Source organism: Oryctolagus cuniculus, chromosome 1, assembly GCF_051225735.1.
Source record: "Oryctolagus cuniculus isolate XC-2025 breed Fujian yellow rabbit chromosome 1, ASM5122573v1, whole genome shotgun sequence".
Lineage (NCBI taxonomy): Eukaryota > Metazoa > Chordata > Mammalia > Lagomorpha > Leporidae > Oryctolagus > Oryctolagus cuniculus.
In genome coordinates, this window is record NC_142867.1 from 129,004,296 (window position 1) to 129,074,543 (window position 70,248).

Consider the following 70,248-nt stretch of genomic DNA (forward strand, 5'->3'; position numbering starts at 1 on the left):
CGTTCTTGCCCTCAGTAAGTGACCTTCTCGGAAGCTGTGTGTAAAGTGGATTCTGTTTAAGAAAGTTGTGGGTAACTGAACTTTAAGGACAGCTGACAGTGACCCTTTCTAAGTGAAGAATTGTGTCAAGTGTTGCTTTCATGCAACCTGAGCAGGAATGCATTGTGTTTTTTTTTTTTTTTTTTTTTTCCCAAGGCAAGGTCTTCCTGTTCCAGCGTCCCATTGTTGGCTTTCTTACCTGAGTTAGCCCTGCAGCTTCTGTAGCAAAGCAGCTCTGGACAGCGCTTGTTCTCCAGGCCACCATGGGTGCTGGGGGTCTCGGCCCACTCGCTGGGCCTCTCCTTTCCTCTATGCACACTCAGTGCACGAGGCTTATCTGTGAGACCCATCTTGACCCATGCAAGCTGCAGGTGCACAACAGGTGTCTAACTCTGGTTCCCTCACGGTACCTGTCCTACACTCTGTCCCGTATCAGAAATGGCTGCTTCATTCTGCCGACCTCTGACTAGTCTCTGTATCCTACACCCAGTGCATCAGCAAATCCTCCTGGCTCCACCTCCTTAGCACATTCAGAATTCTGCCACCTCTCTCTGCCCCAGAGCTTGTGCCCTTGCCCTGCCCACCATCATCCCATACTCGGACTGGTGTGCAAGCCACTTCCTGGCTTGCCCGTTTCAGGGTGGTTCTCCCGCAGTGCCAGGTAGGTCACATGCACCCTCAGCAGTGAGCCCCCCAAGGCTCTCCCGTTGCACCCAGAGCAGAAGCCGTAAGCTTTAACCTAGTTTCTGGGACCAGCACATTTTGGGCTTTCCCATCCGCCACCTGCCTCACCTGCACTGCTGCCTCCCTTCCCTTGTCCCGTCAGCCACCTGTTTTGCTGGTCTCTGAACACGCTGAATGCTCCCAACCTTGGAGAGTGTTCTGTCCTCAGAGTGGCTCAAAGAGCTCGTGCTGGGGCCCGTCGTGCTCAGATGCTCCCTTGCCAGGGAAGCGTCTGAACACCTGTGGGACACCAGCCCCTCTGCAGAGCCACAGTGTCTCCCCGCACCGCTCCCTTCTCCAGATACCACATCCATGGCACCATGCGCTGGTGTGCTGTTCCTCTCCTCTGGGTGCCGGCGAGCTCCAAGGGGGCCAGGGGTTCACTCTCTCCGTGCTGAGCTCTAGCCCTTAGGACGATGCCTGCTCTGATAGACGTTTGCACGATGCGTTAATTAATAAAGGAGAATCAAATAAGGTGGCTATAAAGGGGATTAGGACTGTTAAAAACCATATTTGACTTTTAATTTTGAAAACAAATGCAGTTAAATTAAAACAGACCAGATGGCTCGGCTGCCTGGCCTGCAGCCTCACCCCGGCCCCCGTTCTCAGGACTTAATCCCACCCTGGCCTGGCTGCTCCGGGGGGCTGGCCAGCAAACAAGACTCTTAACAAAACGTATTCCCAAAAAAGATGAAGGCTGCAGTCCACCAGGGTTATAATTATAAATAAATATACATGCAGCTAAGAGAGGGTGTTAGGTGAAAACAAACAAAAAAACTGAACTAGCATCTGCCCCCAAAATAAAAAAAAGTCCCCATTTTTTTGTTCATCATCAACTTCGTGAAAATGAGCCCTGGGATTTTGGCTAATAGCAGTCCCCAGACCAGCCACACCGACCCCGACATTTAGGGCTGGTGTCCAGCAGGGAGGCAGTGGAATGCCCTCACCTGACCTGTGTCCCCTGCCACCCTGCTTGACTTCAAGGGGTCGCCCAAAGGGTAAGAGGTTGGGAGCACTTCCTGGAGGTGGCTCAGGGATTGCTTCCCCAGGGGCTTTCACGAGCACTGTGGGAAGCGACGTCCATTTCCAGATAGGCAGCCAGTGCTACATTTCAGTGTTAAGGTCTCGACTGAGTCTTACCCAGGGCCGGTTCTGCGTGGACCTCAGAGCTGACTGTGAGCTTTAATGCGGTGGGGGCTGTTAGCAGTTAAAAAATAAACACCTCTTTCACAGGCTCGGGCCCTTTCCTTCTCCTCTGTTTAGAGGAAAATTGTGCTTCCGGCTCAGGGCACGAGCATGATCACCACCAGAAGGCCCGGCTGGGTCGGGAGCCAGAGACCCCCTGTCAGCCTGGGAGCCCTGGGGAGCTGCTTTCCCTAGGGCAGGCAGCAGGACAGGAGACGGGGAGCAGTGAGAAGTCCTTCCCCAGTTTGTGTGTAAATAGAATGATTCCCAAAGCAACGTGTGCTCAGCCTCCTTCTCCTTCATCTCCTGCCACCACCCCCCGCCCCGTTCCCTAAATCCTTCTACTATCCTCGAACCCCCTCCCTCCATTTCAGGGGGCAGGAAGGGGTCGGAGAATTGCCTGCCTCACCCCCACAGGCTAGAGCTCACCACCTTGCCCACCACCCACTCCAGCCCTGAGGTCTGCAGTTCTCAAGATTTACAGGAAGAGGGTGACCTCTCCCAGGCCCAGTCCTGGGCAGCTCTGCGCCCCAGGGGCAGTGGGGAGGCAGTGTGTGGACAGAGGGGTCCTGTGGCTCTTAGTCCAGGTCAGTGGACCTGCGCTGGCTCTGTGCCCACCTCCTTGCCAGTGCTGGAGGAGAAGGCTGGAGGGAAGGTGGCAAAGGAGGGGACTACACTCCTGCCACAGCTTGAGGTACAGGGGGAGCCTGCCGGCAGGCCAGGGTGCCCCCATGCAGGGCTGGGTGTCTGTTGGGATCAAAGACAACCATATGCTCTGTAAACATGAACCAGAGGAGAGCCAGAGAGGTGTGTCTGACTTGGGAGCAGCTCTTGGGTAGAGCAGGTGTGGAGGAGGGGGTGGGGCGTGTGGGACGCCCAGTGGTTGCTCTCTGGTCTTCAGAATTCCCTGGCTGGGAGTCCTGGGTGGTCGTGCTAAGGCCCCAGACCATGGGGTCTTTTCACCTCCCTCCCAAACCTGCATCACTCTAGGACATCCGTTCAGGAAGCTTCTGACAAGCCTTGTGCCGGCTTTGCTGCTGCCGGACCCTCGGCCCTTGTCTCTGGGGCCGCTGGTTGGGGCGGGTGGAGAGGACAGCAGGTCTGGGATTTCTGTGCTTGAATTCTCTGTCCTGGCATCAGGCTGCACTCTGGAACCCCCAGAATACAAAGGAGGGTGACGGTGATTCCTTAGGAGTCTGCCTTGGGGGGACCATCAGCCATGGAGAAAGGGCGGAAGGCCGAGAATGGGGTCTGAGAAGGAGGCTCCTGTGGGGGAGAGGAGGGACAAGTGAGGGAATGGCTGGTGTGGCCAAGGAACTCAGTCCTGACCCTACCATGGCCCCAGCCCCCAGGGTCTGCAGAGACTCGGTTGAGAGGAAGGCAGGGGCGAGGCTCTGCTCCGGGGCCTCCGAAGTGGGCACTGGCCAAGGTGACTTTCTAAGTTCAGAGGACAGATTAGGTCGTGTGACACCCTGCTGTCTCCTGTGGTCAGATCCCACTGTCCAAGCGCCCACCTCTACCTGGAATGACCTAGCACAGAGAATCTGATCTACGGAGTGCTGTCAAGGGGCAGGGCACGGTCACAGAAGGCCTCCGGGACACGCCTGGCATGGCCCGTCACCCGCACAATTTACTTGTGCCAATGCATCAACCATGGAAAAGCCAGCCAGCTTTGTCTTTACCTGTGAAATGTGGTAGCTCCTGAGACCTACTTCCACGGAGGCCTTTTCTGATGCAAATGAAAGTAGCAACACGTTTATAGGACTTAGGTTGTGCCACAGACTGTTCCCAGTGCCCTCGATGACCCATTTTACAGATGAAGGAAATGAGGCACACAGAAGTAAGGTCCGACATGGAGGAGTCGCAGGCCTGGCTCCCGTGCTTTCCCCTCCTGCTGCCCTCTGACCGCTGAGAGTCACGTTTGTGCTGATGTGCAGCAGTGACTGGTTCTTGTCACAGTGGTGACTGGAGGCAAGTCCAGAGGGCACGCGGCAAACTTAGGAGGACAAGGAGCCTGGAGAGTGAGCAGGAGTCTGAGCAGCAGTGCCCCCTGCAGTGGCCTGGGTGCCAGGGCCAGCACAGCTATGACCATGGGAGGCGGTGTGGGGGGTGTTCAGAAGTGTGGGGTGGCAGAGACCCAGCCATGCGGGTGAAAATGGGCACCTGTTAACTTTAGAATGGCCATGCCTCTTCCACTCTTGCCCACGTTTTGTGTGCCTGACCACCCACAACTCAATTAGAGAGGAAAATCCCCCGGGGCATTGAGGCTGTGTCCTAGCCTGGTGTCACCCTGCCCTGCTCCTCACCCACCCAGGTCTGCCCTCCTACCTGTGTCCAAGGCTCAGATCTCCACCGAGGGGTCAGTGAAGCCCTTCTTCCCCTCATTCACCAGCACGGGCTTCTCTGTCCGCGTGTGCCAGACCAGGATCTGTGTGTCCAGAGGCACAGAGCAAAGTGGGCATCTTGTCGACCACTAGGCTACCTCCTGCTCCCTCCCACACCCTGCAAGTATGTCTTTTGCCGCCTTCTATTCCACCTTCTTCCCATGAAGATTTTTTTCAGTTCTGTATCTCTACATACCCCTCAATCTTGCTGTTTGTACATGTGGTGTATTCAAAATATTTGTTGATGGGTGAGCATACATACAGTGGCATCCAAATCCCATATTAGAGTGCCTGGGTTTGAACCCAGGCTCCTCCCTTCATTCTAGCTTCCTGCTGAGTGCACTGAGACAGGTGATGGCTGAAGCCCTTGCTGTTACAGGCATTTGAGGAATGAACCAGTGGATGGGATACCTCTCTGTCTGTCTCTGTCTCTCTCCCTCTTCTTTTCAAATAAATAAAGTAAATAAAAACTAAAAAACCTTTTGGAAACAGGTAATCTAGAGCTACAGAAAATAGACAAGTCCCAAGATTTCCTCTGTGTGTGTGTGTGGACGTGTAGATAGGTGTTGATGCACCTGTGAGCACAGGTGCACATGTGTATGTGTACATGTCCCTGAGTGCTCAGCAGGGAGGTGGTGGGGCACAGCTATTCTGGGGGCGGGGCAGCAGTCCTCGGTTGTGACTCCCTGATGACTACACCTCCCCATTTCCCTGCCTGCCTCCATTGTGAACACCTTACAGGTGGTAAACTCCCTTCCCCGGCAGGAGTCTCAGAAGGTGTCTGATCTGTGAGGAGGGTGGAGACAGGCTTGCGAGTGCGTGCGTTACAGCAGTCAGTGCTGCAGAGGCTCATACCTTGGTGCAGTTGGCTGCCTTGGGCTCCAGGTCATTGAGGGTGACAAGCTCTCGGAGGAGGCTGCTTTCCTGGTAGCCTCCCTTCACTCCACGGAGCTTGAAGTAAGCCTGGCTTCGCTGCAGAATGAGCCGCAGGTTGACTGCAAATCCAGCCATGTCTATTGCAAATGGTCGGTGGGGGTCGAACACAGTCTTCCAGCCAACCACCTTCCCTGCCCCGTTCACCCGTGGGGCCTCGTACCGAAGGCCGCCAACGAAGGCCACGGGCCACACGGACACCCTCCTGGTACTGCGCATCTACAAAGGGGGTCCAGAGTCAGCACATCTGGGTCTGCTGGGCAGGAATGACACCCATCCACTTAATGAGCTTTGCCTCTGGGCCATCGGAAGCCACAGGGGGTCTGGCCCTGCCTGACGACTCATCGTACATATGGGCACCTGCAGCCAGACCTGTCCTAGGCTCGGGCAAAACCAGACCTCTCAGACCTCAGCAGGACCCAGTTGCCCCGTTCTCTCTCCTGGACAAAACCTCTCATCTTCCCACTTGTGAGTCTGAAACAGCTCCTCCCCCACCCACCCACACAGATGGCCCATAAACTCAAGCTATGCCACCAAAGAGATCTATGGGGGAGCTACACCCAAGGGCCGCATTCAGACAACACCTGGAGGCTGGCCACTGGTTTGGACGCTCCAGACACCGCCTATCTACCCTTTCACCCACCAGCCAGGATGCTTCAACCTGCATGAGGATTCCTATCCATCTCCCTGCTTCTCTGCTCTCTGCGCGGCTGCAGCCTGGCCGCACTGCCTGGGCTTACGTTGTCCATATGTAGCTGCACCCACGACAGCCTAGGGGAGCCCACCCCGCATCCACCGATGCGCTTCAGCCCCTGTCACCCCCACCCCGCACCTCCTCAAAGAGCTCCAGGCTGTAGGTGTTGTCATCATCTGCGAAGTACACCACGCCGGGCTGACTGGAGTTGCGCGGGAAGGTCTCCCGCAGCCAGCGTAGGGCCAGGTTGCGCTGCATGGTGCCCCGAGGGATGCGGGGATCGCGGGCGTCGCCCCGGAGCTTGTAGTTGCGGGGCGTCTCCACGTGCAGGTGCGTGTAGTTGAGGCCCGTGTCGCGCAGCAGGCGTGCGGTGAGCGGCGTGCGGCGCGGCGCGTCCTCCACCACCAGCCAGTGCAGATTGGGCACGTGCAGCAGGGTGTTCGCCATGCGCGTCAGCTCGGCCTTCTGCACCGGGCGGCTGTAGGTGGGCGTCACCACGTGGATGGTGGGCAGCGTGTCAGACCACGGCGGGGGCCGCGTGTACACGTATTCAGTGCGCACCACCTCCACGATGTCGCGGTCAGACATGCAGTACTCTCTGGGGTCTGTGCCCGGGGGCGCGTCGTGCCGGGGCTCAGTGCCCTCATCTGCAGAATTGGAAGACAGGCCATGTGGGAGGAGACACCGGGTGCAACCTCCCCAGCCCCTGCCAGGCCGCCCCTCCCCAGCGCCTCCTCAGGCCTGAAGCCAGTCACTCCTGGAGTTAGCACTAAGTTGAAATCTCCATCCTTGGAATTCTCAAGGAATTTCCCTCTTTCTGACTCCAGGGATCCTCCTCCTCACTCCCTCCTGCAGCTGGCCATACTTCAGATAGCATCCTCAGGTCCTAATACACTGGCTGTCACACCCCCCTCATCTGCATATGAACATCGCCCTGCTCTGTGTCACTGAGACCACAAAACCCAGGACCCCATTAGGGTTGCAGTGGCTGGACTGCACTGTGGCCCTGGGAGGAGCCTGAGGCTGGCTCCACCCTCTGATCAAGGGGGGCCCTCCTCTCCCAGCCATATATCATCAATTCTTGGAATCTGGGTGTGGAACCTAGTCTTTAACCACTGCATTTTGTTGCAGTGGGTTCCTGCCCATCATTGTCAAGGTCGTTCTGAATCCTGAATCTCCCATTCCTGACTTTGCATAACCCTCTAGTTTGCCATGCACAAAAGGACAGGATGGAAATCTGTCGAAGCTCTCCTGTGGGTTTCGTGTCCACCTCTTCCTCGGTGCTTCCTGGACACTCATGGGCCTTCTGTGGCACAACGCCACTGACCCTGCCTGCCCTGGCACCCAGCTGTATTCACCCAGAGGCCCTAGGACGCCACAGGGGGCAGTGAGTGACACATGGAGAAGCCTGGTCTCCAGCCAAGCACTCAGGTGTGGGAAGTCTGACTTCCTGGAGGCAACCTGCTCCAGCTGACCAAAGACGTCTTCACATGTTGGGCATTGTGCTCCCTGGGAACCCCGCAGTCCTATCACAGGATGAAGTCAGGGCCTTTGTATTCATGTTTTCATGGGCCCCTTCCTATTCGTCAGGCCCTCTCACTACCCACGATGGTGTGGCCCTTGCTGTTGTCACGCTCTCTCAGTCGGGGTGGGCAGCTGCTAGTGGCTAGACAGCAGCCCGGGAATCAGTGTCTGGGCTCAAACCGCGCCCTTCTGTCATTACTAACTGTACGCCTGTGAGCCAGTCACTCGGCCTCTGGCATCTTGATTCCAGCAGCTGTAGAATGGAGCTCACAACAGCATCTAACGTTATCGAGTTACTATGTGGACTGGGCAAGGACTCAGAGCACCGCCAGGCAGAGTTACCATCCCTTGCTCATGTGTGGAAGGGCAGTAGCCAGCCCTACTAGATCTCGGCTCCATGGGGCTATGGTAAGGATGAAATGAACATCTGGGCGGGTTGGAGGGAGATCCCGGACTTGGGTTGTGTCGGGTGCTTCTGTGAAGTCTGATACGGCTGAGCACAGCACAACACCAGCTCTCACTTGTGGCGAGTGCCCATGGAGCAACGTCACAACCAAACACACAGTAACAGCAGGAGCATTGCCCAGGCTGACAGGTGATGCTGGGGGCATGGGGACGAGGCTTGCAAAGACATAGCTGCTCAAAGGTGACTTTTTGGGGGAGTTTCTGAGTCAGACAGTGAAAAGAGAACAACATTGAGAAAAGAGGGATCGGTGCTAGGATTATGACCCAGACGAAAGGTTGCATTTTTCTTGTGATCAGGGAGGCTTTGGAAACTGAGACCCGAGGAGACTGAGAGCCATTTTGCCCAACTCTCTGCTACCTAAGTCAGCCCACACAGGCAGAGAACCTGTGTTCAGGGAAAACTCTCCCTGTGTTAGGACAAGTCCACAGCCCAAGCTCTGTCCTTCCTATGGGTGTCAGGCTTCTGCAGCCTTGAATGGTAAAGGCTTCATGGTGCCCGGGGCTAGTTGTGTGACACAGTGGATAAAGCCACTGCCTGTGATACCGGCATCCCATACGGGCACCAGTTCAAGTCCTGGCTGCTCCACTTCCGATCCAGCTCCTTGCTTGTTAATCCTCCACTTGCAGTGCTGGCATCCTATATGGGAGCCAGTGCAATTCCTGGCTGCTCCACTTCTGATCCAGCTCTCTGCTATGGCCTGGGAAAGCAGTAGAAGATGGCCCAAGTCCTTGGGCCCCTGCACCCACGTCGGAGACCCAGATGAGGCTTCTGGCTCCTGGCTTTGGCCTGGCCCAGCCCCCCAGACATTGCAGCCATCTGGGGAATGAACCACTGGATGGAAAATCTCTCTCTGTGTCTCTCCCTCTCTTCCTAATGCTGACTATGCTTTCAAATAAAGAAATAAATCATTTTAATAAAGATTTTTATTTACTTATTTGAGAAGTAGAGTTACAGACAGTGAGAGGGAGAGACACAGAGAAAGGTCTTCCATCCACCGGTTCACTCCCCAAATGGCCACAATGGCCAGAAACGGGCCAATCCAAAGTCAGGAGCCAGGAACTTCTTCTGGGTCTCCCATGTGGGTGCAGGGACCCAACCACTTGGGCCACCTTTCACTGCTCTCCCAGGCTATAGCAGAGAGCTGGATTGGAAGTGGAGCAGCCGGGACTAGAACTGGCACCCTTATAGGATGCCAGCACCACAGGTGGAGGATTAACCCACTGCACCACAGTGCCGTCCCCTAAGGCTTCCAAGAGCCCTCACTACATCCTACTGCAGCTTTCCTTCCCTCCCTCCTGGCCTGCTCTGGAGACAGAGGCCACATCCTCATCCTCCAGCAGTAACGTCAGTGCTTAGCAAAACAGCCAGATGCCTTCTGTCCTAGAACTCCACCAAGAAGGTGATTGACTGCTTTATCTATAGTACTAACCCCTCTGGAATGATGTATGTGCAGGATAACAATGATTCTAAACTGACAAGCCCGAAGAGAGGCGTTGGAGTTGGGAGGAGAGACTGATGCTAGATAGAAAGGCCTTGAGCCCAGCACTGGGCAGCGGGGATGTCTCAATCTTGAGCTGCGCCCTTCCTTGTGGAGGCTTCAGAAACTGTTGGGGTTTGGAGGACCTGGCATCTAACCCTGTAGGGCAGCACAGCCTGAGGCTGTGGGTTCCTGGAGACAGTCTGCATCCAAGTCACATGTGGCTACAGGCCATAAGCCCCATCCCAGCCCTGCCATCCACCTCTCACTGGGATGAGCTCCAATGCCTTCATATTTTAACTCCCCAGGTAAGGTGAGGCACACTGCAATGAGAAAACTGCTGCCTGCCTGGAAGTGTTGAACCTGCTTGTGTGGGGAGGCTAAGGAGGAAGGGGCAACCAGATATGGTCACACTGGATGGCTGGGGGTCATGGGAGCATGGATGCAAGAGGGAACGGCAACCTCAGGACTCAGAGCCAGGAGGGGGCAGTTCTACCCCCAGTGCTTCCACTGCTGCTTGCAAGTCTTTTTCTTTCTCCAAATCTACTTCCACCAGGTAAGCCTAAATCAGGGTTTCCTAAGCAAGAAAAGAGGAGCGAATAGGAGGTGTTAGGGTGCAGTGGATTAAACCACCATTGAGATGTCTGTATCCTTTATCAGAGGGCCTGGGATACGGTCCCACCTCCAGCTCCAATCCAGCTTCCTGCTTATGCTCCTGGGAAGCACTGGATGACAGCCCAAGCTGTTGGTTCCCTGCCACTCACATGGGAGACCCAGATGGAGTCTCTGACTCCCAGCTTCAGCCTGGCCCAGCCCCAGCTGTTGTAGACATTAGGGGAATGAGCCAGCAGATAGAAGATCTTTCTGTGTGTCTGTCTCTCCCTCTTTATCACTCTGCCTTTCAAATAAATAAATATTAAGAAAGAGAAAGAGCGAGAAGCAAACAATATGCCCTCTTCCAAAGGTTTACAACACCATTCAGTTCAGAAACCCTTCCACTCCTTGGGTGTCTTGAGATCGAATGCAATGTCACTGATCATGTGTTCTCTTTAATGTATGTATGTATGTATGTATTTGAAAGGCAGAGAGAGAAGGAGAGTGAGAGGGAGAGGGAGAGAGAGAGAGAGAAATCTTCCATCTGCAGGTTCACTCCCCAATTAGCTGCAATGGCCGGAGCTGCACCGATCTGAAGCCAAGAGCCAAGAGCTTCCGTCAGGTCTCCCATGTAGGTGAAGGGCCCAGGGACTTAGGCCATTTTCCACTGCTTTCCCAGGCCACAGCAGAGAGCTGGATCAGAAGTGGAGCAGCCAGGACTTGAACCCGCGCCTACAGGGATGCCTGCACTGCAGGCAGTGGCTTCACCTGCTACACCACAGTGTTGGCCCCGTTGTGTTCTCTTTTATAAATATTTTCTATTGTATGGTGTTTTGACACCTTGAGGCCTTGAGGACTCAGGGAAGGACTGCATCATCCCAGTGCTAACTGCTAAGCAACTATCCCACAAAGACATCTTTTGCAGGTCAACCACCCAATCCAAAGTGCACACCACATCACCTCCTTTATGGAACTTCCACATCTTTCCTTGCCCTAAACGGCATTACTCAAACTCTCCAATTCAAAGCCCATTCAGCTGGTCACTGTGCCTCTCTTTCCTTCCTGCCAAAACAACACTGCCTCCACTGCCTCCTGCCTCCTGACCCACCCAGTGCTTTCCCAGTGGTCCAGCTGGGCCAGGTGTACCATCTTCTGTTCGGAACCAGGAGTAACAAGCTCTCCTTTGCAGGCGATTGTCCCAGTTGCTACCACCTGCCATCTCTGCTTCAAACAGGTCCCAGTACATCTTGGAACAGTGTAGCACCTATCAGATTCCCACACGGGACCAAGGCCCCGAAACGGGCCAAGCTGCTTGGTGGACAAAAAGAGGACCTGTCCATGTTAGCTGGGGTTGTGCTCATTACGGGAAGCTGGGCTGGGGGCAGGCAAGCTCACCCTTGTGCACGGTGAGTAAGGGCGCGAGGGTGCTCTGGTGCCAGACGGTGATGAGCAGTGTCCAGGGCAGCACGATAAGGACGATTGCAAGGATGTCCCGTCTTTTCGGCATCTCCAAGGCTGGCTGCACCCACAGCTCCTCATTACCTGAGTGGTGGTAAAGTCAGGAGCGGGCAGCCACGGGGCAACGGCAGCAGCACAGGGGAGAAAAGAACAGGCATGGGCTGGCCGGCCAGACACGGAGAGAACAGAGAAGCTGAAGGCTGGCTAGCAGGTCTTACCAGCACTCACAACCCACCCATTGCGGAAGCAGGTTTGCAGGCTCCGGCCCGACTGGAGTCTGAGAAGGGGCAGCTGTCCAGGAGTGGGATCAGGAGCCCTGGGAGATGGACACCTGTAAGAGAGAGCAGAGGAGGATGGCCAGAGACCAGAGCACAAGGGGTGGATGCCCAGCAAGTGCCCAGCCCTGGTCTGGGACACACAGCACAGAGGACAGGGGCTTCCTAACTGCACGCCCACCTCCTGGGGTCCTCTTCTGTCTGCCTGTGACACACAGGCACAGAGACGTGGAGCCAGACCAGTTAGTAGTAGGGTCCAAGGCACAGGTTTCAGAGACGCCTGTCTTGGCAACTCTGCCATCCACAAACTATATGACTGCTGCAATTTTCTTGTGTACAAAATAGGTACCATCAGCCCCTCTTTCACAATTCTCAGAACTAACAGTTAGTGCCCAGAGAGCCCTTAGGATGACCCTTGACACACACAATTGCACAATAAATGTTAGATGCTATAATGTCCAAATGTTTGGGCCCAGATGAGTTTTTGTTTTTCATTGTCTGGATATAGGGGGTCAAAAGTGGGAGGTCTCTTTTGAGGATGGAGCCCCTGGGAGGAAATGCTGTGACTGCCTTCCTTTGTCAGTGTCAGTGGGGAAGTTTCACGGAACGCCCGCTTGCCCTGTGTAGGACCAGGACGGAGCCAACAGATCCTGGCCTGGGCATCAGCAGGGGAAGAGGTGGCCACGTGGTGGGGAGAGGGCAGCAGCAGGGACCGGGGAAGGTGCTCTCTGCGAGAAGGAGCCTGACTCAGATGTCCGCTCAGTTCCATCGAGGACCTGGTGACAGCAGCCCCGCCCCACCCCACCCCACTACCAGAGACTGGTTCTTCATGTGACAAGGGGAGTAGGTGTAGCAAACTCATGACCACCTTGGAATTGGTCACAATCGCTCTCCTCCTTTTCTCTTCACTTCTGTGCTGTGCAAGCTGCAGCTGGAGTCCGTGGGAGGTGGGCGGAGGGAGCCCTGGCCACCCTGATGTGCCCACCACCCCCGGAGCCAGGGCGTCTGCAGTGACATCTCAGAGGCTGAGCTGCCTGCCCCAGCCCCGCCAGCATGCGCTCTCATCTTGGTGAGTCAAAGGCAAGGCCCCCGAGTTATGGAAACAGACAGCTCTCTTCCCCAGTGGTCTTTTCTCCACAAGCTCAGCTGCTTCGTGCAAGGACATGGTCACCCTCCCCTAAGGAGCACCTTCCTCCCCAGGCAGCTGGCAGCCCTGTCCCCTCCGGCCACCTCCACTTGGCCTCCAAGTCACCCCTCATTCCTTAGGGACAGGGAAGGCCACAGGCAGGGCAGACATTGCCTTAGTCATTGGGACACGCATATCTCATGGCACAGTGCCTGGTTTGAGTCCAGCTCTACTCCTGATTCTGCTTCCTGCTTAATGCGGCCCTAGAGGCAGCAGTGATGGCTCAAGTAATTGGGCTCCTGCCCCCAACATGGGAGCCTCGGATTGAGTTCTCAGCTCCCAGCTTTGGCCTCGGCTCAGCCCTGGGCACTTGATGGGTAAACCAGCATATAGGAGTTATTTCTCTCTCTGTTTTTCTGACTCTCAGATACATAAATAAAATGTTTCAAATGCCGCAGGCAAGGACCACTGACAGGGGACATCCAGGAGACTCTGCCATTCTGAGCTGTGTCCCCGACAGATCCCTTGCACTGGCCCCAAAAGTGGCAGAGCCCAGCCCCTGCTCCAGGGCTGCACAAGGCTCCACGTCCAGCCATGGATCATGTGGATCACCCATGACTGGTGGGATCCTAGGCTGTGCATGGTGAGGGGTGGGAAGTGCTGTGGTTTGTATATGGCCTGTCCCCTCCCTCTGAAACATGTCATTGAGTCTGTCACAGTAGCAGTGTGGGAAGGAGGGAAACTCTCCAAGGCACCTGGGTGGTTAGGTTAAGGACTACCGCTGTTCTCGTGGGTGTAGGCTTGTTCTTGGACGAGCCCTGCTCTCCCTTCCACCACCTGCTCTCCTTTCTACTTTCTGCCAGGAGCTGAAGTGGCACAAGGCTCTTGCCCATGCCACGTTCCCAGCCTCCAGAACCAGAGCCTCTTTTGTTGATAAGTCACCCTGGCTCAGGGACTCGGGTACAGCAGTAGAATCAGGACTAAGATGGGGCAGGGGCGGGGCAGGGCGGGGAGGGTGGGCCTGGCTGCAGCTTCTACAAGCTCTAGAAAGTTTTCTTCTGTTTTCAGAGCTTCTCAGCGGACCTTTCTTGAATGTCCTTGGTTTGCATGAAGGCTCCAATTTCAGGGTGGAGAGAGCCAAGGAAAGCAAGCGGACACCACGCCAAGTCAGCCCACGCCAGGGGAGCCCAGTGGGGGCTGCCTTGCAGGCGGTTGGTTTATGCTGAGGCTCTTGCCTCTCATGTCCACTCAACCTCCCATGTGTGCTGGACCATCCTCACTAATGAGCTCTCCTGTCACCCTCATGATGTCCAAAGACAAGGCTCAACATTTCCTGCACTCCCACCCCACACATCACTTCCACCAGGCTCTGGGTACTACTGTGAACCTTGTTTTACAGAGACGGTCACTTGCCTGGTGGAACCAGCATGAAATCCAGGCCATTGGACTCCATGCTGTCATTAGGATGAGACAGGATGAGAGTCCCAGGCGCTGTAGCCCCTCAGAACCTGGGAGACAGGGGACACACAGGCCACGTGCTTTCTCGGGCCTGAGCTAGCACTGGATCTGAGTCTCCTTCCTCCACCACAGCTGCCCCCACAGCAAGGTCGCAGCACCTGCACGGAGCCTGGGAAGGGTGGAGGCTCGCTGCAAGGGGGCAGAGGGGGCTTTCTAATCCCGTCTTGTCTTTCTGGAGAGGGAGGGGTCATGAGGAAGAAAAGCTCTAAAAACCTCAGCAATAAACCCAGTTGTGCATTAATCACTCTGGAAGCCGTTACAGCTTGAAACCCCCATAACTTTAATGGAGGCTATTATAAGCATAGTCGCGCCAATTACCAGGCAGTTATTAAGCAGAACACAGAGAGCCCCCAGCCTTGGAGAAAACCACCTGGCCAGCAGGGGGCAGGCTCCTGGGAAATGGTGCCTGGGTGTGGAGATCCTGGCCCACTGACTGAGATGCAGCTGACAGGTGACCTGTGTTGGGTGCCTGCAGCTTCTGCTGAGAGCTGGGAAGAAGAGCAGAGGCAAAAGGCTACCCCACCAGTGAGCCCGGACCGCTGCAGTCCCTTGGCAGGAACAGGCAGAGGAATCAACACTGAGGTGGAGAAAGGCCCGGCCGCATCCAGGAGAGGGGCACGGAGGATGAGGTGTTTGAGGGATGGGCATGGCAAGGAGTGGTCTCACGTGAGACAGGACGTGGTGTGTTGGTGTGTGCATGTGTGCAAGGGGATGCCGTGGGTTACAACTCCCCACCCCAAGATGCACACTTGTGTGTGTCTGTGGCCAACCGACCAGTCGCCAGTGGGGAGTGCGGTCAGCAGGTGAAGGCATGGGAAGGTCTCCCCCACTGGGCATTCTTAGAGCCTCCAGTAGATGGAGATGTGTTGTAGGCTGAGTGGGGGTGGCCACTGGAGGAGGAGTAGAGGCAATGAGGGCGACTGCAGCCAACTGCTTGCCCCTTCAGCCTCTGCCCTCACCCTTAAAGCATGCAGGCTGCTGGGAGAGTTTGAGTGAATTTTCACAGCTGCCATTTTAGCAGCTGGAGACTAGCACAGCAAGGGCTCCATGGGGATGAAGAAATGTCCTACGTGAGGAGCGTGGGGTCCAGGTGGGCATCAGGCCAGAGGCAAGGCCAAGAGGGTGATGTAACATCAGCTTCCATGGAACTGGTTCACCATGACAGGGCCAGTGAGCCCCTGGAGGATGGCCACTTCTGAGAAGACTCAGCCACAGGAATTGGTCTGCAGGTCTTAGGGTGTCTGGGACTCAGGCGGATGGCTCTGATTGTCCAAGGCTGAGGCACAGCTGATCTGCCCAGGAGTGGCTGGGCCCAAGGAAGCCAGGACAACGTGTGAATTAATTCAGAACTGGCCAGCTGGGGCCAGCGCTGAGGCTTAGCAGGTAATATGCCTCCTGCAGTGCCAGCATCCCATATGGGCACTGGTTCAAGTCCCAGCTGCTCCACTTCTGATTCAGCTCTCTGCTATGGCCTGGGAGAGCAGTGGAGGATGGCCCAAGTGCTTGGGCCCCTGTACCCGTGTGGGAGACCCAGAGGAAGCTCCTGGCCCCTGGCTTTAGATTGGCCCAGCTCCAGCCGCTGCTGCCAGTTGGGGAGTGAACCAGCCGATCAAAGATCTCTTTCCCTCTCTCTGCCTCTATGTAACTCTGCTTTTCATATAAATAAATAAATCTTAAAAAAAAAAAAGACTTGCCAGTTTTTACAGAAAGGCCTTCTGAGCCTGCAGGTGTTTGGATGAAGGTCTCATCAATGCCCCTAGTCTCTGAAAAGAGAGGCTTATTTAATCCTTTCAGGGAGTATGAGCACGGAGCTGGGTTAGGCCTGTGGGCAACACAGCAACATGGGGGAGGAAGCAGGACTTCCCTCCAGCCTCCTGCAGTCCCCAGAGACGCTGAGGACACACAGCTCACTCCCAGGCAGGTAGCGTGTACAGGGGTTGTGCATGTATCCATGCATGTGCACACACCTGCCTGTGCGTGTGCACCTGTGACAGACCTGCTCAGAACCCACCCATCCTGTTCCCGTCTGGAAGCTGACAAAAGCCTTTTGACCCAGTAAGACTGGCAAGGTGTTAGGTGGTTAATCAGAAAGGCCCGTTGGAGCAAGAACTCTTTCGTGATAACACACACAGCATGCACATCTCAATTTAAGTAACGTTTGCAAAGCTAATGGCTGATGCTTCTCACTACAGAGAAACACGTGACCATTTTTCCAGCATCCACACTCCCCACTGCTGCCTAGCGGGAGAGTCAGCTGACAAGAGGCGTGCATTGACTTTCTGCCATCGAGCTCGCTTTGCTCCCTCTTTACTCGGCTTCTTCGAGAACCAAGGGCACTTGAGCAAGCCGAGAGCAGTCCCCTCCAGAACACGGATGATGTTCCCCATCAAAACCCACCAGTTCAGAGAACTTGTTTCCAGACTCACTCCGCTTGGATTCTTTTGAGTGCATTGAACTTAGCTTTCATAGAAATGACTCGCACGTTTCTGCACATGGATTGGAAGGTCTGCACGCTATGCCACAGCAGTGACCACAGGAAGACCTCTGTCAAATGTTACTGAGCCCAGTGAGCAGAGGGAAGTCTGGCATCACGCCAGCACAGGCACTGGTCAGATGGGTGCAGAACTGGGTCAACATGCCCAGTCAACCAAGCAGGGACCAGTTCAGAAAGCCTCTGCTGTCCACGTCTGTCCCCTAGCATCCAGGAGGTACGGTTCTGCAGCAGCTGAGCGGCAGACAGTGAAGAGCCCAGAGGGTTGCACCAGCCTCACTGAATAAGTTGGGCTTGGGAAGAAGCTGGAGGGAGGAAGAAGCTGCTCCCTCTGGGCAGGGGAGCAGGGGAAGTAGCTGACGAAGGCTCCAGCTTCTCCTTCCAGCCCCAGGCAGTCTCCCCAAAGTGAGGGATGCTAAGCCATCGTCCCAGGGAATCTGCTGGTGCCCTAACGGGATCAAGGGATTAGTATTGATTCTGTGGCACTGCTCAGGAAAAGCCCAATGCCAGAGCTAATCAGCTCCCGGCCCAGTCAATCCATACTTCATTAACCCAGTCCCAGCCCTGCAGCCTCCAGCACACTGCCCCACCCCGGCCACCGCGTTGCAGCCACCAGCCTCTCCCCAGAACCAACCCAGAATGCCAGGGGGCATCCAGGGAGCTGTTGTGTCCCGAAGGCCTCCTGTTTCTCTTTCTCCACTCTGACCTGACTCACAAGGGAAGGAGGTGGCCAGTTGGAGGGGAGACTCCACTCTGCACCCCACACTGGACAAGTGGGGTTCCCTTTTTCACAAAGCCAGGTCCTGTGCTCTTCACAACAGCCCCGTGAGGCAGACAGGGGGATCCCATCCCCATCTTGCACAGACATCGGGGCTTAGGGAGGCCGCATGCTCAACCCTGCTCAGAGGCACTCACCCTCGGGCCGTGGACTCTGGATCCAGCTGCCCCCGCCCATCCTGACTACGCTGGCTCCCACCTGCTGTGGTCGGGCTGCTTCCAGGGTGCTCGGCGATGCCTGCATCCTGCCTGTGGCCCTGGCCTGCTGCTGTTCCCCACGTGGACCATCACACAGGAAGGACACGGTGGACTCTAGATCTTACACTGTCCTGTTCTCCTCCTACCAGGAAACCCAACCAAGAACCTGGGCAGAGGGAAGCGGGTCCATTCAGGCTATGGTAAATAACACTTTCTTGCTTTTGTTTTCTTCCAATCAACACGGAAAGAAACATAATTCACTGTTGTTGTATTTTTAAGGCAGTTCTTTTGTTTTCCTTTTTGTTTTTTTACAAATAGCCTTTGGTTTATACTTGGAGTATGACCCTGTGAAAAATGAAAACTGGAGTTTGATTTATGGCACTCTGCAAGTGAACACCCGTCCAGGTTCACTGCAGGGATCTGAACAGAACAAAACACTGGACCAGCTGTGTCTGCGGCTCCCCAGATCACATTGCGAGTGGTCTCCGGGCAGACATGTACACAGTCGCCACAGAACCTTTGGGCAGGAGGCCCTGAAAGCAGGCACCAGGCTTCATCTTGTGGACACAGCACACATGGCTGCTCTCTGTTGGGGCTTGTATGGGCCTGGGAGTGAGCACACAAATGACCCCTTCCTTGGCTCTTCGGAAAGGTACAGCCCTGGGGAGAGGGGGGCAGCCAAGGAGATGGACAGATGGAGAGCTGTGGACAGGTGGATGACAGCCATGACCATGGGGGACCCCAGGGAAGAAGTAGCATACAGACAGAAGGCCACGACGCGCGACTGCTCTGGAGTGGAGGGAGTTGCCACTCTGTGGCTGGGAGGGGGAGGTCATCAGCAGGAATGCACTGGCCACCGACGGGACACAGAAGACAGCACAGGACCCTCAGCCCTTGCCTGCATGATGGGGAAGCCATGAGGATGGAGCCTGTCTGGGGCTGTGCACTAGGGACCAGCTTTTGCAAAGAACCCTGTAGCCCAACCCAGCCCAAGGCTAGGGGAGAGGTTTGACCTGACCACCTTCTTTGCTGTCTTCCCATCCTTGCTCTGAGCTTTTGGAAGGAAGCTCACTCCTAGGGCAAGCATATTTGCTTCCTGCTGCTGTTTAAAAAATTGGCCTATCCTTTGTAGCTTAAAACAGCCCATTTTCCTAACTTCCACAGGTCAGGAGTACAGGCCTAGCCCAGGAGTCTCACAAGCCTGGGAGGGCTGCAGGGGCTGCATTATTTACTAATTACTATTTTATTTATTATTTACTACTACTATTATATTATTTACTAATTTAAAAGTCAGTTACACAAAGACAAGGATACACACACACACACACACACACACAGAGGGAGAAAGACAGAGAGACAGAGAGGGATCTTTTATTGCTGGTCCACACCTCAGATGGCCTCAACAGCTAGGGCTTGGTCGGCAGAAGCCAAGAGCCTCATCCGGGTCTCCTACATAGGTGGCAGGGCCCAGACATCTGAGCCATTGCCTGATGCTTTTTCCAGGTCATTAGCAGGAAGCTGAATCAGAAGTGGAGCAGCCGGACAGGAACTGGTGCCCATATGGGATGCCAGCATAGCAGGCAGTGGCTTTACCTGCTACGCCAAAACACTGGCCCCAGGGCAGCATTTTCACGCGGAAGGCAGACTGGGGGAGAATCTGTGTCCAAGCCCACTTGGGCTTTGGCAGAACCACTGCCCAGCTAGGCTAGAGTTAATGCCATGGCTGCTTGCTGGCTGTGTGCTTGAGGCTGTGAGCAGCTCCTAGGGGCCCTTCACCACGTGGTGTATTCATCGAGCCAGCAAGGAGTCCAGGGCAAACAGGAGGCTTGCATAACACAGTGTAATCCTGGGGTGACAGCCCCTCACTTTGCTACATTCATCGGTGCCATCCGCACCCCAGGAGCAGGGTTACACAGAGGCACAAACACCAGGTTCCCCTTAGAGTGTGTCCATCACAGCCATGCAGACGGCCCACGCCTGCCTTCAGCTCCTCAGCCTGTCCAGGCCCTGCCGTGCCCCAGCCTCAGACAGTCCTCACGTCTTTGCTGCCCTCAGTCCGAGAGGAATGGTCCCTGGAGGAACAGTGCAGCAATAGGGAGGGCCCAGGCCTGGGCATCCTGTCAGCCTCCCCCTTCCTTGCTGTATGAGCCATGGTTTTCCACCTGTAAAGTGGAAATAAAAACATTGCTTCTCCCAGTAGGTTCTTAGGATAATAAGGAAAAAAAACTGTGTACACCACCTGGCAATAAACCAAAGTAGCGTGACTTCACCTTGCAGCCTGGAAAGGGCCTGGAATGGGGGGCTCGGCCTGTCTTTCCTCTGCCTCCTCCAGCAGAACTCCTGGCTGCTGGGAAGCAGAGAGAAGCCATGCTGAGGGGGTGTGTGTACCTGGGCCAAATGGCGTCACAGGTCCCTAGTCCGGGTGCCCCTCCCCTGGGACTCACCACCCTCCTAAAGCTGCTGATTTGGGAAGAGGCCAGTCTACCAAAGATGATTCAGGCACCTGCTGCCCCCTCCCTCCATATGCGATATTTGTCATTCAAATCGGGGGAAAACTGGCTGGGCTTGAGGCTCTGTTCTGACAACTCATTGAGGCTGTCTTGGCAAAGCACAGAGCCTCCTTTGTGTGACTTCATGAGGCAGCTGGCTCACTTCTGGACACACGTGTTCACACGTGTGTGCTCATGGCCGCACCCCAACAAGCGCATGTGTTCATAGGCACATATACTCATGCCCGTGCCTGGATTTTGGTTATTGCTCTGTGTCCTGTTGGAGAATCTCCTGATTGGCTGACTGGCTCTCTGTTCACACAAGAGATTGTTTCATGTGCCCTTGGCACCCAGTGCTCTCGGTTCCTGGGACACAGATGAGAAGATATAAAGAGGCCAATTCACCTTCTCCCTAGTGCTAAAACTATGGATGCCACAGTGGTGATCTGTGGCTTCCAGAATGCTCACACACTTGTTAGTTCATTGAATCATTAAACCCCTGGGACCCCAAAGCTTTGTCCTTGTTTTACAGATGAGGAAACTGAGGTATGAAGGCGCAGAGTGAGTGATTCAGCTTCCCCAGGTGCAGTTAGAAAGCAGTGCACAGGACGGTGCTGTACCACAGTGGTTAAGCTGCCACCTGTCGTGCTGGCATCCCACATCAAAGCACCAGTTCAAGTCCTGGCTGCTCCACTTCCAATCCAGGTCTGAGTTAATGCACCTGGGAAAACAGTGGAAGATGGCCGGAGTGCTTGGGTCCTTTCCACCCACATGGGGAGACCCGGATGGAGTTCTGTGGTCCTGGCTTCAGCCTGGACCTGCCCTACCTGTTGTGGTCATTTGGGGAGTAAAACAGCTGGTAGAAGATGTCTGTCTTACTCTCTGTATCTGCCTCCCCATCACTCTATGTTTTAAATAAATACATCTTTATTCTAAAAAAGAGGAAGAAAGGAGTTGGCATGGCCACACTGCTACACACTCCTCTGGGCAGTGCTGTCCATGCAGGGGCCCCGGCACAGTGGCCCTGTCACACCCTCCTGGCCTGGGTTGTGCTGCTGGTTCCATCTGGAATCCTCTGTGGCCACCTCCTGCCCTCAGTTCAGAGGAAACGTGTTTTCCTCCCAGTTGTGTGCCCAGTTCCATCCTCTGTGCTGGCAGCTGGGACCCTTGTTTATCAGAGCTGGTATGACCTTGCTTATTGAAACCTAGACCCTTTTGAAAGTGTAATGAAGCAATAACACAAATAATGGGAGCCTGGGGGTCAGCCACAAGCATAGTCTGTGCCTGCTGGTGCAGTCGGCATCAGCTCCCTGACCACAGCCTCTTGTCCCTCTGCACAGGCACTGGCTGTGGGGACAAGTCAAGTGCCAGCGGCAGACGGAGCAGCTTCTCCCCCTGCACCCTCCCAGGGGAGGGCTCCGTTCCTGCAGGAAGCGCCATGATCAAGCTTTATAAGCTGGCGAGCCAGAATGTCTCCCTTCCCTCAGCATTGTAAGCTCTGGGAGCAAGGACATCCTTTCCCCACATTCTCTACTCAGCCTGGGGACTGGCAGAATGGCACCACAGCCCTAGGAACAGGCCACACCAGGGTTCAGGTGCTGCCCTTGGAGTTCAGTATGCTGCAACAAAGCACCCCTGCTCTTACAGGATCTCAGCAGCCAGCTTGCTGCAAGCCCAGTGAGAGGCCTGTGCTCAGGACATCCACCCTCCTGGCAAGTCCACCAAAGGGCACCTGCTTGGCAATGAGGGGTTCAGCTTATTTTACTACCAGAGGAGCAAGTGCAGCAGACAGGGCAGGACAAGGAGCCTATGGCCACTAACACAAATGCATCCCACCACTCTTTCCAGCCAGGCACAGACTCGCAGTGGTAGGGACCAGTTCAGAACCCAGGAAGACTGGGAGACACCTTGAACCCTGGGCCTGGAAGCTGGGAGCCACCTTCATCCCATCTAACCATCTTTGGAGGCCAGCAAAGGTGAGGAACACACCCAAGGCTGTGCAGCCCCGGTACTGCGCGTGGGTTGTAGGAGTGTCTCTCGTGGCCAGTCAGGAGAGGGCACCTGCTCACTGCAGACAGCCTGGCACAGCTTGTGGTGGCTGACTCAGCACCTGCTGGACCTTGGCAGGTCCTGGGGACCAGAATGAAAGTACTGGAGGCCTGAGTAGGCTTCCACAGCACCGCCTGCTCCAGCACCCCGCCTCAGTCCTTGGTGCTGAGCCCTGTGCCGTTCTGGGTGAGACTCCTGAGCCCTGTCCCTCAGCAACACCCCCTGCCCACTCTGCAGCCTCCCCTGGCTGTGCCCCTCCCCAGGCATGAACATTCTAGATGCTCTGCAAAACGCCGTGGACAGGTTACTTTCCATACTCATCCCCCAGCCTGTCTGGGGGCACCCGGCCTCACTTGCTTCCACATTCTCACCCCAGTTCCCAGGACCTGACACAAAGCAGACCCTGTGCCAATACCTTTGTGCCTGCTTTTCCTTACCCGTAACACTCATGGAGTTATCTGGGGGTCAAATGAGGGACTCCAGGAGAAACACCTGACCTAGGGCCCATGAGCAATACAAACCACACAAAACAGAACAGTTACCACAACCATCACCACCACTTTGCTTCTAAAATTCAGCTGAACCCAGGTACCTAGAAGGGATGGGGGCCGCATAGCCTGAGAAGCCCAGGAGCAGGAGTGGGCAGTGTGCTTCCCTCCCACACGCACGGCAGGTGTAGACATGATGAATGGAGAGAACCCTAAATCTCAGCCCCATGGACAGCAGATTACGCTGACACTATCTGCGTGTTTTACAGGCCGTATATAAAACAGCCAGCTGCAGGGTAGCTGGGCTCACCGCTCACCGAGATGAAGTCTGAACATGGCCGACACAAGGCTCAGGGCAGGTGTGCCCCGTCCCCAAGCAGGCTCCCCAGGGTCTCCTGAGCCCCTGCTCCCAGGCTAGGATTCTGGAAGCGATGAGTAGATTTCTGCCACAGGGCCCAGGAGGACAGCAGGGTCAGCAGAGATGTGGTGTACGATGCAGGCTTCCATTCACCAGCCATGCTGTCTGCCTGGGGTGCTCTCCCTTCCTCATTCTCCCTCCACCTGCTGAGCTGTTCAGCCTCCACGGAACTGGTTGGGTGCCCTTATCCCAGGGGACTGTCTCACAGTGGGTCGGGCACCTGGGGTGCACAATCCACTCTGGGTGGATAAAGGGGAGCTGCCAGACACTGACTGAAACAGGCTTCTCCCTTCTCTGTGCTTCCCTGACACCTGGCGAGGGCTGCACTCCGAGAAGTATTTGCTGGGTCTTCATATGCTTAGATATCCTTAGTGGGGACAGCAAGTGGGGAGAGCCCGTGCTTCTTTGAGCCCCTTTTTGCTCCATGTCCTGGCATCAGCTGGGGAGAGGGGATGAACAGCCAGTGCACAAAAAGAAACTAGAGTGACGCATGCCAGGACTGGGCAAAGGGAAACAGGAGCTGGTTAATGGATACAGAGTTTGGAATTTGCAAGAAGTTCTGGGCAACTGTCTCACCACAGGTGAATCAACTTAACATGATGGCACAGTGCACTTAGAAATGGTTAAGGTGGTAGAGTCTACTGTACTTTTTTCACACAGTTTAATAGTAAGAACGTGTCATCCAGGTCTGTTCAGACACGGATAACCACGGCAGACTCTACAAGGCCTGGACTCTGGGCAGGGAGGTTCTGGGAGCTGTCCCTGCAGCAGGGCTCGGCTGGGCCACTGCCTGCACCTCCCTGGGAAAGTCAGGAACAGGAAGGAAGGAGCCTGCAGGAAGCACCCATCCGAGGTCCCAGGCATGCCGCGAGGAGGAGCCCTGTGCACCCACTCACGGAGGAGGCTGCCTCCGACACAGCGGCTGGGCCGCTTGCTCGCAGGGAGACAGATTTATGAGTGAGCGAAGAAGTTAATATCGACAAGTGATGAGTTAGGAGAGCAATGCTTCAGCCTAAGTTCAGAAACTGACGGAGAAGGAAAACAGCAGGCCCGGAGGAGTCTGTACGTCAGCCTGGACAGGCTGTGCAGCAAGCAAGGGCCCCAGCGGCGAGGGTGCGCACGGCGCGGCTTCTGCAGACTCAGCTTCCCCAGCGACAGTGCCTCGTCTCGTTCACCCTGGTCTGTGGATGAATGGAGAAAGGAGGAGAGCAGGCCAGGAGACAGCAAGGGCAAAGGAGCCGGGGAAACCTGGACGGCCACAGGGAGGTGGCGTCTGCGCTGACAACCGTCCACCCTGTCATTCACGTGGCCACACAGCTCCACCAAGGCTACCTGCCAGGACACACGCACTGCCGCCTCTTGGGAGTTGCCTTTAGTCCCCAGGATGTCGAACGGTGATGAGGGGAGAAGTGGCTGAGGACCACTCCTGATTCCCTCAGGTGTTCAGGTGACCCCGGTCAGCAGTAGGGACCAAGAGGGCTTCAGGGTTGGGCTAAGCAGGAGCCAAGCAGCCCCAGAACCTGAGTCTGAAGCCACCGAGGGCCCCCTGACAGCTCCCGGAGCCCGAGCAGAGCCAGGCGACCTCATTCCTCTGGTCCACATGTGCATGGGCGCACTGTGGCAGGCTAGTGATTCACTGATTCAATTAAAGCTTTGTATGTATTTTTAATTTGTTGCCTGTGGCCTGAACGAGCTGACCTTCCCAAGGGCCCTGTCAGCAACATTTGATTGGTCCTGCTGGCCCCAGCTGTCTGGGGGAGAAGAGAGAAGGCACACTCCTGCCTGGATGAAGAGTTCCCCGGGCCTGGCCAGTCTCCGACCTGGGAGGCTGCTCCTGAGGCCCCTGCAGCACTCTGTCCTGCAGAGGAGACCGGCAACAAGCCAGAGCGGGACGAGCAGGGGCTGGGGACCCAGGTCCCAGTCCAAGATGAGGCACTAAACCACCTTGTGGGTTCGGACAAGAGCAGAACTGCTGGGGGCCTCTGCTCATCCACGGAAAGAAAGAAGTGGCCCAGGGGCACCGCATCTTGCTTCTGGGGGCAGCCCCGCAGGCTGGATAGGGCAGGGTGTCCACCCTCGGGCCTATAGCCACCTGCATCCTTCCTGTCTTCTGCCTTCCAATAGCTCGGCCGCAGGCCCACCTGGCTCCTGCCTCTTGCTCGAGATATTTTGTGGAGAGTTAAGGAAGAAGGAGGATAATTCACTCGGGTGGGGAAGGGGCCACTCGGCCCATGCTCCTCACACTCTGAGGACAAAAGTGAGGTCCCCCCAGGTTCCATCACACAGCAAGTTGCAGACGCTGCGTCGGCCGTGCCTGTGCCGGCTCTAAGTCCTGCCAGACCAAGGCCCCTCCAGCTGCCTCCTTCTGCTGGCTCAGGACCACGGCCTCCTCACTTGCTTCCCGTCAAGACCAGGAAGGCCTGAGCCCCTGCCGTGCCTCCCCCCATCTCCCACCAGCACTGTGCCGGCAGCGGGTGAGTGGCACCTCCTTGGCTGCTTCCATTTTGAACATACGGAGGTTTAGGAAATGTTCATGGTGAGGATGGCTCCAATACAACTGAATTTCAATTGCATCTACTTCTGGCTATGCTGTCTTACAGACAAGGATGTAGTCCTCGGCTGCTGGTGGTGTGTGGGCCGGAGGCTAGCTCGTGTCCGCATTTCCACCAAAGGTGAGCAAACAGATTCAGGAAGGGTCAGAGAGAGACATGAGGTCTTGTGCCGGCTGAGGACACCCTGGCACAGAGCAGGCTGTTCAGTAACTGCCTAATTGTTTTTTTTAAAAAAAAAATGCATGAATCATAGGAACTGCTGTTTATTTTCTAAGAAAAACATAAAGGCACTTGCACCTTCTTGAGTGACTGGCATGACCAACGGCAACAACTCCTTCCCTCCTCCGAAATACCCTGGCGTCATCCCCATTTTAGAGATGTGAAACCTGACGCCCAGAGAGGGTAAGCACTGCCCCATGCAGCCCAGCTGGGACCCAAGTCTGGCCATCGCGTGGCCACCCTGCCAGACCGTCTGCAGGGCAAGGTCTTCAACAGCTCTGTCTGCTGCAACTTCTGCCCCTGCAGCCCAGGGTGGCAGCCACCAGCCACACGTGGGCACTCAGCCCTTGCAGCGTGGCTGATGGGGCTGGGGACCGCTCAGCTGCCCCAGACCTAGAGTCAGGGGCTAGCAATTTCTCTACAGGGGCCCAGTGAATGCCCAGTCTTGAGCCTACAGGCAGCTTCATGGCCTCGGAGGCCAATGTGCTCACCTGCCCTAGAAAGAGAGAAGCAAGACAGGGAGTGGTAAGGAGCGGACCCTGAGCCACACTGGCAGCCAGTGTAGACTGGCAGGACCTGATCTCTAACTACGGTGCCACTCCCAACACCCGGGGTCACGTCGCCTGGGCTCCGCTCTCTCCTCTCCCTGCTCTCAACCCTCTTTCCTGTTCTTCACTGTGAACAGAGAGGGATCCTGCACAGGGTCTGAGCACAGAGCTCCGGGGGCCCATGTCCCCGTAGCCACGGTTAGTTCTCAAATCCAGTTGACCCTTGACTCAAACGCATACTCACCACACTTTTGGGCTTATCGGCAGTGGCAAAGCCTTAATCCCTGCCAGGCACTTGGCAGGGAGGCTGCCTCCTGCCCTGCTGTCAGCTGGTGTGTGTGCAGGGAGTACAGACTCATTTTAATATTGGCCGCAGCTAAACCTCATTAGAAAAGTAAATTTGCTATAGCTGCAAAAAAAAAAAAAAAAAAAAAAAAAAAAAAAAAAAAACAAACGCCCACATAACCCTCCCAAAGCTAAACAGAAAACACTAATTTTGGATTATTTGATGTTTTACGTTCCCAGCACCAGCGCAGAGCCCAGAACACAGCAGGAGCCCAGCCAAGGGAAATGAATTTTGAGCAACCTCTGGTCACCCTGTCACCTTTCAGCACGGACAATAAGAAGTCACAGATTAGGAGTTTTGTTAAGTTTCACTATTTGTTTTCTGTGATAAATTAAAATGGTTACATCTAACAGTAATTAACATGGAACACTACTGTGGTTTGCAGTGCTGAGACAGGCTCTGGGGCCTTCTGCCTTGGATAAGGAAGGGTGGGATGCAGCCAGAGTCTGGGGGTGTGGCCAGTGGGGGGGGGCGTGAAGCAGGGAAGTGGGTCAGGTAGGAGGAGATTGCTCTAGGGCTGGTCTGGCCAGAGAATCGCTACTCCAAATTTTACAGTTATTCAGAATCTGGAAAAAATGGAGGGGTGTATAAAATAAATAAATTGGCATTCACCGAGCACTTCCCCTAAAAACAATGTGGCAAAAAACAAGGACTTCCCAATCTAAAGACATTCAGGAAACCAGGGCACAGAAGACTCTGTTTTCTTTGCAAGGCCCATTCAGCTGGTCACAGATGAAGCTGGGGTAGGACCCCAGATAGCTGGCCGAGGGCCTGTCGCTCTGACTAGGTCCATGTTCACGGCTGGCCTTCAGCAGGGCACCCACAGGTCTGCCTGCCTGGGGACCTGTTGGGGTGGGGGCTGCATGAAGGAGGGGTCCCTTCTTCCTCTTCCCCAGATGCCAGGCTTCCCCAGACTCTTCACCCTTCCCTCCTGCAGTACAGTCCAGGATCAGGGGCACCAGGGCAGGGGCCCTCAGCACCAGGACATGGCATGGTAGGAATGCCTCGCTGCAGGTCCCTGCATACTTGATGCTCATGGCTGGCTCCTCTGCTTTTGGCCTCCCTTTGCTCCCCCCTAGCGCCTTCCTTAGTAGACTGTCCAGTTGCTCCACCGAGGGGCCTCCTGTCAGGGCAGATAACTGCCAACATCAGGAGGCCTTGGCCAGCCCCGACCAGACACACCCTGTCCCCTCTGTTTGCAAATGCGATTCCATGCCTTTGTCTGATGTCTCTGCCTCCTCCTCTGTGCCTGTCTCAGACTCTCAGACTCCTTTTCATCCTGAGTCCCTGCCTCTCTGCCCTTCCAGTTCACAGCAGACAGGAGCATCCCAGCATCTCTGTGCCAGCTATCCTCTCTCGCAGCTACACGGGACCACCAAGTTCTCTGACCCCCAGGGCACAGGCTCCAGGACAGCACACTCTCTCCTATTTCTTAACATTTGCAAAGTTCCTCTCCTACCTCATCGCCCCGTGCTCCACAACCAGGAAAAGCACAGTTGGATTGGTCCCTTCATCCCCAAAATCCTACTGTGGGAAAATCCAGGTGTATTCTGGAGCCTGAGCTGTAACTGGGCTGGCCCCATGATATCTTCCTCTGGAGGTCTGTCCCGGGCTCCAGTGTTATCACGGGGGCTGTGCTTTGCCTGCTCCATGCCTCAGGAGGAACAGGCACATATTCAGCCCAGCTCACATGAGCTTCTAGCATGCCCGCACATGGAGCAATTCCCCAGCCTCTGAGGATCAGTCCAGGAACAGGAACAGCGCACCACTGGTCCCAGTGCTGAGGAGGACATAAATGTGTTAACTCTCTCTACGCCACTAACCCTAGAAGGCAGTTTTGTTGCTAGCAAAGAGACAGAGGGAAAATGGCACCTTAGGGGGTGCTGGACATGGACCATGCAGAGTGGAAGTCTCCTGGGGAAGGGTCTTCATTCCACAAGAAACAAGGGAGGGCTTGATGTCTGGTCCTAGGGAGACCAGGAAGTGCCTCAGTGTCTGCAGGGTCTACTGGCAGAGGAATGGGGCAGAAGGTGTCTTAGAAGGCCCTTGAGCAGTGGTTCTGTGAAGCCACGGATGCCCACAGCCCAGTAACTTATGAAGCAGTGCGCCTTCCACACACACACACACACACACACACACACACACGGTAATTTCACAGTGTGATGCACTGGGAAATCTGCACCCAATCATTTTAAGTAGTGCGTGATACAACCCAAGCTCAGTGCTCCGCTGGGGATCCACCTCGACTTCTGCCTAACAGCTGCCGGCTGAAGGCCCCCTCCAGCGTCTCCTGCCTAAAAACCTCCGGAGTCCCTTGGCTCCAGCTTCTACAAGAAGCCATCCAGCCAGACCACACCTGGCTGGGGGACGGAAGGAGAAAGGGGAAGGGGTCGAGGACATGGTGGAGGGGGCACTCTTGGTTTTAGCTTGTTGGTAGCAGGCTGTCATCCCCTTTACCTAATACTGTCGGACCCCCGGCTTTCCTCTTCCTTCTCGCCTGCCTCAGTTCCCAGCTGCTGCTGCTTTTTTGAAGTTGCATCCTTTGGCTTTGGGGCCCTCAGGACCTCAGGCCTGAACTCAGCTGCAGAGGCCAGGTGGCGCCTCTTCCATCCTTGATGCAAGGAGCGTGCCACCCTGGACAGTGCCCAGCCCTTCCTCGGCACTCCCAGCACAGCTGCAGACCGTGGGTCCCCTCAAGAGAGTTAACTTGCCAGTGCTGGTGCCGCAGGGCAGCTGGGGACGCCAGCGGGAAGCAGGGGCAGGGGCGAGGAGGGTGGTGGCCCCTGACTCCTCCTAGGGGATACTGGGAACCACCTGCTGAGGGGGCAGGGACCGGCGTGTAAGAGCCGGGATCAACTCTCAGGATCGGCCTGAGAACCAGGTCTCCCCTTCTTCACCCGCCGAGCAGGGCAGGGAGTGCCAGGTTTTGTTAGGAAGCCCCCAGGGCGGCAGCGGCTCCCAGCACCATCCCCCGTTCCTGCGCCCCCTCTGTGCGCACCACACACACACACACACACACACACACCCCGCGCGCGCACCGGCAGGACAGGGCCTGGGGCTGCCGAGGACGCATAAAGGGGCTCTTGTGCGTGGCGGCGGCGCCCGTGGGGGCGCGGGCGCGGTGGAGCACTGACCTGCGGCGGCGAGTCCGGATCGTCCCCGGTGCGGTCCATCGCGGGCGGCGGTCCCTACGCCCCGGCCCCGGAACCCCCAGGCTGCTGCTCTGGGCCGCGTGTGCCTCCCTCCCCGGGGGCTCTTGGGCTCTGGGCCCCCGGGGGCCACCTCATAGCCGCAGGGCCCCTGCGCCCGCCGGGCCGCCCGCAGCCCTGGCCCGGCCCAGCCGCCCCGGCCCGGCCCGGCTCCTACTGGGCTCGCGAGGCGGCGGCCGGAGTCTGGGAGCGCGCGGGAGGGCGCAGGCAGCAAGGCGCGGGGTGGGGGGCGGGGATCTGGAGATGGGAGGCGGGGTGGGGGTGCGGGGGAGCTGCGCGGAGGTAAAGGCTCGGGGGCGCGGGGCGGCCGGGCGCGCGGCCGGAGCCGAGCCGACCCGGCCGGCGGTGAGTCCCTTCGGCGGCGGCGGCGGCGGTGGCGGCGGCGGCAGCGGCGGATGCGCCGGTGCGGCCGCGGCTCTGACAGCGCCTCCCGCCCCGCCCCCACCCCGCTCCCGCCCCCTGCCCCCCGCTCCCCGCCCCCGCCCCCGAGCGCGCACGAGCTGTCGGCGGGACCAGCGCCGCTATTGGTCCGTACCAACCTCGCCAACTGGGGCGGGGGCGCCAGAAGGGAGGCCGCGCGGTGACCCCCAGAGGTCCCCAGTCATTGCACACCCCCTCCCCGGCGGAGGCGGCTCCGGCTTCAGGCACTGGAGCGGGGGCTGGCGGGCGGGGGGCGGTGCGCCAGCCCTGGCCTTCTAGAGTTAAAGCTTGCCCGCCCGGCCTGCGCGCGGTAGCTCCCCGCCTCCGTGCTGGCCGCTCCTGGCGCCCGGCTTGGCAGCCTCTCTCAAAGGGTGATTGTTTCCGCCTGGGCTCCTTGGGGGGCGGCTCTCTGGGACCGGGAGGCAAAGCTGGCTTCAGGCCCCCGCGGTGGAAAGTGGTTGTTGGGAGCGGTGGTACCTGGGCAGAACACAGGGGTGCTTGTGTGGGGTGGAGGTGAGGGTCTGCAGGTGCTGGCCAATAGGACAGTCCCCACCTGTGGGCGCAGCTGCCTGGTCGACCGCAGGGCCTGTGGAGCAGCTGTCATTGCCCCCCCACCCCCCGCAACACACACACACACACACACACACATACCCGCCCCAGCCCCCAAAGCAGTGATCTGGGCATTGCAGAGAAAAGACAGGAAGACAGTGCGGGCTGCAAGAAGTCAGGAGCAGCGAGCCAGTCAAGGAGGCCGTAGACCATCCAGGAATCCCCCAGCCTCTGCGGGCGTGCCCTGAGGGCAGGGGGCAATGGGTGATCGTGTGTCTGTGCAGATGTGTGCATGGATGTGTGTGTGTGCTGATTTAGGGGGCATTAGCCATCTAAGGAGAGCTGTCCACATGCTCCTCTCTCAGTTTGCCCGAGAGATACATGCTTGTCCTCGCACCACACTGGTGCTCCTGGACACCTGTAGTCCGGCTCTCACCAGCTGCCTCCTCTTTAAGCCCCAGGAGAAGGCCAGCTCTTGTAGCTGGGATTCTGGCCCAGTGATTTCCCCCCAGGGTCTGCTGCATCTTTTCCTAACCCAATGGTCAGCTCTAGACTCGTTGCAAGGCACCACTGAATCCAAGTTGTTCCAGGCTGAGAATCCAAGGCTTCCTTCCCGATCATCTCTCAGGACCAAGCCAGGCCCTGGTGTGGTGGGAATAAAGCAAGACCTCCTACTGGGGACGGGGCCACACTGTCCAGATATTTGAAGACATGATTGGGCGTTCTCTCTCTCTCTCTCTCTGCCCAGCTGTCCCTGCCTCTCACTCCCCCTTCCACTCCTGTGCACAGAAGCCCTCTCTGCCTGTACAGAGACTTCTCCATATCTAGCCTGAGTATCTCCTGCTGCAGTGCAGGGCCATTTCCTCCTCCCCCTCTGCAAGCCTGGTTCTGTTCTTCCTGTCCCCTGGGATAACTCTTGCTCCTGTAGACTCTTAACCTGAAACCGTATTTTCCTTCTGAGCTCGTCTCTTTCTCCACAGCAGCTGAGGGAGGGGAAGGGCAGGTGCAGGGAGAATAAGGGAGTCCCCAGGAGTGCAGAGAAAGGGCCAAGCCGTCCTAGAGGACAGTTGGCTGTCCTGCCCTGCACAGTCAAAGAATCACCAAATGGCAGGGCAGGACTGACCTTGGAGCCTGTCTGGTTCCAACCACTTTCTTTACTAACGGAGAAACTAAGCCCCACCGAGGGGCTCTTCAGTACATGGGGCCACACCCATTTCTTGCCTCTCCCTCCCTAGGTGGAGCCCAGCTTCCACATGACAAGCCAGGAGCAGTGCAGAGGAGGGGGCTGGTCCCAGCCCAGTTCTGAAGGCACCAGCTGACCAAGGCCCTCCACTTGGCTGTTCTCCCAGGAATAAACCAGGAGCTTGGACTGTGAGCTCCTGGAGGCTGTGGCCAGGTGCGTGCTCCCTGCATGGCCGTCCTCAGGGGTGTAGTCTCTGCTCATGGGAGTTCCACCAGATGGAACAGGAAGGGCGGCAAGCTTTCTCATCATTCTTGTAAAAACAGTAGTGACAATATAATCCCTTTTTAGGGACCTGCTTTGTAATTTAATCCTAGGCTGTATTTACAGAATTTTTAATATTAATTTTAAAGCCAATTTAGAACAACAATGTGAGATTAAAATTAGCATGATAAGGCTCTGTGAAGACAAGGCGAGCTGAGAGTTTCAGGGGAAGTTTTGACAATGCAACAATGACTTGGACGCGTACAAATAGACAAACAGCTCTGGAGACCCAGAACACGTACAAAGAGGCTGCGCACATGCTAATACGCCACAATGAATGCACTCAGATACCTCTCAGACACCTCACATGCACATATCTATGCATCCACACGCACACTGTGCACCACCTGCACCCACACACATGTTGAGCATTCAGACACATCAGTCCCCACCAGGTAGTCAGAACAGGAGCAGCGTCTTTCCCACTCCTCTTCTGTCTTCCTGTTTGGCCTCTGCAGGTCTGCAGAAATCCTCCCCTTCCAGATCTGGATGGAGTGCATCCCCACAACTTGGCTCTCCCTTGCTCTAAACATCTGGAGCGGCCTCTTGGTCTCGCTGAATGAATGATCTTCCCCTCTCCCTCCTCCCTGAAAGAGTGAACCCCTCTTCTCAGGGGCCCCCAAAGCCTAGCACCACAGTGTTTAGTATGCAGAGCCTGGGTCTGTCCTCTGGGACAAGCCCTTATGTGTTTATTGTGTAGTTAAGCAGGATGGGAGTCCTGCCCCCACTCTGGCCTGGCCCAGTTCCCACCATCTGAATCCCAGAAGGGTCCGGTAAAGCCGTCATCTGCATTGCAAAACTGACAAAACATCTGGGAGGGTCTGTAGGTTTTCTCCAAATCACCTGTGCCCTAATTTAATATGAATAACAATTAGTTTACTCTTATCAGTTAATTGTTCCCCAAGTGGGTTCTCTCTGCTTTGGTCTCACAGCAGGAGCTCTGGTCTGCTCCAGAATGGCAGCAGGCTTCCCTTTCAGGCCAGACTTTTCTTCTCAGCTAATAACCCTCCCCCAGCCCCAGCACACCCCAGAGGAAACACAGCTGAGTGCTCCCTGTTTGTGCCCATCTTAGCTAAGTGCTGGAGCCTCCATTTTCAGGAGGCTTGCCCCCTACCCTTTCAGGAATCTTCAGAAGAGCTTTGCTTATGTGACTGGAAAGATCCAAAGATGAATGCCACCCTGCACAGTGTAGGTGCTCACCTATCATTGCCCAGGGAAGGTTGCACAGCCCATGGACACACGTATGCACACCTGGGCACCACCAAGGAATGGACAGAGTGAAAGGGAGCGAAGCCTCCCCTCCACCTCTGCAGGCATGGGGAGTTCTCGAGGCATGCAGTCACGCCTTGCAGGGTGGTCCCAAAAGCGTGGAGGTGTGTGCATGTGTGGTGTTGGGTGGCTGAGTTCATGGCCCAGGGAAGGAAGGAGGAGAGCATCTTTCAACTCTTCTTCCTTAGGAGGCTTTTGGATGGAGCTTTGGGTCTTGGGCATCCTCGTCTCCTCATCACAACTGGAAACGGTCTCATGGACACAAGGACTCTCAGGCCCCCTCTCTCCTCCCTCCCTTCCTGACCCCTGCCTCTCTCACAAGTCTGCATCCACAGCAAGGGTGCAGTTGCATGGCTTTACAATGCTTCAGTAATTTAACTTTTGCTTTTTTTTTCCCTGTGGCTGAGGGAAGGATTAGAGACAATGGGAACAGAGCCCTGGGAGTTAGGTGGGGGGCATCTCTCTCAAACAAACCTAGGACTCCCCACAGACCCCTCAGAGCCCATTCTTGCCACATCTTCTGGAATCCCTTGTGGCCTGGGCTGGGAGGCCACTGCTTCTCCCTATAGCATCCCTGATTCTCAGAGCTGCAGGCAGTAAACTTCCCTTCCTCTGAGTTCCCTGGCACTTCATCTGGACTTCTTGGTAGCTCTTATTCATATGTAGTTACATTTGCTTGTTCATCTTTTATTGAGCTCCTGCTATTTACCAGGCACTGTGCTGGACCCCAGGGAGAGGTGTGAACAACACCCGTTAGCAACACGCTCTGTGATCAGGCCCTTTATCCACCCCAGATGATGCCCCAAGTCGTCGTGTGCATTAACTAATTTCATGACATACGATGTTATTTATGAGGTGCTGTTTCTAACGGGGTTCTATTATAGTTTCTCTTTTGTAGGTCAGGCATCTGGGGCATAGTATCCAGATAATTTAATCAAGGTCACCTGCTCAGTAAGTGACAAAGTCGACCTTTGATGTAGGCAGTCATATTCCACACATGACGCGTCTGCCCATCACCAGAGGGTTGCCTGGGGGTGCTCAGGCATTGATGGGTGCTGCTGACAAACACACACAACACATAGGGTATTGCATGACAATGGGAGGAAATAAACAGGGTCAAAGCCTAGAGAGAATGCTGGGTCACAGCTGACCTCAAATCTAAAGGAGAAAAGTCAGCGGTGTGTAGAACTGAGAGACGGACCCCAGGCCAGGGCAGCAGCAGTCAGCAAGAGACGGGCGTGTTTGAAGAACAAACTGGGGCAATGAGGTGAGAACATCCTAAAGGAGAGAGAGCCCTGTGAAGGGAGGACGCCTTTTCACATTGGAGGAAAGGAATCCTGTGCATGCCTGACCTCTTGGACTAGTGTACTCCAGACAGTGGCCGTTCCATGAATGTGATGGATGCAGTTCTTTCATGTCCTGCTGTAGCTCCCCTCCACAGCCAGGTGACAGGCCGTCAGTACAGCTTCTGCAGGAGTTCCTCCTCCCCCTTTCCCTTTGGGCTTTGGAAGACGTAGAGAAGGACCTAGGTGACTTCTCTTGTGGGTGCTTTGATCTCATTCATTCATCCGCCATAGTTTCTCATTCTGGTCGGAAACCTTGCCAGGTGCTGCAGACACAGAAATGATCCAGCAGCTTCTGCTTCCAGTCTGTCAGTTCTCTGATTTCTGGTGGCTCAAGATTTCCACGTTTGAGTTTCACCATCTGCCTTTCCCTTGTGCTCCCGCTGGAATTTTCTAAAGGGAAGAAGAGGTGGACAGAGGGCAGACTGAGACCCGGCGGGGGGCTGTCACATATTGCAAAACTGGGAGGGGTGGTGCATGCAGTGGGCAGGGAGGAGGGAGAGAAGTTTGTAACAACTGCAGATACACTTCAGACTCCCAATTGTGATTTTAATTAGGCACATTTTGAAAGACAAGTGTTGTGCTAAAACTTTTGAGAAACATAGCTCAGTGTATACAAGCAGAGCTTTCCTCCCCCTCTAGATTCTTCAGACCCCTGTCTGTTTCTTTCCTCCTCTTTTATGTCCTCCTCCTCCTCTGCCTCCTCTTCCTTCTGATGTCAAGAGAGTGGCAGAGAGGGTCCTCAGAATTAGTGGAGACTGTTGTTCTGTATGGGGACTGAGCTGTGTGTTATGATGGGGAGGAAAAGTGAACTCACACTAAGTTCTCCAATAAGCACTGGTGCTGGCGGGTTGATGCAGGGGAGAACATTGCCCTGTTGGCCTCACAATTCCATCAATATCTCTGTGAAGTGGGAAAGAGAAAATACAGCCCTGTGGAAGGAAAGAGGCCATGTTTGGGGGATAGAGCTTCTCCTTCCTTGGACATTGGGAAGACATGATGGGGCAAGGCCTCTTGAAAGTCTTGACCCGTCAGTGAGAGCCTGGGGACCACATTCCTGGGCCTCCTGCCTAGACCAAGCCCTCAGGTCTTCATGGCCACAAGCATGCCTGGAACTGGAAAAGCTGGGTTTTAGCAGATGAGTTCTTTCTCAGTGAAAGCTCTCTGCAGGAGCCCTGGTTACCTGTCCTCACATAGGCTAGTGAGGGATGGAGGGTCCAGGGAGTTAGAGGTTTAATAGCACTCCCCCTGGGTTTGAGTGCACATCTGACAGCTAATTCTCCAGCTCTGTTTTCTGCAAACGGATGGTCATTTTGGGCTTTCCACTCTGTAATCCCTCATTCAGCAAAGCAAACACCCTGAATCCTCAGTAATGTAGGTTTTACAGTCTCATATACACGTATCTGTGTTTCAGCACCGAGGCCAGCACCACTCAGGAGAGGCATATGTTCCCGCATCTGGACATGAGCAATATCAGGACGCTGGAAGCCCAACGTGGGCTTGGCAGGAGGGCCACGCTGGCAGCCAGGCTGACATGCACACACAGCCCTGTTTCTAAGCCTTGTCATCATAGTTCCTTGAAAAAGACAGGGTCTTCTTAAAGGGGCAGCTGAAGATGGCTACTGGTGGAAACAAGGTGTGCAGGGAAGGATTGGAGGAGGCTAAGTTGTGCCATATCCCAGGTGAGGGGACTGAACTAGATCAGGGATGGCAAGTCAGTTTTGTCTTGCGTGCCAGTTTCAGTAAAGCTGTGGGTGTGTGACGTACAGCAGAGTATTCTGAGTATTTGCCATCTGTGGTGAGCAGGGGAGAGAGTACATGGACAGTTAGTGAGGGCTGTTTGGAGCACTTTCACTTTAGGCAGCATCTATTGCGTGTCTGCTAGGTGTTTGTTACTGCGTAGCGAATTCGGTTTACCCTCAATGGGCTTATAGTTTAATAGAGCAAAGGGGACAAATAAATAGGTACAATGGGGCCAGCATTGTGGCACAGTGGATTAACCCTGATCTGGCTCCCTGCTCATGTGCCTGGGAAAACAGCAGAAGATAACCAGAGTTCTTGGGCCCCTGCCACCCATGTGGGAGACCTGAATGAAGTTCCAGGGTTCTGGCTCCTGCTGTGTGTGTCTCCCTCTCTCTGTATCGCTGCCTTCCAATCAACAAATAAATCTTTAAAGAGAGAGACAGAGAGATACAACAGTAGGATGAAAACTGCTCTGTGGGGTCAGTGACACACTGTTGGTATAGAGATGTGGTGCAGCCCTGGCCCTGGGGGCTCCCAAGTTCAAGTTGCAGTCATCTCTCCGTGATGGCAGCCCAACTGGCAGAACTTGAAGATAGGATTTCCAGGAGTTTGTTCTGAGGTCCAGAAAAGATGTCCTGAGCTCTGGGTCATCTGTTTTCTTATACCTGTAAGACGTTGTAAGGGTCATTTGCTGGTTGATGAAGTCAGGAAGCCCTCTGCTAGGCCTAGCCTCGCCATGGCCACCACAGACCACCTGAAAGAGCTCCACTTTTGCTAGCCAGGGCTGCCCGAGATCTCTTAGCTGAAGCCACCTCTGCAGCCCCCAGGGTTTTTTTTTGGGGGGGAGGGAGTACTGGAATGTCTGCAATTTGAGTAAAGACTAAGCAGATGGACAATGCAGGCTCTTGGGAAGACCACTGAGCTGTTTCTTGACCCGTTTGAGTGACTTTTTTTTTTTGACAGGTAGAGTGGACAGTGAGAGAGAGAGAGACAGAGAGAAAGGTCTTCCATTGCCATTGGTTCACCCTCTGATGGCCGCTGTGGCCGGCACACTGCGCTGATCCAATGGCAGGAGCCAGGTACTTCTCCTGGTCTCCCATGGGGTGCAGGGCCCAAGCACTTGGGCCATCCTCCACTGTACTCCCTGGTCACAGCAGAGAGCTGGCCTGGAAGAGGGGCAACCGGGACAGAATCCGGCGCCCCGACTGGGACTAGAACCCGGTGTGCCGGCGCCGCGAGGCGGAGGATTAGCCTAGTGAGCCGCGGCGCCGGCCCTTGAGTGACTTCTAAGTGTCATAAGTTCGAGCCATTTCTCATAACTTTGCCAATTGTTCTCTGGCAACAGCTCTCATCACTGTGAGTCTTAGCAGACCCATTGTGACAGAGCAGGCTGGAGATACCTTAATCCGTGGGAAAGTGGGCACACTGAGCCCCAGAGAAGAAAGAAAGGCGCCAGGGACGCGCAGCACAGCTTCATCATCTGCACACACTGACCCAGGAGATCCGGGGATGTGGGACACAGTGATCAGAGGGTTCCTGAAGCTAAAGCCTGAACCCTGTCCATCCCCGTGGTGACTGGTGCATTCTGCGTCTCTTGAAGATCCCACAATTAAACAGGCAGAGAAATGTATTTCATAAAATATGTATGCTGTTTGCTTCATACAAAAACGTTTTAATCTTCCCTAGCTCATAGCCAAGATGAGCAATGGGAGGAACAATTTTGCAGTGCACATTAAAATCAGTCACCAGCCAGTACTGTCTTCTGGGGTGAATGCCTGGCAGGGTCCCCATTATTATCACCATCATTTCCACGAAGAGCAGTTTGCAAAATCTCATGGAAATGTATATTTTGAAAAATCTGTGAAAGAATTTCAAAACTATTTTGCACCCAAATAAACATGTATTTTATTTCAATTTTTCCACAAATTTTCTGAGGTTCCCTGTGCTTATGGTCAGGGTACAGTTTTGCATGAGTCTAGTGGAAGTTCAGAGTGCTTCTCATTCATTAAATCAGTTCTTTTTTTCATCTAGCACAATGGTTGCCACATGCCTGATAAATATCAGATGTCATGATTATTTGTTAAAAAATAAATGAATGAAGGAGCCTCACATAAAGTATGTTGAGTTTCTGTTCCTAAGTATAACCCAGGAGATTATCAAGTACCACCACCCAATTACAGAAAGGTGCATAGCTTTGGCGTGGACTCTGTCTCATCTGAACTTACAAAGATGAATTGTCGTGCTCTGGTAAAATCTTCCCCTGCCAGCACTGTCCACTCACTGGCCTCCCTTCTGGCCTGGCCCGGCGGCTCCCCTGGGCTGAATGCCGCCATCCCCTGTGGCTCCACCGTCCTGTCCCACCACCCCACTCCGACAGATAATGGCTCCTTGTCTGCACTGGAGCCTGAGGAGCAGATTCTTCGATATTGGATGGAGCTGACATGCGAGAACAATTGGAGTAAATTGATTGTATTTTCCAAGTCATCGCCCAGCTTCTAATTCTATCTGTGCGATGGACTAATTTGAACGAGAATTAGCCTCTAAATTGAGAATCCAAGCCCTTGACCAGGAAGACAGAAAAGGCCCTTGTGGAGTTCGGGGGAAAGGAGGTCTCCAGGCCTACAGTAGCCTTCTGGAAGCAACCATAAGGTGAGGAGGCACTAATGCACCAGGGTGGGCCCTGCCACTCTCCTCTGCCTCACTGCATCTCTTCCACTGTGACATCCTGCTTGGTAATTCCATCTCAAAACCAGCTGGATAGGTCAGTCTGATAGGAAAGGGTGCAGGGAGAGTTTTTAAAAACCCAAGCGTCAGGGGCCTGGCGCTGTGGCGTAGCGGGTAAAGCTGCCGCCTGCAGTGCCAGCATCCAATATGGGAGCCAGTTTGAGTCCCTACTGCTCCTCTTCTGATCCAGCTCTCTTGCTGTGGCCTGGGAAAGCAATAGAAGATGGCCCAAGTCCTTGGGCCCCTGTACCAGATGGGAGACCCAGAAGACGTTCCTGGCTGCTGGCTTTGGATCGGCGCAGCTCCAGCCGTTGCAGCCAATTGGGGCGTGAACCAGCAGATGGAAGATCTCTCTCTCTCTCTCTCTCTCTCTCTCTCTCTCTCTCTCTCTCTCTCTCCCTGCCTCTACTTCTCTCTCTGTGTAACTCTTTCAAATAAATAAATAAATCTTTTTAAAAAACATGCCTAGGAGTTATAGGGGGCGCCATAGGTGTTGGCCCCCAAAGCCCTATAGAATGCTCTGCTTGGCACAGCACCTTGAGAAGTGCCTCCCCTAGTTCGGTTTAAACTCAGTGGTAGGAACCCATTGCCTCTAATATCCCATTCCATCTTCCTTCCACTGCCCAAGCTAAAAGGCTCTTCCTGTCTCCCTGGAGACCAGACAGGGTCTTTGTGGGCAGCGACTCTCAACCTTACAGCACCTGGGACTCCCCTGATCTTGACTGGAAACTGACTGAAGTGTCAGTGGTTGGCATTCAGTAGGCCCAAGACTTGGCATTTCTAAGTAGTGCTCAGGTGATACCCGTGTGCCCGGTGCCCAGGGCTCACTCGAGCGAGCAGTGAAGGCCTTCAGGCACTGACAGAGTGCACTTGGAAGCAGTGCTCATGTCCATCTTTTGATTTCTGGTCACACTACATGTCCTGTGTCCCATCAAATGCACAGGAAATGAGTATTCTGAGTTCATAGACTGTCAGGTCCAGACGAGACCACCTCCAATTTTATTCATTTTACAAAACAGGAAACGGATGTACCAGAAGGCCCGATAGGGCTCATGAGTTCAGAGCAGCTGAGAAGAGCTAGAATCAAGGTTTACTGAGCCATGATTTTTTTCCTCTTAGATTGTGTAGCCTTTTATATATTGGAATTAGGAGAAACCAATGTTGCTTCCAGCTGCTGCGGGAAGTAGGTGTGCAGAGGGGTGGTTCTGTCTCTCTCTCTGGGAGGCACACAGGATTTAGAAGAAAAAGGGGGACAGAACTGAACAAATGTGTGTGGGGGGATAGACATCAGAAGAGGGGGGGAAGGTACCCGTGGGCAGTGAAGACAGGAAGAATGCAAGGCTAGCAGAGACTCCTGTAGAACGGAATGGATGACGAAGGTGGAGGGAAGAAAGGAGCTGGAGCCATTCACGTATGTCAGAGAAAATGAGCCCCTGCCCTCATCGCCACAGCACCCGGCCCTGGTGTGCGGTGTTCGCCTGCTCCCACACAGGTTTCCCACCTGTGCACAATAGGCACCTTACAACAAGGAGTGTGATGTGTCCACTCTTACTTCCCAGACACGCAACCCAAGGCCTGGCTTACAGTGAGTACTCATCGCATATGTGTTGAATGCATGAATTCCAGACTGGATGAGAGGCAGAGTCAAACAGTCTAATAAAGAAAACACAATTACTATTTTTTATTTTTTGACAGGCAGAGTGGACAGTGAGAGAGAGAGAGAGACAGAGAGAAAGGTCTTCCTTTGCCGTTGGTTCACCCTCCAATGGCCGCCGCGGCCGGCGCGCTGCGGCCGGCGCACCGCGCTGATCCGATGGCAGGAGCCAGGAGCCAGGTGCTTGTCCTGGTCTCCCATGGGGTGCAGAGCCCAAGCACTTGGGCCATCCTCCACTGCACTCCCTGGCCACAGCAGAGGGCTGGCCTGGAAGAGGGGCAACCGGGACAGAATCCGGCGCCCCGACTGGGACTAGAACCCTGTGTGCTGGCGCCGCTAGGCAGAAGATTAGCCTAGTGAGCCACGGTGCTGACCAACACAATTATTATTGACACAAGCAAGTATCTTGGTAGGAAAATGTAACAGTTAGACCTAGGACGACCAAGAAAACTTGATGGGGTTTGAGTGTGCATGCCGAGGGAAGCTGAGAAATGAAGCTTAGCTCCTGGGTCTGTGGACTGAAGGGGGAAGAGGATAGGGTGACAAGAATTGGGTTTCTTAGCAAAAACCTGGCGTTCTGTTTTGGACACCAAGTTTGAGGTGAGTATTAGATATTTCAAGGAAGATTCTAAGTAGACAGCTGCATATGGCTGGTCTCCCTGGAACAAGAGGAGCTTCTAGAGGCTGTGGGGGTGGGAGTGGGAGTGCTGAATCCCTCCTCTCCCTGGACAGAAGCCTTCCAGCTGTCAAGTGGTAGAAGCGGAGCAATTTCCCCCCTAGAGCCTTGGCCTCTCTGGGCTGCAGCCTGGCAGCTTCTGAGCAGGACTCCCAGGAGTCACGGTTTCCCACTGCTCAGGGAGAGTACTCACAAGGTCATTATGGGGCAACAATGGGCACTTAGAACACTCCTCTGGGGACCCGCAGAACAAGAGAAGGAGGGCAGTCAGAACCCCTGCTCCGAGTAGCCGGCTCTGCTTGAGACAGAGAAGAACTCCTATTATACTACCTACGAAACTAGAGCGCCAGGCGGTTGTCATGCGTGCTTTCTGTCCTGTTTTCCAAGTTAGAAAGTTCAGTAGCTGATTAAAGGAGATGGTAATTATTGAGAAGAAAATTAGCAGCTTACGAGATTCAGTGGAAGAAGTATCTCAAACAGGGAGCAAAAAAAATAAAGAGCTGGAAATTGAGGAGAAATGAGCCATTTGGAGAACAGAACAAATGTATGGGGGCCACAACAACTCATCAAATAGCACATGCCTTTCCCATAAGCGCTGGTGCTTTGTATGTCCTGAGGATGATACGACTGCTGGCCGGGCAGAACCGACGCACTCCGCAGCCCCAGGTGGGGAAAGGTATTTGGGAGCAGAGGTGTAATGTTAACTGGGAAAATGAGCTGCAAGTACACAGAGTGTCAGGGCTGTGCGACAGGAAAGGGTCGCTTGGCTAGGATGTTTGGAGATTCCCTTGTAGGGGTGGGCACTGAGGCACAGCAGGCTAAGTGGCCACTTGGGTGCTGGTTCAAGTTCCAGCACCTTTGCTTCTGATCCAGTTTCCTGCTAATGCATTCTGGGAGGCAGTAGATGATGGCTTGGGTGCTTGGGCCCCTGCCAGTGACCTAGGAGAGACTCAGATGGAATTAGAACTCCTGGCTTTGAACTGGCCCAGCTCTGGCTGTTGCAGACTCTGGTAAGAGAACCAGCAGGAAGTCTGTCTCCTCTCTCTCTCTCTCTCTCTCTCTCTGCTCCCCCACCTCATAAATAAAAATAAATAGATACTTTAAACAGAAATTTCTCTGTGTTCTCTTCAGCAGAAGGACCTGGGTCTAGCACAGGTCAGCCTCCTGTTGTGCTTTTTCCTGTGCGGAGAGCAGGAGAGCAGACAGGGTGGGCAGATGAACAATATTCAGCATTTTCCAACCTGGCTTCATGACAAAGTCTGCAGAGCCTGCAAAATGTAGAGATCATCTGATTTATCACCCTCTTCCATCTTTCTGAACTCATGTTAAAGGAACACTAAGCATGTTAGCTAACACACACAGCATTCCAACACAGATATCATCATTAAGTACATAATCTCTTACATCCTTGCAATACTCCATGGAACAGGTAGAAGTACAAATCCACCTGCCAATTTTATGGATAGAATAATTGAGAATTGAGGCCCTTTTGTTGATGAAAGAAAATAAAAAAGTTGAGGGTCTCAATTCTGCCCCCTGATTGAATGTGTACCCTGACATAGTCTCCTTGTGGACAAAGTGTTGTTTCTCAGTCATTCACACTGGGTCTGTCTATGTAACTTCTCTGGACACTAGAGAGGAGTGGGAATGACAGGAAACCCATTCTGATGCCAGGTCTCCAGAGGCCTTGCATTTCCCCTGCATGTTCCACCTGTGCTATGGCCATGAGAGGCATTGCTGCCCCCTCAGCCTGGCTCCCAAGACCCCAGCACAGAGCTGCCACTGCTGACCTCTGTGTCACTGCACAGAGATTTTGTGAGTTTGTTTTTCTTCTGCAGAATTATTAAAGCAATGGCTAAATGCTGCTCTTGGAGACAATATCTTGCTGAATGCTTCAACTTCTTTGGCCAAAACCACCTGAAGTTCCTGTTAAGACACAAACTAGTAGGAGTCTGGGAGATCCTTGTCTCTTAGGTCCACAGAGGGGTAAGGGCATCTTTGTTAGGTTGTGCCTTGCAGTTTCATCGGCAGCTGCTTGCCTACTACACTCAGACTGGGAAGGGTTGTTATTTGTCTCCTGTGCACCTGTGGCTGGTGAATATGTGGTGCATTTTCAAGCCAGGGACTTTGGCTCTCAGAGGCCCAGTATTTCCCCCACAGTCCAGCTACAGCAGGTGAAGTATGAATGTGGCACAGGGGACGTGTGCTGTGTGTAGCGATTAGCATTGCAATCTGGCCCGAGGCTTTGTGCTGTGAATAGTGTAGTTCTAATCCAGCAAATCGTTCCAGGAGCTTGGTTAATGTTGTTCCCTGAGCTTCTTGCAGCTGCAGCTTCTTGAAGTGAGCCACCCCTCCCTGCACACAGGCACGCACGCACGCTCACATGCAAGACGGCACTTTTCTTTCTGCGGAGATCAAATTGGCCCCCTTGTGTGGCTCAAAGCAGCTGTTTACTTGTTGTTTCCGTGTTTTCAACTGTTGTGATGAGGTTTGCTTCCTTCTGCTTTAACTGAATTACGTGTCATTTAGCTCTTCAGTGCAAGCTGCAGATTGAGCTGGATCCTTCTTCACGTGGGCTTCAGATTCCTCCCGGTCTACAGTCCAATTAGATTAGTGGGCCATCAGCAGTGCAGAGGAGAAGGCCAGAGCCCCAGGTAGCCAGTGGCTGAGCCAGCCCTCTCATCTTGTCTCCCTGGGAGTGCTGCTCTGAACTGAGGACCAGACCAAATGTTTTTAGAACTTGCAATTTCTTTGGCCCCAACTTCCATCAGTGTTGACCCTAAAAGGGCCAAGAAGCTCATGTCTAGCAATGTTCCTTTTATTCCTGTCGCTGAGCCTTGCTGGTTAATCCTGGTCCCGTCTCCTGTAGCAGGAACATCCTGAGACCACCCACATGCTCCGGTGGGGCACAGAGGAGTCAATATTGCTGTGTGACCACCAGCTATTGCCTCCCTCCCTGAACTTCAGTCTGTTTAACCCCAGAATGAGGTGGTTGAGAAGAGGAGCCAGAGCTAAGATTCTTGCCGACTCTGAAGGCTTGCAGTTCCGTGTTGGCATCACTGTATGACAACCCTTGACCTGGTAGTAATGAGGCGTGGTATGGACTTGACAACATTCAGAGGGACCCGTGCACACCCTGGAGCTGAGTCCTTTCCCCTGGGTTTGACTTTCCAGCAAGTATGCCTGAGGATAACGGGGTCAGAACACAGTGTTACAGGAAACCAGTCAGGTCAACGGCAGAGGTCGTGGGAAGTGAGAGTTAGCTCCTGTGGGGCAGGTGGGGGTGTGTGGCACAGGGGAGCCCCTGAGAAGATCAGATGGCGCATAGCTGGTGCAGGAAGCTGTACAATAAAGCTTGTTATGTGGACGGAACATCCCTGGTACAAGGAACGGTTGGAGTACACGGTGGGGAGCACAACCCTAGCAAAGGCTGAGCAGGAAACACAGAGAGGCACTCACCCAGGAGGCTGAGGCAGGAGCTGCTGCTGAGCGCACAATGCCTGGGGCCCATAGGTACTCACCCATCCTGCACCCAACCCTCGCGTGAGGCAGGAGTAACATTAACTCTGCAGACCTTGCACACCCCAGGGCAAACACTCGGGGGGCAGGGGCCAGGCACCTTCCTTTTCCTGGGTGTCTTGTCACACTGGGAGTCCTGGCGGGCCAGGCAGGGCTGGATGCCCAGTCAGGAAGCTTGGCGCAGGTCTGCAGGGGCAGGCAACATCGGCCTCCTGCTCCCCTGCACCCAGCCCAGTGTCTGCTGGAGGCACGATTCACTCCTCCTGAGCCCCTCCCAAGGAAATCGCAGCTCCTCCCAGCAGGATTAACTGATGCTATTGATAATTATGCAAGATTATATACTTTCTCTTCCCAATTAAGCCTGTATGAAGATATAAACCCCAAACAGAATGCTGAACAAAGTGACGTGATTTCTGAGAAGCAGTGAGAGGTGGAGAGAAGGGCATCGGCAGCCAGGGAGGCAGGCTCAGGTGCCCTGGGTCCCGGCGGGTCTTACACAGAACTCAGGTGCTCAGTACAGCCTCTCATGGGGTCCTTCCATGGGCCAAACCATACTCCCGTGTCTAGCTGAGGGAGCAAGGACAAAAAAAGGCTTTCGATCCATGTTGTTGACCTCTCAGCTACATAACAACAAGCAGGCCCCCATTTCTCTGCCCTAATACAGCCCTGCTCTGCCTTGACCAGCCCTGCCCTGCCTCCATTGTTAGACACACCTCCATCTGAAGAGTCCAGCCATCCACCTGAGCTCTCCCTACTTCTCCCAAGCCCTCTCCCCATTAACTCAGCAGCTCAGCCTCAGAGTCCCGTCTCAGTCCAAACCTCTCCCAGCTCATACTGTGATCTCAAAGGACCTTTAGATCTAGCCCAAATCCTCCCTCTATCTCGGCAGCCCAGCTTTAGCTCAGACCCCCAAGCTCCTTCCCACCACTTTGTGCTGTATAACCCACCAGTCTGTAAGGGAAGGGGCTCTCTCTCTCTGCCATACGTTCACCTGGGAGTGAGCCCCTCTCTGGCTTATTCTTGGAATAAACCTGGTCTGGTTATGGCTTCTTGCTATGTCTCCTCTTTCCTTACTCTAGCTAACCAAGGAAGGACTCGGAGAAGATGAGAAAGAAATTTCTTCCCTGGGAAAAGCCCCTGGGGCATTGGGAAGGGGCTCCCAGGAGACTGTAGTCCTTGATGATGGTCCTGGTTGCACGTTTGTACAGGGCCCTGTACTGAGTCCTCGGGTCCACGCTGGCGCCTCAACCTGCAGAGCTCTGGCCACTTGGTCTGGGGTCAGCGTGTTACAACTGGACCCAGAGCACCAGGAAGTAAACTGGCCTCCCCCTCACCAATTCCATAAACAACGCCCTTTCTAGCAGTGTCTTACCAGGTAATGGACTTTCCACGACCCTGGCGATTTCTCACATTTGTATTCGTTCTGCTCACTTGGGAGTTTGCAGATTCTGGTTAAGAAGGCATGTCACTGTAAGTAAAGGGCTCTGAATCCAGAACTTTCCTGGCCCAAAGGGGACCTCTGACCCCCTTGGGGTGGCACATCAGGGTGAACTGGGCCCATGCTTCACTTGCCCACCCGCTAAGGGTCATCTTCAGGATGACCTGGGATCCTCCACATGGACATTTGCCAAATTCACATCTGCATGAGGTTGCTTTTAACTGATTGTCTCCTGGGAGCCAAGCACTGTCGGCACAAACAGGATTGAGGAACTTACGTCCTGTGGGGAAGAGGTTTTTTTTTTTAAAAAAAAGAGTTCACTGAAGTGACTTTTTTTTTTTTTTTTTTTTTTTTTTGACAGGCAGAGTTCACCTTCCAATGGCCGCTGCGGCCGGCGCACTGCGCTGATCCGATGGCAGGAGCCAGGTACTTCTCCTGGTCTCCCATGGGGTGCAGGGAGGGCCCAAGCACTTGGGCCATCCTCCACTGCACTCCCTGGCCACAGCAGAGAGCTGGCCTGGAAGGGGGACAACCGGGACAGAATCCGGCGCCCCGACTGGGACTAGAACCCGGTGTGCCGGCGCTGCAAGGCGGAGGATTAGCCTAGTGAGCCACAGCGCCAGCCGGGGAAGAGGTTTTAAAGCATGTGGACCTGAGTCTGGAGGGAGGATGGGGGCTACCTGGGAGAGGGCCTAGATGAAGGCACCCCAGGCGCAGGGCGTGGCAGAGACCCAAGGGGTATCGTGTCTCCATTCAATTTTTCTCAGAGTCACAGAGTTCATCTGCAACCTCTGATTCTATTCTCCTGGAAAATAACGCTGCAGTGAAAGAAAACCACCCTACAAGAGCCCCTGCTTTGGCCCGGAGGCAGCTGCCCAGCTGTGCACAGCAAAGCCGAGCCAGGAAATCGCTCGTCTTCTGGCTGCTCAGTGATGGAGAACGCGCTGGGGGAAGGTTAGCCCAGGAACATCATCATTTGCATCAGCAGACAGCAGGCTGTCCTGCAGGCGAGTCAGCTCGCTGGATCCCTTCTAGTGGTGGGAATTGGGCCTAATCCCCGTGGAGGGGCCCAGGATGCTGCCACAGGGCAAGATCAGGTCACCACACAGCGAGCTCAGGCTCTTGGGTCTCTTCTCTGTTCTTTAAGCACAGGAGTCTTTTCAACACACTTCTTGGTTTTCACTATTCATGTCCACCTATCTCTTTCTTGCTGTGGTTGTTACTGTGCCCATATCACTGGTTTAAAAAAATGCTGAATCCAAGAAAGGATTGACTTTAAATTAATAGATGAGAGAGGGGCCGGCACTGTGGCCCATCAGGTTAAACCCCTTGCCTGCAGCTTCGGCATCCCAGATGGGTGCCGGTTAGAGTCCTGGCTGTTCCACTTCAGATCCAGATCCCTGCTAATGTGCCTGGGAAAGCAGGGGAGGATGGTCCAAGTCCTTGGGCCTCTGCACCCGCATGGGAGACCTAGAGGAAGGTCCAGGCTCCTGGCTTTGGATTGGCTCAGCTCTGGCTGTTGCAGCCATTTGGGGAGTGAACAAGCAGATGGAAGACCTCTCTGTCTCTCTGTAACTCTGTCTTTCAAATAAATAAAATAAATCTTTAAAAAATAGATGAGAGAGCTGGGATTTTAAATCGCTTTTAAAACTTTTAAAAAATAATTATTTTGGGGCCAGCACCATGGTGCAGTGGGTTAATCCTCTGCCTGCAGTGCCGGCATCCTATATGGGCACTGGTTCTAGTCCCGGCTGCTCCTCTTCCAATCCAGTTCTCTGCTGTGGCCTGGGAAAGCAGTAGAAGATGGCCCAAGTGCTTGGGCCCCTGCACCTACATGGGAGTCTGGGAAGAAGCTCCTGGCTCCTGGCTTCGGATCAGTGCAGCTCTGGCCATTGTGGCTATCTGGGGAGTGAACCAATGGAAGAAAGACTTCTCTCTCTGTCTCTTCCTCTCATTGTCTGTAACTCTACCTCTCAAATAAATAAATCTTTAAAAAAATAATTATTTTGAGAGTCAGAGAGAGACAGAGAGGAAGCAAGAGAGAGAGAGAGAGAGAGATCTCCTATCTGCTGGTTGATTTCACAAATACCTACAATAGGGCTGAATCAAGGAGCAGGACAGGAGCAGGAACTCAATCTAGGTCTGCCACGTGGATAGGAGGAGCCCAGTTACTTGAGACATCATTGCTGCTTCCCCCAGGGTTCGCATTTGCAGGAAGCTGGAATTAGTAGAGTCAGATATCAAGCCCAGATACTCTGATGTGGGATGCAGGCATCTTAACTGGAGCCCTAACCACTAGGCTAAATGGCTGTCCCTGGAATTGCTTTTTGACCACAGTTGTTCTTTGTGGTTTCTTTCTGCTTCTGGACTGGAGGACAGCAAAGGAAGAAACAACACTATTGATTACTTTCCATTTGTAGGCACTTTACTTGTGCTAATTCAATCAATAACACCCATTTTATAGGTAAAGAAACCAAGTCTCAGAGAAGTTAAAGAACATGCCCAAGGCTGCAAGGCTGGTGAGTGGTGAGCTGAGATGTGGCTCCAGGAGTTGTCTGAGTTTATCTTTCCTCTCCTATGATGTCTGCAGACACTTCTGGCCTTGGGTCAGGGCTGGGTTCCTTGTCTGTCGTAATCTGTGGGCTCAAGCACTGTGTAGCTTTCCTGATTCAGAACCGCTGGGCCTACCAGGAGAGTCAGCTACTGAGCTGTAACCACCAACACACTTGATGGGCCCTCGCAGAGTCTTGTCTGCTTCAGTTGAGAGTGTCTCATAAATAGAACTCACCTCCCCAGCAGCAAGGAAGCCCTTGGCAAACTGGCTCTTCCTGGGATCTGGGCATGGGCTCCCCCGGGGTCTCACCCTGCGGGCTGAGAGCCATGTCCACAACAGGGCCGTGGTTCTCCAGCCTTGACCCCATGGGAGGATCTGCAGACTCCGTCCCCGTGCCCTGCTTCGGCATTGGAGGAAGAACCCTAGGAATGGACTTCAGGTCCTACATGTATCTCATCCCCTGAAGTCTGAGACATTAGGTTTCAATGCAGAAGTTAAATCGTTATTTTGTGTAATTATGATTTAGGCCTAGGTGCCTTAATCTCCACTCCAGTTTTTTGCCTCCCACGGAGATAAGAATTAAAAATGGAGGTTTATATATGCACAAATGAGAACAGGATTTATTTAAAAACTTGAGAGGGAACAGATATTCATACTTGAGTGCAGGCCACCCCCCACAGGGAGATATCTGTCATGAGTAGGCCAGAGAGTAGCCTATGAAGAGAGAGGTAAGGCCCCGAGCTAGGTCCCAATGCACGGTTGGGGCAGAAGAGTGTCTCTTCCCCATTATCAGTCTCTTTTATGAGGTAGGGGTGGTGCCTGAATTGGATAACAAACTGGGTGAGATCTTAGCATGCATGTAGCTTTCTGGGATTTTTATGGCACTTCCAGGTGGAGCTTAACTTCCGTGTGGCCATCATAGCAGCTCCTTCCAGGTGTATCCAGGAAAGCTGGGCTCGTGAAGGGGTGAAGTTACTACCCTACAGGGTTCACCTATCTAACTCCCTGCCTAATTACCCCTTATCAGTCAGAGTTAGGACCAGTGAATAAGATCTTCCAAAATGTGTATTCAGTAAGCAAATGTAAAGGACAACAGTTTGCAAGTCAACTTAGTAGTGACCCTGGCTCGCCACTATCTGGTCCAGATGTGAAGACTGAGGGCCAGGGAGGGAGTGGCTGTGCAGGCTGAGGCAGGACGTGTGTTAATGGATGCCTCCTCCTTTTTAAATTTTTTTTCGTAATTATGCCATGATCTTGCTACTTTCTACATCCTGTTTCTCATCTTCATTTTGACCCAATTTACCAAATTAATTCAGATCAAAATGTTCATTTGGGCTGTAAATTGGCTGAATAATTGCTGTATGGATCTCCTTCCAGCAGCTGTGTCAGAGAGCCCTCGAAGCCAGCCTGGGATGGCTCTGCCACGTGCTCCCCCCTACAAAGCACAGCACACACAGGGAGAACCTCAGGACAGCGACAGGACAGCGAGAGAACTGGGGATCCTGAAGATGGCAGCTCCCCGCACAGAAGAGACTGGACAGACATTCCCAAGTGTATCTGAACAGGTACCTAAGTGAAAAGAGTTAAGAATGATGACAAAGGGGTGGCCTGTGGCCTGAAGGCTAAGCTGCCCACATTCCCTACCAGAGTGCCTGGGTTTGGCTCCTGGCTCTGCTCCGGAGCCCAGGTTCCTCCCAATGTCGCACTGAGAGGCAGCGAGGGAATAGGAGTGTGTGCTCCAGCACTGGGGTGCCTGCCACTCACACGGCAGACCTGGACTGAGGCGGAGCAGTGGGTGGGCCCCCTGTCTGTCTGTCTTGGTCTCTCTGTTTTTCTGTCTCTCAGATAATTAAAATGATGATAAGAGAACCATGACAGAGTAGCTGAATGAAGGGGGTGTGCCTTCACATATAATACAATGCATCATAATTCACTGCTAGCCAAGGCAACACAGCAGAAGAACAGAGATCTGAGACACAGGGTAACTCAAATTAAGACCCTAAATGTAAGCAGTATGGCAGGGGTGGTCACTGAATTCATACCATCGGGGGAAATGGCTTATTCTTTAGGGGAAAAGAGTTTATCATCTCACTTCACATCATAAAGCAAAAAGAATTTAAGTTAATTTAAGAAAACCAAGCAACATTAAAATCAGAAGAAAATTTGTCGGTGCTTGACTCGGGAAAGGGCATTGTAAACTTGAAAGTGATGGGAAAATAACAGCAGATTTGAGTATCCTTTAAAAACGTCAGTACATCAAAAGATTCTACAACAAAAAGGCAAACTGACAATCAGCAAAAACAAAGAATAAGTTATCTTGAGAAATCATACCTATGCTGATAGAAAAATAGTAAGACTCCAAGAGAAAATGGACACAAAGCATAAATAGAGGTACAGGCGCTGTGGCATGGCAGGTAAAGCTGCCGCCTGCAGTGCCAGCATCCCATATGGGCGCCGGTTCGAGTCCCGGCTGCTCCACTTCCAATTCAGCTCTCTGCAATGCCTGGGAGGGCAGTAGAAGATGGCCCAACTCGTTGGGTCCCTGCACCCATGTGGGAGACCCGGAGGAGGCTCCTGGCTCCTGGCTTTGGATTGGCACAGCTCTGGCTATTGCGGCCATTGGAGAGTGAACCAGCAGATGGAAGACCTCTCTCTCTCTCTCTCTCTGCCTCTCCTTCTCTCTCTGCATAACTCTGACTTTCAAATAAATAAATAAATCTTTAAAAAATACAAGGATCTCTTTTAAAAAATTTTAAATAGACAAATTGAAATGCCAGTAACTATGGAACATTGAAAATGGTAAATTTTCCCAGAAATCAACTAAAGGCAAATTAACAAAGCCAAGATGCTTTCGCCTTCCAAGTCATCAATGGTTTAGAAGTCACACTTTTAGTGTGCTTCAATGTCTTGCGACCAAACCAGTAGCTATTTTCCATAGTGATTGCTGGTGGCAAGATAAACTGGTACTGCCTTGAATTAAAACACTGTGGATAATGCATTAGGGATCTTTGTAATTCTCCTTTATGGTTGAGATTCATATGCAAGAATGTGTATTACAATATTGTTTTTAATGGCAATGCATTGGAAATACCCCAAGTGTTCATTCCTCTTTAAATCATTTATTCAGTAAAGAGCAAGACGTTTTACATTCTCAATACTTTGTTAGCTGTTGGGGACACATTGGTGGTTGGAAAGTTTAGTTTTTGCTTGTTATGGAACTTCCAGGTTAGTGGGGAAAGACTAGCAGTGAATGAGTTACCAAACAATTAAAATTGTCCAACAATTGCTGTTGAACAATGGTAATATAGTACAATATGTTCAGTTCTGGTATATCCTTACAATAAAATATGTGATTATGAAAAGGCAAAAGTTATGTCCATAAAATATGACATCCCTCTGACCATGTGACAAATAGTTATTGAATACTTAACACACATCAAGCACTATGGCACGTCGCAGAAAACACGACTTCAAAACAGACACAATTGCTGTGTTCATGACTGTCATGGGGGCAGGAAATTGTGACAGTCTTGATAAAGTCTATAGTAGACAAATAGGACCAAGGTGGTATTAAGACAAGTGTAGTTGACACGGTGGTCAAGAACATCTTCCCAGAGGAAACACTGGAAGAATGACAATAAGTGGGAAAGAGCCAGATAAAGAGACAAAAAGAAAATACAGAACTACAGGCAGGCATGGAACAATGCATATAATATAATCTCCAATGAAAGGATGGGGCCAGGTGTTTGGCCCAGTGGTTAAGACACTGGCTAAGACGTCATCTTATGTTAGAGGATCTGAGTTCAACCTCCTGCTCCACCGCTGACTCCAGCTTCCTGCTAAGGCAGACCCTGGGAAGCGGCAGTGATGGTTCAAGTGGCCAAGTGTTTGCTACTCACGTGGTGGATGTGGACTGACTTCTCAGCCCCTGGCTTCCCCCTCAGACCAGTCCCAGCCATTGTGCGCATTTGGGGAGTGAACCGGTAGATGGGAGCTCTCTCTGTGGATCCATCTCTCTGCCTTTCAAAAAATGAGGAAAAGGCAGAATGAGCAAGTGCACACACATCATGATGCTAACAAAAGCTGTGAAAACATGCCAGGGGGAAGGCACTGAGATCCTGACAGAGACTGGTCGGGATTGGATGTGATCTTCAGTCCCCACTCGACACCTCTCCACGGAGTGCGGCTGCAGGTGCTGTCACATGTGCTTCTTCCTCGTCCGTGCAGCTGATGCTGGGGCATTCTCTCCTTTTTTTTTTTTTTTTTTTTTGACAGACAGAGTGGACAGTGAGAGACAGAGACAGAGAGAAAGATCTTCCTTTGCCTTTGGTTCACCCTCCAATGGCCGCCACGGCTGGCGTGCTGTGGCCAGCGCACAGCGCTGATCTGATGGCAGGAGCCAGGTGCTTATCCTGGTCTCCCATGGGGTGCAGGGCCCAAGCACTTGGGCCATCCTCCACTGCACTCCCTGGCCACAGCAGAGAGCTGGCCTGGAAGAGGGGCAACCGGGACAGAATCCGGCGCCCCGACTGGGACTAGAACCTGGTGTGCCGGCGCCGCAAGGCGGAGGATTAGCCTAGTGAGCCGCGGCGCCGGCCTGGGGCGTTCTCCTGACTGCTTCACTGGGCTATGGTAACCCAAAATGCAGGAAGTGGTCACTAGGCTGAAAAGGCTTCAAGAGGAACCACAGATCTCATCAGCAAAGTGCCCAGAGCAGTGAGGGAGGAGAAGGAAGTCCCTAACAGCAGAGAGAAACTGGAAAATGATATTTTCAGGATAAGCTGTATCCAGGAGACCTTGATGTTTCCACTTTGGGTTTTTCTTTCTTTTCTTCTCCTTCTTCTTCTCATTTATAGAAAAAGCTTTCTCTGAATAAAAAGCACAAGTGTGCCCACCTAGCGTGAGGTGCTGGAGGGCTGAGGAGAGAGGCAGCATTCCGAGCTGTGCAGGGGAGGGAGAGCCTCCCGGCTGGGCCTTGGGAATAGGGCCTTGTCCTCACCACCACTGAATTCCGCCCAGACATTGAACCACCAGAGCTCTCACACCTTCCACCTCCACGTGGGGAAAACGCTTCTTTCTTTGATCCGTGCTCTCAGACCTAACACTTTGGCTGCGCTTTCCAAGAACAAATGCCTAACTCTGTGTTCAGGGGTTTCAGGAGTCCTCGACTTTGCTCCCTGTTGTCCTTGTCCTCTGCCTGGGATTTCTTCCCCTCTTTACAGCGCTCAAGAAAAGTCCATTCATTTTGTAAGGTCTGTGTTGTCTTTGCTGATCCCCCTAATTCTAACAGGCGTTTTTGTCTAACTTGTCTGGCATTTACTGTCAGAAACACTCATTTGACATTTATCACATTCTGCCCTTTATTGCCAGTTATTTGTTACTGTGTTTGTGACTCTCCTTTCCAAAGTGATTACACTATTCTCTTTGCTAGAAGGTTATCTGGTCCCTTTTCAGCCTGTTAAACTCCTACAGAACACTCCCAGCCCCAGCTCACAACCACTCCCCACCCTGGGCATCTGCTGGGACTTTTTGTGAACCATAATTCACGTTTATCCACGAGAACGTATTCCTGATCAGGCTGGAGACCGTAGCTGTCTTGTCTTAGCCTCTCTCAAACTGCCTAGCTCAGGGCTAGGTGATAGGATTCGATGTTGAGTCAATGAATGAATGAATGAATGGAGATGAATGGAGGGCTTTTGAAGGATCTTTGGATGGTTGGCTGTGTCACGCATGCTTTTTCATATCACATGGAAAGTACTAGGCACATAGCAGATGCTAAATAAATCTGAATGGCTTCATGAGTTGAGATGTAGGTACTGATAACTGATAAAAACTGAAAGAACTGATGATTATCACCATCACTGCTCAATACGGCCATCCCTGGGAGAAGTCCGTCACAAAGAGGTGAGTGTTTGTTCCTTTTTCCTGTCCTCCTCGGGGAAGAGAACTTCCCTCTGGAGCCCTTCCCGCTCACAGAGGAAGAGCCCTGTGGTCAGCACACACCCAGCCAGGCTGAAACGCAGCCCTCATGTGCCTCTGGCAGAGAAGGACCCCTGACGGGGCTCAGCTGCTGTCCCGGGGCAAGGCGCTTCCATGAAGCGGCTGCCAGGATGCCCGACTTCCACGCTGACCATTGTCATGCATGGCCTAAGGCGGCAGGGACTGGCACCTGGTCCTCCCTCCATTTGGCCCACCTGAAAGACACCTCCAAATGTGGCCCAGGGAGACAGGACTAGAACAGTGATCAAAATACCTGAATGACTCAGGAGTGGGGGGTGGGGGTGGTACAGAACCCCTGCCACCTGAGACTGCCATTCACCCTCTGACTTGCCTGTTGCAGGGGTCCACACTCTGGCCTAGGATCAGCCCGGTGGTTCATCCGGACACCGTCTTCCGCAGGAAGCCTGCAGCTCCTCCCTCCCTTCCCCTGTGGAGAGGAACTCTCTGTGCTCCGTGGTGGTCCCAGTAAGCATCTTAGCAAAGAGAAAAGGAAAAACAAAACAAAACCTGCAAACTACAGCTCAGCAGAGCCAAGCTGTCTGACTGGCTGTATTTATCTTGACAATTTCTGTCCTTGTGGTTTTTTTTCTTCTCTGAGTAAAGCTGTTCTTTTGATCCCAGCCACGCTCAGAGAGAAGCATGGCACTGAGATAATTATTTTTTGAAGTTGCTGTGGCATCACAGCCAGAGACAGCCCCGCCTCACTGAGAGCGGGTCCTTCTGAGAGAGTCTGTTCCGCTGTGTGCCTGGACACGAGGCGGGGCCAGGAGGGCACCCTGGAGTGACCCAGACCCAGCCAGTCCCAGCTCTTGGGGAAGGCTTCACGTATGGCTCACGGTCAGGCTGCTCCAGCAGACGGCTTTGTTGGGTGGCTGAGCTACGAAAGATCCCCAGGTAGATCCAAGACGCAGAGAAGGGTCTGGGGCGGAGGGGCAAGGGGACAGAGCAAGTGACAGCGGTGAGAGGGGAGCTGCTGATCCCCGGGCAGGGTGCCAGGGGTGGGAACTGGCTTGGTCAACCACACAGCTCCTTCTCACACAGAGGGAGGTGGATGTATCGTGTCCATCTCTGGTCAGGGGAGGTTCCCGGCAGTCCAGGTGGACATGGATACCCTTTTCTTGGTGTCCGGCTGGTTCCAACCAGGCTATGGTAAGGGGAGTGGGACCTTCCTTAAGGTATTGGAGGACCCAGCCAGGTAACTTGGGCTTCCCCTGGTGGGTGATCCTGCCCAAGGGGCCGCTTGTGTCAAGGCCATCAATTCTTCCCCAGCACTGGAGGGTGCAGTACATCCCTGGGCTCAGGGAAGCATGGGCAGCACTGAGTGACACCTCCATCCCACTCTTTCTGAGCCACGGCTGTGATTCTGAGACAATAGGAAACAGGAAACCCTGCCTTAGGAATCAGGCCTGGGCTGGGCCCTGAGTTATTAGGCTGGATAAGGGTGCAGAGGCCCCAAGGCAGGGCAGACCCCTCACTACAATCCCTGGCTCTGTGGTCAGTGCACTTGAAGTGTGCTAGGTCAGGAGTCCAGTCTCAAAGTACCAGGGTGCAGAGTTGAAAGCCAGAGCCAGCTTCTCAAATCACTCAGAGATAAGAATGCCTCCTGATCTAATCTCTCTCTGAATTTTCCCTGAGGCTTTTGCTGCTCTTTGCTGTGGCACCAAAGCCGCATTAGCGAGCACCAAAGCTCCTTTATAAATGCTCTGTGACTTCAGAGGTCTGCTCACTGATGGGGCTTTCTGTTTGGGGGGATTGTCAGGGGAGGGGGCATCTCAGAGGCTTCTGGAGAAGTCTGGGCCTGATAGTATGTGTCCAATCTCTATGAGTCAATCAGCAGATTGCACAGCTCATGGTCTTGAACCAGGATGCAACAGAAAGATGCAGGTTTCTGGATGGATCGTCATGGTCTCAGCCTTGCAGTCCCCAGGGTCCTCACAGACCTGGAGGAATCTCGAGAGCCAACCCCATGGGCCCAGTGAAGGGGATGGTGTCCAGGCTCTTAGATGGAAGAGGGACCCCGACCACCCTCTCCTCTGTGGGGCAGGGGAGCTGAGAATCAGAGAGAGGGATCAGATCAACTATTACTTTCTGCCTACTGGAGAGGAGCAGTTCTTCGAAGCTGGTGTGTGTGTGTGTGTGTGTGGTGGGGCACGGGGCTGCGGGGAGGACTCTATATATTGAACTGCCGCTGGCAGCAGATAGCAATCCTTGGTTCACCTGCTCCTGCTCTGACAAATCCCCCTTGAGCCTTTGCTGCCTTTGTCTTGTCTGTATGTCCCCATGGGACGTTCACTCTTTCCAAAAATGTCAGGTTTCATTCTATAGCATGAAGCTTCATGCCCTACAGTGGACGAAGTGTGGCTCTTAGCCTCCAGCTGAAGTGAGAACACCAGCACTCCCTGCTCCCGGGCTGTGCAGATTCCCCTCCTGCCAGGCCCCTGGCCCAACCCTGGACTGGCCAATCATCCTTGCCCAGCATCCTTGAAGACAGCAGCCAGATTGATTGTCCCAAGGCTCTGCTTTGATGATACCACTTTTATAGGCTCATAAAAGAAGCATTTAGGCAGTCCGTCATGCTAAATCTTAACCATCTTTACAGGTTTTTTAGTGTAGCCCATCAAAATTGTCAGCAGCCCTGAAGGTCTCACCTTTCTGGCTATCCAAGATGGCACTTCCAGCGCAGGAGGCAGCAGGCACATGTGATGTAGGGCACAGAGCAGGGGAGGTCTCACCCACATCTGCCTGTATACAGCCACGGGCAGCTCTGTCCTACCACCAGGAGCAGGCTGGAGCCCACAGTTTTCTCCTGCTTACTGCAGACAATGGCACAAGTAATCCCAGCTCTGGGCACCAGCGACCTCCTCTGCGTGACGCAGAAGAGAGCAGCAGTTAAAGACAGCAACTGCGAGGTGTTCACCCGCTGCCCGCTGCGTGCGAGGAGGCCTAGTTGTCCAAGGCAGCTGCTGGGATGGGTAGGGTGGACAGACTTCCACAGTCAGCGACAGTGGCTGCAGATGGTGAGCTCTGTCCTCCAGGTCTCTCTCAGGACTCTGGGCAGCAGCAGTGAGCACTGCTCCCAGTCAGCCCCTCCAGTCAGCCCCCCGATGCCCTACAGCTTGCTGCGCTGCTAATCTGTAGATTATGTGTATTCAAAGCATTTCGGTTTAGGGTATTACCTACTGGATTGAATCCCCATTGTATCCCAAGGATCATCCGTAGAAGGAAACAGGAACCAGGGCTGACAGTTTTGATTTGTGGAGTTAGGTTCTGTTTTCTGATGACATCCTGTTCACATTGCTAGGCACAGGCCTAGCTAAAAAGAAAGCACTTCTACAGAAATGGAAAGCAGGGGAGAAATAAATAGAAATAGAAATAAAAATAATTGGGGCTACCGCTCTGCCGTAGCAGGTAAAGCTGCTGCCTGCAGTGCTAGCATCCCATATGGTCACTGGTTGGAGACCCGGCTGCTCCACTTCCCATCCAGCTCTGTACTATGGCCTGGGAAAGCAGTAGAAGATGGCCCAAGTGCTTGGGCCCCTGCGCCTGCGTGGGAGACCTGGAGGAAGTTCCTGGCTCATGAACCAGCCGGTGGAAGACCTCTCTCTGCCTCTCTTTCTCTCTGTGTGTAACTCTGACCTTCAAATAAATAAATAAATCTTAAAAACAAAGAGAAATAAAAATAATTTTGTCTTCTTTGAGATCAAAACTCAGCTTCTCCAGTTATTGGCAGCGTGACCATCGCTAGTCACTTCAACCTGCCTGGGTCTCAGTTTTCGCGTTTGTAAAATGGGTATAGAATGGTATGTAGTACACGGGTTCATACGTGACTCAAGATATGAAAAGTGCTTAGATGGTGCTTGGCACACAGGGAGGACTCTGAAGGGTTAGTCACGAACCTCAAGGGTGGTAGCCCACTGGCGTTGGAGTGGGGTTGCAGTTACTGACAAAGACCAAAGCTTGGCCGGCGCCGCGGCTCACTAGGCTAATCCTCCGCCTGCGGCGCCGGCACACCGGGTTCTAGTCCTGGTTGGGGCGCTGAATTCTGTCCCGGTTGCCCCTCTTCCAGGCCAGCTCTCTGCTGTGGCCAGGGAGTGCAGTGGAGGATGGCCCAAGTACTTGGGCCCTGCACCCCATGGGAGACCAGGAGAAGCACCTGGCTCCTGCCTTTGGATCAGCGCGGTGCGCCGGCCGCAGCGCGCTGGCCGTGGCGGCCATTGGAGAGTGAACCAACGGCAAAAGAAGACCTTTCTCTCTGTCTCTCTCTCTCTCACTGTCCACTCTGCCTGTCAAAAACAAACAAACAAACAAGCAAAAAAAAAAAAAACAAACCAAAGCTCCCCCGTGGAGAAGATGAGTGACAAACAAATACAAAGGGGAAATCTGTGCTATCCTGGATGGTGACAAGTGCCTGATGACAAGTGCCTGCCGAGGCAGGGTGGGTGGGGAAGTCACTGACCTTTTTTTTTTTTTTAATGATTTATTTTTATTTAGTTGAAAGAGTTACACAGAGGGATAGAGACAGAGAGACAGAGAGAGATCTTCCATTCACTGGTTCACTCCTCAAATGGCTGCAATAGCCAGGGGCTGAGCTGATCTGAAATCAGGAGCCAAGGAGCTTCTTCCTGGTCTCCCATGTGGGGGCAGGGGCCCAAGAACTATGGCCATCTTCTGCTGCTTCCCCAGGCCATAGCAGAGAGCTAGATCAGAAGAGGAACAGCCGGGACTAGAACCGGCACCCATATGGGATGCTGGCACTTCAGGTCGGGACTTTAACCCGCTGTACCACAACACCAGCCCTGGCATTGACCTTTTAAGAGCAGAGGTCATGGAAGTTCTAAATGAGAAGGTGACATTTAGACAAAAAATTGGAGGAGAATGCTTTGAGAAAAGGGTTTTCTTGCAGAAGCCCTGGGGTGAACACAGGTGTGAGGGGTCATAAAGGTCCATACGGCTGCAGCTTGGTGTGCACTGGAGAGTGGTGGGTGTTGACAGCAAGGAAGTAATGGAGATGTAGGCCTTGTCAGGGCACTTGTTTTTCTTGGATATTAAAACACATGGCAGTTTTGTGGTTCTAGAAGCCGTATCATGGCAGGCAGAGTGGTGGCCCCTGGAAATGTCTAGGTTCTAGTCCCTGAGCCCCGAGAGTGCATGCTGAGGTGATCATGTTATGGGTTTTGATGTGGAGAGCTTTTCACGGCTTCTAGGGGAAGGGTCCTTGGAAGAGGGAGACAGATGGGACAAAGTCAGAGAGGGAGATGTGACGGTGGTAGCAGAGGTCAGAGAGTCACAGGGAGAAGGGATGTGTTGCGCTGCTGGACTTGAAAGCAGAGGGAAGAGACACCAGCTAAGCAACGTGGATACCTTCAGAAGCTGAGAAGGACATTCGCCTGGACTGTCCAGAGGGGAATCCAGCCATGCTAACCCATTTTGGACTTCAGATCTCCTGAACTGTAGGTGACAAATCTGTGCTGTTTCAAGACACTAGGTTTGTGATCTGTAGTAGGAACGGCAGGAAACTGACACAGATGTCAGGACTGATGGTCCTAATACAAGAGAGGTCCCTGAATGATTGGGTGGCTCTTCCCCTGGATAGAACAGAGCTAGGGATTGAGAAGCCCAGCCTCCTCTCACCATGTGGAAGTAGGTGATAGAAAGTGAGGCTTCCAGGAGAGCTGCCTTTTACAACCATGTGTTCTTGGGACAGACCCTGGACCAGGAACCCACCTAGGGCATCTGGAGAGAAGTACTTGTTACCACTCTGTAAGCAGAATGTATGTCCACAGTGGAAGATCCCACCTAGGGGACAGCACCATTTTTAAGGATTTTACCAAGACCAGTCATTTGAGGTTCTAACGTTCTCTGCACTGGCTCTGGCTGACAACAGAGAAGGGGAACAGGAGCCAGGCAGGTGTTGACTGTTGGAAGTCAGACACAGGACGGATGGGCCAGAGCTCTTGGAACAGGCTTGGTAGGCAGACAGCTTTTTTCCTGAGGAGCATAGGGTGAGGTGGTGTCCCCTCAGGTTTTCTCTGCCATTCTGAGCTCTGTCATCCTTATGAAGGCTCAGAGGAGAATCAGATTGGAGGCCCCAGGGCTGCAATGTTCAGCTAGGTCTGTTCAGCTTGAAGAATCTGTTCTCATCACCTCTTCCACATGATCTGGACTTAACCAGTCCAGTGGTCTCAATACTACCTCTAGTGGATTCTTCAATGTTGATTTCTTGCTCTTTTCCAACTCCCAACCTTGGCTTTCGTTCTCCAAATAGGTTTTCTTTCCTTTTTTAATATTCATTCACTCATTCATTCATTTGAGAGGCAGATGCAGAAAGGGAGAGAGAGAGAGAGAGAGAGAGAGAGAGAGGTCTTCCATCTGTTGGTTCACTTCCCAGATGGCTGCAATGGCCGGAGCTACACCAATCCGAAGCCAGGAGCCAGGAGCCAGGAGCCAGGAGCCAGGAGCCAGGAGCTTCTTCTGGGTCTCCCACGCTGGTGCAGGGGCCCAAGGATTGGGCCATCTTCTACTGCTTTCACAGGCCATAGCAAAGAGCTGGATTGGAAGTGGAGCAGCCAGGATTCAAACTGGCACCCATGAGGGATGCCAACACCACAAGCAGTGGCTTTACCAGCTATGCCACAGTGCCAGCCCCTCCAAGTAGGTTTCAAACCTTCCCTCATCCCAGAAGCTTTGAGACTGGTCATATGGGAATTACCACCTTTCCCACTGTTAGAAAATTCTGATAGGCATGAGTGCACACGCCTCCACAGTCAGTGCACAGCTCGCTATGTGAATTTGATATCAAGCATGCCATTATCAAGGTAATTTTGTCTTTCGTGAGCTATGTTCTCACGACTTACTGAATTTTCTTTTCTCCAATGAGTAACAGTTGCAAAGTCTTTTACAGAACCCTTGACTTCATCTAATTTCTAGAGAGCCATCCACCCATCCACCCATCCATCTCTCCAGCCACTCATTCATCAACCTATTAATTGATCTTTCCACCTATCCATCCATCCATCCATCCATCCATTAGTTTTTCCTTTCATCTATCCACCCATCTATCCACTAACTCATACTCCTATCTATTTATCCATCCATCCATCCACCCATCCATCCATCAATCTGCCTTCCCATCTATCCATCCATTCACCAAACCCACCATCCATCCAAAATTTATTGAGTCCAAAATTTATTGAGTACATGCCAGTAGCTTTTCTTAGCACAGGGGATAAAGCTATGCAGGCATAGTTCACTAAATAGGGGGTGTTTTGTAGTGTTTTTTTTTTTTTTTGACAGGCAGAGTGGACAGTGAGAGAGAGAGAGACAGAGAGAAAGGTCTTCTTTTTCCGTTAGTTCACCCCCCAATGGCTGCTGAGGCCGGTGCACTGCACTGATCCGAAGCCAGGAGCCAGGTGCTTCTCCTGGTCTCCCATGGGGTGCAGGGCCCAAGCATTTGGGCCATCCTCTACTGCACTCCCTGGCCACAGCAGAGAGATGGCCTGGAAGACAGGACAGAATCTGGTGCCCTGACCGGGACTAGAACCCAGTATGCCAGCGCCGCAGGTGGAGGATTAGCCTATTGAATCGTGGCACCGGCCTGTAGTATTTTGATCCAGTGATGTGAGCAAACATTTAAATATTTTTGATGCTGGTTATTTAAAAAATGGAAATGTCAAAGCTAAAAGGAGCCTTAAGATCATCTAGTAAAACCTTCTCATTTTACAAATGATAAATCAGAGGCCGGAAAAATATGAGTGGCCAGAGTTTCCCTAGCTGGACAGCGGCCAAACAGGATTCATCCCAAGTTTCCGTCTAGATAATTTCCCATTGAATAATCTAGCTTCCAACTCAGTGATTTCTGGGACTAGACTTTTTAGCTGCAGGTGCATGATTTACAAGACTGATGTGTGCACATTCTGGACACAGATCAGGACACACAGTGACACTTCAGGTGACTGAAGTCCAGGATGAGAGGGAGCCCTTCTTGGATGAAGCCTTCACAGCGGGAGATGCACATCGCAGTCTGTGTAGACACCCGAGACGACTGTGCAGACAGGGAAGAGAGATGAGGGAAGACCAATGCCCTCCCTACCTCCTGGCCCCAGGTGTTCACCAGGGTTGAGTCTGAAACTCAGGCAGGAAATGGAAGCCCCTGCAAGCCAGGCTAGATACACACTGCTTCTAACATCTCCTCCGGTTCACACGCCTGCTCTTCCTTCTCTGGCCCCACAGCGGAGTGGGGGCCTGGCCTTTGGACCCAAGGCTTTGCTGGAGAAGGCTGTGGGATTGTGGCTGGCTTAGTCTATGTGCCACACCATTCTTCACTCATTTGCCTCTGTTTCCCTCACTGCTTCCTCATCTTGTTGCTTTCTCATGTCTCGGGATGCACAGAACACGGCATTTGAGTGGTGCACTGGAGCAAGCTGGAGAGGATTTGGGGACTATTTCTGGCAACTTGTTAGAAAATATTCATTTTTTATGAATATTACTTAAAGCTGATGAAAAATTATAAAATACACAATTTTAAGAAAGCATGAAATAATAAATTTGTATAGGAGTTCTAGAAGCCCACAAAACATTTAAATAAGAAAATTGAGCTTGTTTTCCTGAGCGTAATTTTTCTTTATATATCCCTTTTGATGCTTAAAATAGTTATAATCCAGTTTATGCTTCAGACTCGATGATGATTTCTTCAAATCCCTGATAGGCACCACTGACTAGGAACTTCATTCACACAAGTGGGTGATAAAAGCTTTAAAACCATTTCTTTATAACCATTCAGAATTTTATAATAGTTGAAAAGCCTTCTAAAGATATAAATACTTCTTTCTTTTTTTATTGACAAGAATGATGTTGGTATTTCTTTAATCAGACGAATGGATTTCTTCTTGGACTATTTCTTACTGAGTATTCTGAAATAATGAATGTGTGCATGGTTGCAGCTCGGACAAGCCAAAGGGCAGGCCAGACAGCTGGTCCCAGGTTTGTGAGTATAGATAAGTGGGTTCCTCGCCAGCCACTGCGTGTGTTGGAAGCCCTTGCCCAGCCCCTCCGAGCCTTTGGGTGACAGGACGCAGACTCCTACCTGTGCGGAGCAGGGCTGCGGAGACTGGAGCAGAAGGGTGGGTAGCAGAGCATCGTGTGCCACACGCCTGGGACTGGAGGCACTGTCCTGGCTCTCCGTCCTCAGGGCGGGGGGACTACGGCCCCCTGGTCCTTGACATTCTGTCCCCAGCTGGGAAGCGCTGCTTCACACTTTGCTCACACCCTCTCCCTGTCTCTTAGCCCCCCAGCTCTCCCCTCTGCTGCATTTTAAGCAGATGACATTTTTTCCAATCCTACAGAGAAAGCTGAGACTATTCAGCAGAACCCCCACTTCTCTTATATTTTTTAGAAGAAGACTTGCTTATTTATACATTTGAAGGGCTTAAAACAGAGAGGGAGAGACAGTGACAATGACAGGGAGACAGAGAGAGAGAGAGAATGTTGGTCCATCCCCAGGTGGCCACAATGGCTGGGGCTGGGTCAGGCAGAAGCTAGGAGCCTGGCTCCAGATCTCTCATGTGGGTGGCAGGGACCCAAGCATGTGGGCCATCCTCTGCTGCCTCTCCAGGTGCATTAGCAGGGTGCTGGATCAGAAACAGAGCAGCCGAATTTGCTGGACACACTGTTAGGTGGTGGGTATGGGAGGTGTGGATAAAGAAGGACAAGGCAGGTTTCTTTTTCTGAGAACTACCCGGCCCTGAATGGAAGTGAGTGGGGACTCAGCTGACTGCCCTCAGGCAGGTTCCCTCTCATGAGCATCCCCTACTTCTCTGCTCTGCGTGCAGCCCCTGCCATACTCCCCAAATCCTATCAAGTCTCTGCTGCCCCCTACAGTTGGCTGCCTCGTTCACCTGAGACTGGGCGGCTCGTGCTCCCTGCGGTCCCCCCTGCCCGCTCAGACTCCAGCTCCACACCATCTGGATCCCGCACGCAGAACACGACAGAAATTGCTTTCTCAAAGGTCACCAGAGACTGAAATGCCAAACCCAGTGGCATTTCCTCCACCCGCCCCCACCCCCACCCCCACCCCATCCCTCGGCGCGATCCCACACTGATGATGGCTTCCATGCTCGCAGCTCGCCTGCCTGTCTCCGTGACACCACCTTCTTCTCCTGGCTCCCTCCTGCCTCCTGCCTCCTGGCTCCTGGGGTTCTTTTTTTTCTTTTTCTTTTTTTTCCACTGCTGGAGAGAGAGAGAGAAGCATCAAGAAATACAAGCCATTGTCATAAGAGAGATTGTGGCCCAGTGGAAAGGGTGGGGGACCAAGTCTTCCAGGCACCCAGGATTTGAAGACTTTCTTTTGAGTTACCTAGCTCTTCTTTTCTTGTCTTTCTCCTCCCTCCCCCTCTCTCTCCCTCTCTCTCTCCCTCTCTTCCCTCCCTCCCTCTCTCCCTCCCTCTCTTCCCTCCCTCCCTCTCTCCCTCTCTCTCTTCCCTCCCTCCATCTCTCCCTCTCTCTCTCCCTCCTTCTCTCCCTCCCTCTCTCCCTCCCTTTCTTCCCTCCCTCCCTCTCTCCCTCCCTCTCTCCCTTCCTCTCTCACTCCCTCTCTCCCTGCCTCCCTCCCTCCCTCCTTTCCTTCCTGCATTTGTCTCCTTAAACAAGCCAACATCTGTGGACTCATGTTTCATTTTTACAACAAACTGGGAAATGTAGGTAAAATGTCTTTGTGAGTTCCGCGAGTCACTCCAGCAACCCCAGGTGAGGGTCTTGGGATCCCCTGAGGGCCCGTTGGGCAGGAGCCCCTGAGACTTGAGACTGGCAGCTCATGGGGCACAATCCTGTAGGACTGAGCCGTTAACCTGCAGGGTCTGCGTCTAACCCAGGTAACGCAGCCTGACTTGAGTTATGGGCTCCCAGCGGGTGCCTGCTGCAGAACTGCTCTCCAAAGTGAGTTGCCCGAGATCTCACTGCCAGCACTCAAGGACAGCTCTTCTGCACCCTGCTCTGGCCCTTACCCCATCGTCTGGAGTGGGTGCTTGGAACAGGAAGAGGTGGTGGTGGTGGAGGGTGGGGTAGCCCTTGCTAAGAGTCAGAAGAGCCTCGATAGGGCAAGACTGCAGGCACAGATTCCATGTATTCAGTCCAGGAAGACAAAGCTACAGCACTTGCAGATGAGTGTAGAAGCCAAGACTTTGAGAGCCGTCGATTGGCAAAGCCAATGGAACCAAACAGCCATGCTGAGTGAACGCAACAGTGACTGTGAGGAAAGTGAGGGCCACTCCAGCACTGGGCACACTCTGGGGCTCCCAAGAAAGGTCTGGGCTGGACCAGAGACAACACTGACAAACCCAGGGCCAGAAGAGATTTTTGAAGATATGCATAAGAGCAACCAGCATTGTGTCACAGCAGCTTAAGCCACTGCCTGTGATGCTGGCATCCCATATGCGCTCCAGTTCATGTCCCGGCTCCCGGCTCCCGGCTCCCGGCTCCCGGCTCCCGGCTGCTTTACCTCCAATCCAGCTCCCTGCTAATGTGCTGGGAAAGCAGCAGAGGATGGCCCAAGTGCCTGAGTCCCTGCTGTCTACAAGGGAGACTTGGATGCAGTTCTGAGCTCCTGGCTGTGGCTTGGCCTAGCCCCAGCCATTGTGGCCATTTGGGGAATGAACTAGTGGATAGAAAATCTCTTTCTCTGTCTCTCCTTCTCTCTGTGTCAAAATAAATCTTAAAAAAATACAAAGGAAACATTCTACCTGTTTTCTTTGTCAGCAGGAACTGGAGGTTGATATAAACAAGAAAACATGATGCTCCTCATTGCTGCTGTATGTAGCCCTGTGGAATCAATTACATATTTTCCTTTACAGGATACAGCCTGAGAAACCAATCCAAATCAGTCCTTTCACTGTACTCCTAGATCCTGAGTTAGGGGGCTGGCACTGTGGCATAGTGGGCTAAGCCTCTGCCTGCGGGGCTGGCATCCCATATGGATACTGGTCTGTGTCCCAGCTGCTCCTCTTCCAATCCAGCTCCCTGCTATGGCCTGGGAAAGCAATAGAAGATGGCTCAAGTGCTTGGGTCCCTGAACCCACGTGACGTGTTTAGCTGGTTTGAAACATACCCTCAAATACAACGCCTTTGCAATAGGAATATGTTACAGCTCCCCACCGGGGCTTCAGCAGATGTCAGTCATGACAAGGTGTCACCAGTTGCGGGTGCACAAATATCCCAAACTCCAGCCCCAGAACTTGCAGGAGGAGTGCCAATGGTCTCGAACACCAGGCACATTTTCTAGGCTCATTGGAATCAGATTGCTGTGGAGGGTAGTGAATTAGGTATGTTTAGCAACACTGCTAAAGCAAGAGTCCAAATAGGCTGGCATGCCCTGATTGCAAAACCCGCTTAAGAGCTCCCAGTAATCTTTAGTTCTTTTTTAAGGATTTATTTATTTTATTTGAAAGTCAGAGTTGCACAGAGAGAGAAGGAGAGGCAGAGAGAGAGAGAGGTCTTCCATCAGCTGGTTCACTCCCCAGTTGGCTGCAACAGCTGGAGCTGCGCCAATCCGAAGCCAGGAGCCAGGAACTTCTTCGGAGTCTCCCATGTGGGTGCAGGGGCCCAAGGACTTGGGCAATCTTGCACTGCTTTCCCAGGCCATGGGAGAGATTTAGATCAGAAGAGGAGCAGCCAGGATTTGAACTGGTGCCCATAAGGGATGGCAGCACTGCAGGCTGGGGCTTTAACCCGCTGGGCCACAGCACTGGTCCCTGAACATGGAGGAATCTAAGAACATTTTATTTAATTTATGTTACTGATATGTTTCTGTATGCATACATAAAAGAGTGATTGCCAAAAAGAGCATTGCCAAAATAAGCCTATTTAGCTCTATGAATAATTATAAAATAAAAGTTATGTCAGGTGTGAGTGTTTGATGTAGCGTAGTCACATCCCACATTGCATGCTTGGGTTCCAGTCCCAGCTGCACTTCAATGCCAACTTTCTGTTAGTGTGTTCCCTGAGAGGCAGCTGGTGGTGGGTCCTTGCCATCCACACTGGAGACCCAGGTTGAATTCTTAGCTTCTAACTTTTGCTTGGTCCAGTCCCCAGATATTGCAGGCATTTGGAGAACGAACCAACAGATGAGAACTCTCCAGCTCTCCCTCTCTGTCCCTGTCTCAAATAAACAAAATAGGTAAAAAATTTAAGAATATTTTATAAGAATGCATCATATACTAGTCTAATTAGCACGATGTTTTCTTATGATAATTAGGAAATAAAATTAGAAATATATAACAATAAATAAACATAGCTGTCCTATACTAAGTGAGATACAGTATTAGATAAGTCAAAAATATCTTTGGTTCTCTTAATTCACAAAATGGCAGTTGTACTGTTGTCTTTTCTCTCTGATTGAGTTCTGGCTGATGTGACATTTGTTTGTGTTGGTTAATTTTTTTAAAAAAAGATGTATTTATTTATCTGAAAGGCAGACTCACAGAGAGACAGAAAGAGAGACAGAGAGAGACAGAGGGAGGGGGAGAGAGAGAGAGAGATCTTCCATCCACTGGTGTATTCCGCAAATGGCCACAATGGCTGGGGCTGGGCCAGGCCGAAGCACTTGGGCCGTCTTCTGCTGCTTTCCCAGGCATGTCAGCAGGGAGCTGAGTCAGAAATGGAGCAGCCAGGACTCCAACTGGTGCTCACATGGGATGCTGGTACACAGGCGGGGACTCTACCTGCTGCACCATACTGCCAGCCTCTGTGATGGCTATTTATTTATTATTTTTTTTGTCAGCTTAGTTAGCTTGTGGTTCACAGCTGATCAAACACCAGTCTGAATTCTACTGAGGAGATCTTTTTACATCGGATTAACATTTATAACAAGTTTCTTGTAAGAGGTTAAATAGTTTTTCATCTATAGTATGGTAGACTCACCCAAACTACTGAAGACCTCAAAACCATAAGTGAGTTTCTCAAGAAGAAAGAATTCACCTTTTAGCAGAGTTTCCACCCCCATGTCTTGCTCTACAAATTTCAGACCTATCAGCGCCTATAATTGCCTGAGCCCAATCCTTAGAATAATTCTGTGTCCTGATGAATACAATGTTTTGGTCAGTGTAGAACAGCGGGGGAGGGCACATGAGGATCACTTGCTCTTCCTGATCACAGAGTAAGACCCCTTCTGGGCCAAAAATTGATTGACTGTGACCTGGTGAACCTCCCTGTAAATGCTTCTGTTTTCTCGGTCGTCATGTGATTGGCTTTGGCAGACCCACGTAGAGGACCTTATATCTGTCCCAAGTAATTTCCATTCTGTTAAGTCTGGGGAATTGCTTTAGCATCACTTGCTACTCAGGAGGATGTCATCTGAAGCCACTACTCCGCCTGCAGCTATTAGGACCTGGAAGGGCTGCCGTCTGTGCCCTGGAGGTACAGGTGCCGTGGTGCTGCTCCTGTCTCATTGACAGGCACGGAGCGGTCATCTCGGGTCTCTCCCACAGCTCAGCATCTCTGCAGTCAATTGCTCTGGGCTGGGACTGCACATGGGCAGAAGCGAATGAGCTGTATTAATAGTTTGCCCAGTGTAATCCATCATCCCCCCAACAATGCATTTCTGGCAGTTAATTAGAATCCACACCGTGGGCTAACAAACCTCGTGTTTAGAATGACAATCCAATGCTACACAACAGATCAGACAGCCT

The 70,248-nt window shown here is 53.0% G+C and overlaps 1 protein-coding gene across 5 annotated transcripts; it reads right to left on the reverse strand.

Moving 5' to 3' along the window:
* Window positions 1–1,262: 1,262 nt before the first annotated feature.
* On the reverse strand, window positions 1,263–30,924 carry B3GAT1 (beta-1,3-glucuronyltransferase 1). Of its 5 annotated transcripts, none has more exons than XM_051834502.3 (7): window positions 30,720–30,924; window positions 11,696–11,808; window positions 11,415–11,561; window positions 6,097–6,605; window positions 5,187–5,483; window positions 4,276–4,375; window positions 1,263–3,213 (listed from the first exon to the last, which is right to left on the reverse strand). In XM_051834502.3, exons 3-6 carry the CDS (start codon window positions 11,524–11,526, stop codon window positions 4,289–4,291), a joined length of 1,005 nt encoding a protein of 334 aa, XP_051690462.1. In that variant the 5' UTR covers window positions 11,527–11,561; window positions 11,696–11,808; window positions 30,720–30,924; the 3' UTR covers window positions 1,263–3,213; window positions 4,276–4,288. The 5 variants fall into 5 exon arrangements, with proteins under 5 accessions (XP_051690462.1, XP_051690461.1, XP_008246572.1 ...); XM_051834501.3 differs by having other exon boundaries at window positions 11,713–11,808; window positions 30,720–30,923; XM_008248350.5 differs by lacking the exon at window positions 30,720–30,924 and adding an exon at window positions 30,106–30,628 and having other exon boundaries at window positions 11,713–11,808.
* Window positions 30,925–70,248: the final 39,324 nt, after the last annotated feature.

Excerpts from the sequence above, each read along its gene's own strand:
- B3GAT1 (XM_051834501.3), bottom strand. Across the intron at positions 6,606-11,414 it reads CTTACTCACCGTGCACAAGG|ATGAGGGCACTGAGCCCCGG; the intron begins GTGAGCTTGCCT and ends CCAATTCTGCAG. Across the intron at positions 4,376-5,186 it reads AGGCAGCCAACTGCACCAAG|ATCCTGGTCTGGCACACGCG; the intron begins GTATGAGCCTCT and ends CTGGACACACAG.